The 72089-nt window shown below is 35.9% G+C and overlaps 3 protein-coding genes across 11 annotated transcripts; 2 read left to right on the forward strand and 1 right to left on the reverse strand.

Moving 5' to 3' along the window:
• Nucleotides 1-1487: 1487 nt before the first annotated feature.
• On the forward strand, nt 1488-37752 carry LOC110612796 (serine/threonine-protein kinase ATR). Of its 2 annotated transcripts, XM_021753598.2 has the most exons (16): nt 1490-1802; nt 1902-2046; nt 2508-2620; nt 2850-3184; nt 3335-3459; nt 22568-22712; nt 22874-23455; nt 23527-23602; nt 23988-24303; nt 28334-29593; nt 30273-33633; nt 33753-34322; nt 34887-35510; nt 35685-35879; nt 36061-36259; nt 37381-37752. In XM_021753598.2, the coding sequence occupies exons 1-15, from the start codon at nt 1631-1633 to the stop codon at nt 36226-36228; spliced, it is 8187 nt and encodes a 2728-aa protein (XP_021609290.1). In that variant the 5' UTR covers nt 1490-1630; the 3' UTR covers nt 36229-36259; nt 37381-37752. The 2 variants fall into 2 exon arrangements, with proteins under 2 accessions (XP_043811903.1, XP_021609290.1); XM_043955968.1 differs by lacking the exon at nt 35685-35879 and having other exon boundaries at nt 1488-1802.
• An 86-nt stretch (nt 37753-37838) lies between these two features.
• LOC110612797 (pentatricopeptide repeat-containing protein At2g17033) lies at nt 37839-39561 on the reverse strand. Of its 2 annotated transcripts, none has more exons than XM_021753599.2 (2): nt 38006-39561; nt 37839-37951 (listed from the first exon to the last, which is right to left on the reverse strand). In XM_021753599.2, exons 1-2 carry the CDS (start codon nt 39453-39455, stop codon nt 37905-37907), a joined length of 1497 nt encoding a protein of 498 aa, XP_021609291.1. In that variant the 5' UTR covers nt 39456-39561; the 3' UTR covers nt 37839-37904. The 2 variants fall into 2 exon arrangements, with proteins under 2 accessions (XP_021609291.1, XP_021609292.1); XM_021753600.2 differs by having other exon boundaries at nt 37839-39020; nt 39090-39555.
• Nucleotides 39562-54843: 15282 nt separating this feature from the next.
• LOC110613420 (pentatricopeptide repeat-containing protein At1g62260, mitochondrial) lies at nt 54844-58939 on the forward strand. Of its 7 annotated transcripts, none has more exons than XM_043955868.1 (3): nt 54844-57427; nt 57573-57659; nt 58509-58939. In XM_043955868.1, the coding sequence occupies exon 1, from the start codon at nt 54998-55000 to the stop codon at nt 56978-56980; it is 1983 nt and encodes a 660-aa protein (XP_043811803.1). In that variant the 5' UTR covers nt 54844-54997; the 3' UTR covers nt 56981-57427; nt 57573-57659; nt 58509-58939. The 7 variants fall into 7 exon arrangements, with proteins under 7 accessions (XP_043811803.1, XP_043811804.1, XP_043811805.1 ...); XM_043955869.1 differs by having other exon boundaries at nt 58566-58939; XM_043955870.1 differs by having other exon boundaries at nt 58602-58939.
• The last annotated feature ends 13150 nt before the right edge of the window (nt 58940-72089 follow it).

Genomic DNA, 72089 nt, shown 5'->3' on the forward strand with positions numbered 1-72089 from the left:
TTAAATATTTATATTATATCAATTTAATAATTAAATATATATAAGAGTATTAAATTAAATAATTAATAAAAAAATTAATTAATTAATTAATTAATATGAATATTTAAAATTATAAAAATTAAATTTATTTTTTATTGCACTTTTATTTAAAATTATAAAATAAAATTATACTGTAATTTAAATAATTAATAAAAAATAAATAAATAAACTAATTAATATGAATATTTAAAATTATAAAAATTAAATTTACTTTTTATTAAACTGATATTTAAAATTATAGAATAAAATTATGTTGTGATTAAATGTTATATGTGATCACCTAATTATTTATAATTTATCAAAAATAATAAATTTAATTAAATATTTTAATAGCAAGATAATATAATAATTTTAAATATTTTATATAAATTGTTTATAATTTATTAAAAAAATAAATAAATTAAGTAATTAATTCAATTAAATAATTTTGTATAAATTTAATAGCAGATTAATATTATAATTCTAAATATTTTTATGTGTATTTCTTTATTATTAACTTTTATAATATTCTTATATATTAAAAATATTTTTATAAAATATAATACCTATTTATAACTGATTTTAGTATTTTACAGAGTTATAAAATAATATTAAATGTGTACGAAATTACCGGTATTATTTAATTACAGAATTACTGTATTAATCTATTAAAATAATAAAAAATTTTATTATTGGATAAATATATACTATAAAAAATTTAATAAAGTGATATTGTATACAATAATATTATATTGTAAATATTTTTTATGTTCAGTCTTTTATTATTAAACTCTTATATATTAAAAATATTTTTATAAAATATAATAACTATTTTTAATTTATCTTAATACTTTGAAGAGTTATTAAATAATATTATCATATGATTAAACGTATATAAAATTATTCATACTATTTAATCACAGCATTAATATATTAATTTATTAAAATAATAAAAAAATTTATCACTATATAAATATATATTATACGATAAATTATTTTTATATATTCAATCACAATCGAATTATTTTTATACATCTAATTACAATAAAATTAAACTTTAAAATTATATAATATCAGTAATTTTTTATTTAAAAATTAATAATAAAATCTATTAAATATTACAACATTAAAATTATATAAAAAAATTATTATTATAAAAATATAATATTTTTAAATTAATATAATATAAATATTTAATTATAATATATTAATAATTAAAAATAAAAAACCAAATTGTGGCTTCGCTCGCTATTTAAGTGGGGCAGGCCACAATTTAAAAAACAAAATAAAAAGAAAACAAGCTTCACCTGACCCCAAATTTATATTCACCCGATTTTAATTTAAAAAAAAAAAACAAAAAGAAAACAAGCTTCACCCGACTCCAAATTTATATTCGCCCGACCCTAATTTTGCAAAACGCCTGGATAAATATTACCTTATTCCTTCTTTTAAAGATTATACATCTATATATATATATATATACAATAATTGACAGTCGGCATGCCCGAAAACGTCTCGTCTTGCTGCCATGGCATAGTTTGCAAATGAACATTTCGAATTTGGGAGGGGAGGGAAGAGAAGGGAAAGCGTGTCAGTGTAGCAGAGAGTGGAAATGGGAGGCGAAATCGCGAGTAACCTCTCGAGCTTAGTACACGAACTTCGAGAACGCATAGCGGCAACCTCTTCCACTCCACCTTGCAAAGTCGACGATGATGCATTAAAGACCAGATTTCGCGCCGTCCTTCCTAATCTCCTTCATGCCTACGTCGTCCCCTCTTCGGCAGGTTAGTAACCCTAGCATTCTGTTTGTTTCCCCCGAAGTTTCTCCTTTGTTCCTTTCGGTAATAGAAGTTTAACCTCAAAGAAATTTGAGTTTCGTGCAGCCAGTGAGAGAGAGGTTATCGCTGTATTGAAGCTAATTTCTCACACTGCGAGGAATTTTCCTGGCGTCTTCTACCATGGGAAGGCCAGTGCTATACTGCCGGTGATCGGTAGGATTTTGCCATTCTTTGCAGAACCTGCATTTCGGTGAGTGGCTTTAACATTTCTATCTAAATAATGATATGGTTTACAATTAAGACTATTCTTTACTTTGATGAGACACTAACGTTTTTATGAGGGGGAAAGTGGAAGGAAAAAGAGAATCTTAAAATGAGATGTGAAACTTAGCAAGATAGGGTGTGTAGAAATATTTTTTTTAATTGAAATACTATGTGTGGTAAATATATTTTCTGTTGGAATTCCATAAGCATTAGCAATTGCCATCTGTCCTAGAAGCTAGCCATTGTGGGGACTGCAAATGAAAAAGTGCTTATTTTTGCGACTTGGTGAAACCACCACTATTGCAACACAAATGGCTACTGAGATTGAGAAAAAAATAATGATTTAAGAATGTTTTGATCGGATAATGGCATGTTTGTATCTTTGATATTGTGTCTATATGTCTATCTGTCTTGCTAACCATCTGTTCGGGGATTGCTATGTTTCAGTTCACGACATGGAGTTATTTTTGAAACGGTTGGATCTCTGTTATCCTTGCTTCGAACTGGAGCCCGAGATGCATACTGTCAATTTTTCATTGATGCCATGTTGGCTGTTGAAGGTAAAGAACAACTTTCTCTAAGTGTCTCTTTATAAATAGAAGTTATGATAAACTTCTTTAAGATAGTTTAGGGACCTTAGTTTGGAGCTATAGCTTTCCTGTAATTAGAAATTGGAATAATGAATGCCATCTCTCTGGTCTTGTAAGTGGTGTTCTTTGTTGTGCTTTATAAATTTTATCTGCATGGTATAAATATTTTCAACGTTAACATTTCTTCAACTTTGTACAGATCTTTTGTGTGTGGCATCCCTTTCTGCTGAAAACATAAGCATTACAGGTTCTGCTGGATCAACTTTGAAGTGTTTCTGTAAGTCTTTTACTGGATTTTTAGGAGATCCTGCTTGTCTTTGTGATCTTCCTGCAAGCAGTAAACCAGTGGATGGTGCTGGCATCTTGATCGACGTTATGGGCAAAAGGAGGTGGCAACCTTTCGCAACTTGGATAATTAGACTTCTTAACAAATGCATAACTGAAGGAACTCTATATGTGGAGGGACTTATCAATATATCAAGTGTTTTGGCTTCCTGTTCTCTCTTATGCTATGGAGATGCTGACTTGCATATGGTGGGTAGAAACATTTCTATTTACTTGTTGATGCTAGCTTGTTGAGCTATTATGTGGTTTCTGGATCTGTTATACAAATATTATTGCTACTGCCTATTAGTTTATTTGATTGTGTGTGTAACAAGTGTCTGACAATAAAATTTTTTCAAGGCATGTTTTGACTTTGCACGCATCATTGGATCAGTGATAGATGGTGACATCGTTCCTCACCAGAATATAATTGAGTCAATAGCTGCAATATTAAGTGAGGACAAAGAAGGGCTTCCAGTATTCAGGTATATGCTTAGTCTTAAAGTAGGAGAAATCTCATTGTTAACCTTAAATGGGGCACTAAGAAGTTAGAAATTTCCTTGGCATGACTATGTTTGGAATGGCATTGCACTTCCTATAAATAATGCATTTTTTTTTCTTAGAACTTAGAAGCCTTGAGAACAAATCCTCTATGTGAGTGTTATTTCTATGCTGTAGCATCCAGATTGCATTGTCATGGTCAGTAAATTTGGCTTTGCATTGTCATGGGCAGTTAGAAATTTCCTTGGCACCATATTTGTGGGGCAAATTCTAGGTCCAATTGTACACCTTTGTCTTATTCAAATGAATTAGAAATATAGAAATCATTTCAAGTGAATTCTTGATGGAAGCAGAACAAATGGGCTGATCTCTATGGCCATGACCAACAACCATTAAGAGTTTATTATAGAAAGAGATTGAAAGGAAAGGGGGTAACGGAGCTGGAGAGAGAAGCAGGAAGAGTCCAGAATATCCCAGCTGTAGTGAATGACAAAAAAGGAGATTGGGCACTGCAGGAGATTCCCTAATACCAATCATGAGGCAATATTCCATTTAGTGAATCAGCAGTTTGTTATAAAAGGGGATATGAGTATTGTGTAGGGTAAGCTTGTTTTCTTATCTTGTATTCAGCTCTATTTGCTGGGCTAGCAGTTGCTAGACGGGAGCTTTTCCTCTTGGTTTTTAGTTTATAGTCTTTTTGAGTAGTTGAGACAATTTTTTTCCCCAGTTTATCCCTGTTTCTTCCATTTGTATTTCTAACTCTACCAAATTGGTCTGACCTGCCCCTTCTGCTTGCTCCATGCCCAAAACTAGAATGGAACGAGGAATCGACAATCACTTAGATCAGGTAGAGAGGAGCATTGTAATGGATATGCATTATCCTTCTATTTGATAGATTCTGATCAAAGTGGTTACAACAAATAAGATCAGTATCTTAGTTTGTTATCTCTAATTTCTTTTTTTAGTTGCTATCTTTAGTTAAATTTTTAAATTTTAAATTTAAATGGAAGATAGGAAGTATTTTGAATTCAAATGTTGATGCAATCTGAATGTAGCATTCACTATAAAAAAGGCACTTGAGATCTGTAGAAAGATAATATTTGTTATATTTCACAATAGAGATTATAACCTATTTATACATGAGAGACCGTATCTAAACGGGAAGGAAAATCAAGTCTATGATTCTACAATCCGTAAGATTAAGTAACTGATCCATCTATCAATATTTACTTCCTATATTAACATATTTACTTCCTATAACCTATAACCTATAACACTCCCCCTCAAGTTGGAGCATAGATGTTAATCATGCACAACTTGTTACATATATAATCAACTTGAGTCCCATTTAGAGCTTTAGTGAAGATATCTCCTAGTTGTTCTCCAGTTTAGATATATCCTGTTGATATTATCTTTTGTTGGACCTTTTCACGAACAAAATGATAATCAATCTTGATGTGTTTAGTCTTCTCATGAAATATTGGATTGGAGGCAATGTGGATAGCTGCTTGATTATCACACCACAACTTAGCAGGGACCGAATTTGTGAACCCAACTTCTTCCAATAGTTGACGTACTCACAAGACTTCACAAACGGCTTGTGCCATGGCTCGATATTCAGATTTGGCGCTAGAATGGGAGACTACATTTTGCTTCTTACTTTTCCATGAGGCCAGGTTACCTCCCACAAAAACACAATATAGAGTTTCCTTTTTACTCTGTTGGCGGCGTCTCTTCTCCTAAGACGATGAAACTAGTGGGGCAGTTTTTCAATCGCTCTATTACCATCATGATTGATAGTGGGGCAAGTCATAACTTTGTGTCCGAAACTTTGGTTGTCCAGTTGCAACTATCTGTCGAAGCTACACCTATTTTTTGGAGTAAAATTGGGTGAGGTCATCGGGTTTCTACTTCTGGAGTTTGTCGACAGCTTCCTCTCAGATTGGGTAGTGTTGATATTACAGCTATTTGCTTTGTGTTTCTCTTGGGAAGGGTGGATATTATTCTAGGTATGGCTTGGTTGACGACATTAGGTGATATGCAGATTAATTGGGCTAAAATGAGGATGGCATTCCACCTAAAAGGACAGCTAGTCGCTTAGATAGGATTGCCATCTTGCACCAGAGAGGTAATCTCAGCATCTAAGTTATCTAAAATAATTGTTGATTATTCTTTAGTTATGTGGGAAGTTTCTACATTACCACCTGTTCCCATTCTCGACGATAAGATACAACAATTGTCTTCTCTACTGCAACCATATGCAGAATTATTTAATGAAGTGACTTCCTTGCCTCCCAAGCGTACCATTGACCATGTCATCACTTTAGTAGCACGAACTTCAGCAGTGAATGTGAAATCATATCGCTATGGTGACTATCAAAAAGATGAGATTGAGAAGTTGGTCGGGGAAATGTTAGCTGCCGAAATCATTCGTCCTAGTTCAAGTCCTTTTTCCAACTCGGTTCTGTTCATGGAAGTTGGCGATTTTGTGTTGATTACAGGACACTCAATCGAGCCACAGTTCCTCATAAATACCCTATTCCAGTAATTGTTGAAATGCTAGATGAGTTACATGGAGCTCAATATTTTTCAAATTTTCAAAATTGGTTCTAAAATCAGGCTATCATCAAATCAGGGTGAAGGAATCAGGTATCCCTAAAACGGCTTTTATTTGAGTCATTACGAATTTCTTTGTGTATAAATACTCAATCCATGTAAAGATCAATTCAATTGGAATAGAATTAAAAATTGCTTTCAAAATTTGTCATGGTATCAGAGTTTTTGTCTAATTTAGGGGTTCAATTTAATTTTGGACTTCCAAAATCCTAGGCAACCAAATGTGGTACTCACCTACCTAGACCCATTTTTCTTTATCACCACCTAGCCCATTGGAAACATAGCCCCTTCGTCGGCCATCCGCCAACCTCTGGTGATCGAGATCTTGGTGCGTGACTCACGTGCCATCCTTCCTCGGCACGTGAGCTTGTTTCAAGCGTAGATCTTCACACCCGAACCCCGTCACTGCCTCTGGACCTCTCTTTCTGGCCTATTCTTGCTATTTCTTGTTGGATTTGGTGTTGATTGGGTGTTTTGTTAGTGTGGGCAGCGTCTAGTTGTTTGGGTATTCCTTTGCTTTGTTACTGCTCTCTCTTATGGCAAAAGCAAAAAGGATTCTTTGCTAAGAAGGGTGTTGATTGAGTATTTATTTTAGTTGGGCAATCTCTTTTCCATTGTTGTGGTTGCTTTGTTATTGTTTTCTAAATGTCGTCGGTGATAGTGCTCCGTGAATTATTGATTTTGGTGCAGATAGACACATGACGGGTTCCTCTAAATGCTTCCTTAATTACCTTCCTTGATTACAAAAGGACACGGTTAAAATAGTTAATGGTTCTTTCGTTCCTATTTTTGAAATCAAATTGATTGTTTGTACTTCAATATTAAGCTATTTTCTGTTTTTCATGTTCCTCATTTTTCTATTAATCTTATTTATCAGTGCTCTTACCAAAACTTTTAATTGTAAAATTTAGTTTTTCTTGATCATTGTGTTATTCAAGACCTTCAAATTGAGAAGATGATTGGTTATGGTAGACTATATGATAGCTTATATATGTTAGAAGGGAATCTGGATTTGAATTCACCTTGGGCTCTTTTTGAAAGTGTTGAGATTATTTCTGAATGTTGATATTATTTCTGTAAATAGCCTAGATTTGTAGTGATAATTAGGGATATGATTGTGTGATATGATTGGGATATGATTAGGCTATAATTAGAGAAATTAATTTATTTTCTTACCTAATATGTACTCTTGTAAGTAGTATATATACCCAAATTGACTTGATGGGAATGATCAAGCACTTTCTCTCAAAACTTTTGCTCTCTCTCTCTTTCTTTTTCATCAAAGATTTCATGGTATCAGAGCCAAGAAACTTGGTTCCCCTATGAGTGGCAGATCTGCCACCTTGCTTTGGTGACTTTTTGAAAATCAGTTAGTCTCACCACCCAGCCCATTTTCCACGCCGGGGACTGATCTACTTTTCGGTGAAGCACCGCCTCCAAATTTGGCCTGACGTGCCTCCACGCGCTGCCGCCAACCAACCCGTCTCCGGCCATGCGCCGGCGTGTGCACCCTTTTCCGGCTACCTTTTCACGCCGGCGATTCTTCCCTCTGCGTTGTCCGGCGACGGCGACAAAAGCCCAATAGGTCCGACCACCTGATTCAACTCGCCTTCACACGCCCTTTGTGAATAGTAACAACGAATTTACTGTTCACAGCGTGGGTCTCTTTTTTCTTGTCAGATTCGACCCTTTTTTGGCAGATTCGGCCCTTTTTTTGGCAGATTCAGATCTCTACTCGGTCCATTGTTGTTTCAGAATCTCTTCCGACATGTCTAAGCAGCAAAACACCCTCAATACAGGTTCTGAGTTTCTTAAACCTTCTTTTTCAATTGCTACGGTGAAGTTGCAAGGGAGTGATAATTATATGTCTTGGGTTGCATCCGTAGAATTATGGTTTGTAGGACAGGGGTATAAGCAACATCCTCCATCTTCCAACGTTGCTCACTCCTGTAATTCCTTTGCTTGTCTAACTAAGTCTTCACCTGTTGGTCCATGGATCCTAGACTCATGGTGCTTCTAATCACATCTCTGGTAATCACAATCTTTTCTCTACTCTTGTTTCACCTTCTTCACCATCTAAAGTCACCTTAGCTAATGGTTCGCAAACTCAAGTTAAAGGAATAGGAAACATCCAACTTCTTCCTTCTATTTCCTTAACTACTGTCTTGTTCACTCCTGAATGTCCATATAATTTAATCTCCATTAGCAAATTGACCAAAAATCTTAATTGTTCAGTAACCTTTACTGCTGATTCTGTTGTTGTGCAGGACCGGAGTACTGGGAGAATGATTGGAACATGATCTGAGTCACAAGGATTGTACCACCTCTCCTCTCTCTCCAGTTGCTTTTGTTTCTACCATGTCCACTGAGCTTATTCATAACCGTTTGGGACATTCTAGTCTTCTCAAATTGCAGAAAATTGTCCCCAGTCTTTCTTCTTTGTCTTCTTTATCATGTGAGTCATGTCAACTTGGGAAACAAACTCGGGCTTCATTTCCCAAGCGAGTTAATAACAGGGCCACTTTGATGTTTGACATTGTTCATTCAGATATTTGGGGTCCAAGTCGTGTCAGTATAACTTTGGGATTTCAGTATTTTGTTACTTTTATTAATGATTATTCTCGTTGCACTTGACTATTTTTAATGAAGAATCGCTTTGAGTTATTCTCCATTTTTCAAAAATTTTGTGCTGAAATACATAATCAATTTGGTGTGCGCATTAAAGTTTTGCGTAGTGATAATGCATGAGAATATCTTTCCTCCTCTTTTTCTCATTTCTTGTCTATTCAGGGTATTACTCACCAAACTTCTTGTGTCCATACTCCTCAACAAAATGGTGTTGCCGAGCACAAAAATCGGCATTTGATTGAAATCGCCCGCACCTTACTCATACATCATAATGTTCCGCTGCGTTTTTGGGACGAGGTGGTCCTTACTGCCTGCTACTTGATCAACCATCTGCCTTCTTCTGTCTTGCAGCATCAGAGTCCTCATTCAGTTCTCTTTCCTAACCAGACCTCCAATCAGTTGTCACTGCGAGTTTTTGGATGTATATATTTTGTTCATGATCATACCCCTAGTAAAGACAAAATCTAGCCCAAATCAGTTAAATGTGTCTTTCTCGGTTATTCTTGGCTTCAAAAAGGTTACAAATGCTATAATCCCACTACTAACAGATATTTTGTCTCTGCAGATGTCACCTTTTTTGAAACTTTCCCTTACTTATCTTCTAGTCCAATGCACAAAACCTTTGTTCCTAGCGCTTTGCCTCTACCTGCACCTCTTATCTCTCTTTGGCCTCATGTCAGTTCACCCCTTCAGGTCTACACCCGTTGGCCCCACCCATCTGCTACTAACAATGATACTTCTCTCCCTGATGCAGGTACTTCTAATGACTCACCTCCAATTCCATCATCCCCTACTTCGGTCATGCCTTCAGTAGCAACAGCTACTCCTTTTCTTGCTCTCCGAAAAGGTATTCACTCTTCTCGCAATCCTCATCCCATTTATAATTTTGTGAGTTACCATCGTTTGTCTCCTTTCTATTATACTTCTGTTTCCACCATGTCTGCTGTTTCTATATCCAAGACAGTTAGAGAAGCATTGGATCATCCTAGTTGGTGTAATGCAATGGCTGAGGAGATGACTGCTCTTCATGATAATGGAACTTGGAAACTGGTCTCTTTACCATCTGGCAAGTCTACTGTTGGTTGTCAATGGGTGTTGGTTGTCAATGGGTGTTGGTTGTCAATGGGTTTACACAGTTAAGGTGGGGCTTGATGGCAAAATTGATCAGCTTAAAGCTCGCCTTGTAGCTAAAGGTTACACACAGATTTTTGGGCTTGACTATGGTGATACTTTCTATTCAGTAGCCAAAATAGCTTCTGTTCGCCTCCTTATCTCACTGGCTGCAATTAATCACTGGGCCCTTCATCAACTGGACATTAAAAATGCCTTTCTTCATGGAGAACTCGCTGAAGCAGTCTATATGGAGCAACCTCCTGGATTTGTTGCTCTGGGGGAGTCAGGCTCTTCTGTGCTCATTGTATGGTTTAAAACAGTCTCTAAGAGTATGGTTCAGACGATTAAGCACCATAGTTCAACAGTTTGGAATATCTCGAAGTGATTCTGATCATTCCGTATTTTTTCGACATAATGGCGATAGATTATTTCTGTAAATAGCCTAGATTTATAGTGATAATTAGGGATATGATTGTGTGATATGATTGGGATATGATTAAGCTATAATTAGGAATTAATTTATTTTCTTACCTAATATTTACTCTTATAAGTAGTATATATATCCTAATTGGCTTGATGGGAATGATCAAGCACTTTCTCTCAATTTGCTCTCTCTCTCTTTCTTTTTTATCAAAGATTTCAGAAAGAAATTAGGGAAATCATATAGTGGCATCAATGGTTATGACACCTATCCTTCTTTGTTTTAAAGAAACTATATCCTGATTTGTTTTCCAAGGCTCAATGTGGTTCTTTAGTTTGTGATGCTTATAAGTATGCTAAGCATACAAAAACCTCTTATCCCTCAAGTAGCAATGAGAGTACGATTCTTTTGTGATCATCCATTCTGATGTTTGGGAACCCATTCAAATGGTCTCACTATCTAGCAATCATTGGTTTGTTACTTTTATTGATTGTTGCACTCGCATGACTTGGGTTTATTTGATAAAGGCAAAAAGTGATGTGATTTCTTACTTTCAACCTTTTCACAAGATGATTTGTACTCAATTTGATGCTAAAATAAAAGTTTTGAGAAATGATAATGGCACAAAGTACATGGATAGTCGTTTTTTCTGTTTATCTAGAGTTTAATGGGATACTATATCAAATTAGTTGTTCTTGCATTAGTGTCCAAAATAGTGTTGCTGAAAGGAAAAATAAGCACCTGTTGGAAGTAACCGTATCTTTCCTTTTCACCATTAATCTTCCAAAAACCTATTGGGGAGATGCAGTCTTAGCCACAGTTTATCTCATTAATAAAATGTCTCTCAAAGCTCTTACCTTTAAAAGCCCTTTAAAGATGCTACAAGGGAATAATACTTATACTGTTCCACTAAAGGTGTTTTAATAGATATGTTTTGTTCATACTAGGACAGGTGATAATCTCAATCTGAGGGCTCTTAAATGTGTGTTAGGTATTCTTTCACATAGAAAGGTTACAAGTGTTACCAGACCCATCTAGAAAATACTTTATACTTACATTTTATTAGTATAGATATTATGTTTAGAGAGACTTAACCTTACTTCAGTACTACTCCATCACTTCTTCGAGGGAGGACAATGAGAGAGAAGAGATGATTCCTAGTCCTATAACTCTAGAGCATTTTACTCAAGAGGATACTACTATATAGGGGAGACTATTGGTGATCAGAAAAGGATAATTGGGCGTTTGAATAAATTAGATTTAAGGAGATCCTCAAAAAGAGACACAACAAAAGCAGAAAAAGCCATTGTGCAGCCTACTCAGTGTCATGCATCTTCCTCTCCTCCATCTTTTCCTCTTCTCTATCTTTTCCTCTTCTCTATTTGGTGAGTCCAGTTGCTAAAAAAAGAGTTAGGTCTTGCACAAAATACTCTTTCTAACTTTCTCATGATTTTTTCTCTATTCTATAGAGCTTTTGTCTTGTCTATTTCCTCTGTCTATCAGGATTGAAAGAAAGCTATCAAAAATTCTTGGTTATTGAAGAACTGAAAGTCTTGGTTAAAAGTGAGACATGGGAGTTGGTGTTTCTTCCATATGAAAAAAAAACCATTTGTAGTGTGAAACACAAAACAGATGGATCAATTGAAAAATTCAAGGCCAGACTAGTTGCTAAGGGATATGCTCAAACCAACCTATGGAGTGGATTACTGGGAGTTTTGCCTCTGTTATCAAAATGAATTCAATCAAAATTTTGCTATCTTGCGCTGTCAATCTTGACCGGGACCTATAACAATTTGATGTGAAAAATGCATTCCTCTAGGAAGACTTAGAGTTAGAGGAGGAAGTATATATGGAAAACCCTTCTCGATTTGCTGATGAAAAAACACAAGGAAGGGTGTGAAGGCTAAAGAAGGCTTTGTATGAGTTGAAACAATTACCTAGAGTTTGGTTTGATCGATTCAGTAGAACTATGTTTTTCTTTAGCTATGAACAGAGTAATGTTGGACAAATTTTATTTATCGGACATCACAAGGATAAAATTACTCTTCTCATAGTATACATTGATGACATAGTAATGACAGGTGATAACAATAAGGAAATGACTCGACTGAAAAAGCTTTTGGCCCAGGAGTTCGAAATTGAAGATCAAGAAAAATTTTAGTATTTTTTGAGAATCGAGATTGCCAGTTTAAAGGAGGAAATTTTTATTTTTTAGAGGAAATACAGATTGATATGTTAGGCTGTAAACCTGTAGAAACTCTCATTGAGAGCAATCACAAACTACAAGTAGTGAATCAGTAGATATTGTCATATATTAGAGATTGATAGGCAGACTGATTTATCTTTCGCATATTCAACTAGACATAGCATATGTAGTCAGTTTAGTTAGTCAGTTTATGCATAATCCTTGTGAGCTTTACATGCAAATTGTTTTTTTGCATTTTGTGATACTTGAAGTCTGCTCATAGGAAAAATCTCTTATTCTCTACATGGTCATCTCCGCATACACGTATTCACAGATGCAGATTAAGCTGGATCCCTTGATGATAGAAGGTCAATTAGTGGATACTGCACATTTGTGAGAGGAAACCTTGTCACTTAGAGAAGCAAAAAGCAAAGTGTTGTCGTTCGATTAAGTGCTGAAGTGGAGTATAAAGCGATGGCACAAGGAGCTTGTGAACTCCTATGGTTGTAGAGATTGTTGGAGGTGTTAAATTTGGGCCAGGCCTAACTCACCTCAAAAGTTAGCTTAAGGGGGGAGGAGTGCCATGGTTCATGTAAGGGGCACATTACCCCTTTCCACAACCGATGTGGAATTTAACACACCCCTTCACGCCCAAAATTTTACCAGTGCGTGACATATTTATGGGAGTCCAATATCGGATGGGAGGCTCTGATACCATGTTAAATTTGGGTTAGGTCTAACTCATCTAAAAGTTAGCTCAAGGGGGGAGGAGTGTTTATAGTTCATATAAGGGGCACATTACCCTTTTCCACAACCGATGTGGGATTCAACAGGAGGAATAAAGGGACAAACTGCACTTGTACTGTGACAATAAAGCTGCCATCGGTATGGCTCACAGTTCGGTTCAACATGACCGAACCAAATATATAGAGATTGATCGATATTTTATTAAAGAGAAGTTAATAAATGGTGTTTTGAGATTAGGTCGTGACTTCCGATGGACAAATATAGTTAATGTGTTTACCAAAAGGCTCAACAATAAGATCTATCACACCTTAATTTGCAAGTTGGGCATGTGTGATATCTATGCACCAACTTAAGAGGGAGTATTGACCAACATAGAATATTCCTAATTAGTAGGATTTAGATCTTTGGGTTCCTAATTAGGTTTGATTATAGAAATTTTACTTTTATTATATATATTTCTAAATTAGGTTGATTTTTTGTATATAAATACTTAAATTTTGTAAAGATCAATTCAATTGGAGTAGAATTAAAAATTCCTCCCAAAATTCTCTATTTTTTCCACTCTCTTCTCTCTTCCTTCCATTTCTCCTCCTTACCACCTTTCTAAAAATTTCACATAGTATCAAAGTTTTAAAATTCTAGGCCTCCTTTCCCTTTCTCTCCACATAAAAATTTTCTTTTCCTTCCTTACAATTTCAGAGCTGGGTTTGAAGTCCTAGCTCACTTTTTCTCTTCTACTTTTCTTTTGGTAGTTCTATTTGTATTGTATTTCAATTATGGCTTCCTAGTATTTAAACATTTTGATGATCTTTCTTTGCTCTTCCTTCTTTGCAGCTGAGAGTTTGAGTCCTAAAGCTTACTTTCTCCTTCTGGGTTTGAGTCCCAAAGCTGTGGGTTGGAGTCCCAAGCTATTTTTTTCCAAATCTCTCTACCTTTCTCAATTTTCACATGGTATTAAAAAGAAAAAAAAAGGTGACAGATTAAAGGAAAAAGGAGTGCTTGATAATAATTCCATGACTTTCTCAAAAATCTCATTAAGAGGGAGTGTTTGAATTATGAGATTTTCCCCAAGTAATGGGATAAGTCTCATTGAAAAATCTCATGCTTATTTATGAGACAATCATGAGATTGTTTAGCAAAATCTTAGGAGTGATTTATGATTGATTGATAGCATTCCATAAATATCATGTATATGATTGATTGATAGCATTCCTTAAATATCATGTATCTTCCATTATAAATATAGAGTTCTATGTAATATGATAATAACACAAGTTAATAAAAATTAGTCTTTTGTGTTTTGGCTTTCTCTTCTCTCTTTCTTTCTTTACTCCTTACCATCTTTCTGATAATCTCTCTGATCCTTGTTTCCTAAAACATCTTCAATATAAAAATCTTACTTCCTAAACATTATAATCAGATAAAATTTATCCTTACTATCTACTTCAAAGCTTAGTTATTTTTCTTATTAAAATATCCCTAATTTAAATATATTTTCTTTACAAGGAATAAGTTTTTTTAATTATGCATAAATTATGTTTGATATTTAATCTCAAAATATTAATGTCAAATGTGTGGTGGTGAGAGAAAGAGGTAGGGGGGGGGGGAGTATGTAATAAAAACACATAATAAGCTATGTGTTTAGTCCAAAAATGTGATTGTCTTAATTTTGCGGAATTCATTTGAAATTCCATAAGATTTGGCTTTGTTGATTTTTTTTTTTTAAATAAAAGAAACCAAATATGCAAAACACGAAATTCAATTTAATTCCACAAAATTTTGTGAGATACATTTGAAGCAAATAGTTTGGTGATGTCGTGGGGGATTTGAATTAACTATTAAGGATCTTTTCTGGAGACTGATGTAAAGCGAAGTTAGGGTAATAATGACTTTTGTTTCACGGAAGTTACTTCGTGTGATTGTGATTTGTGATTGGAATTTAAGACTTTTGTTTTTCAATCATGTCCCAATTTAATATGAAACATTCAGAAGCTTTTAATATCAATATTTCTGCCACGAATACAGTTTTTAATATAAGCACATTATTTTGTCAGAGCACTCAAGTGTGGGATGCTTCGTGCACAGGGTCATCCTTTTTTATTTTCTTGACTAAGTAAAACCAAAAATAGATCCATGTGTTCGATTCCAACTTTATAAATCAAGACTTAAGGGAGATTCGATTCAACTGTGGATAAAGTTTATAGAGAACAGACTTGTTTGGTAAATCAATCAAAATTGCAGCTGATAATTAAAACTCTATTTATTAGCTGCAGTTTTTATCAACTGCAAGATAAAAGCTTTAATTGGTAGCTAATTTAATTTAATTTTTAATTTTGACTATCTTATCCTTTTGAAATTTATTAATTTCAAAATTTTATACCTCCAAATTATCATTTTATATCAAAAAATTATTTTTGGTTATAAGAAATAATATATTAATATAAAAAAATATAAAAATTAAGCTATTTATTATATTCATTCTTATATGATAAAAAATATGTGTATACATAAAAAAGTAATCTTTTAATAAATATATTTTTAATTCTCATATATGTTGTATAATAAACGGATCATTACATATATATTTCAATAATAAAATAATAGATATGATATGTACCTTATTACACCTGAATTGGAATAATTAGTTGTAGTTTTACCAACTTTTAGGATATATCAGTTATAATCAATTATTGTTTTGTATTTTATAGCTAAACAAAAAGGACCTTTAGCCAAGTTCAGTTTCTTGTCACAAATTTATTCACTTGTCTTGAAATTGATAGTAGGTGAGCCCTTAGAGTAATTGTAGCTTGAAGGCCATAGGTTTAAACCATGGAAGTATTCTTTTTGCAAAGCAAGAGGAATGTTGCATTCATTTGAAATATCTGACATCCCCTTTATACCAAAATGTGAGAAGCCTTTGGCCTTCTTCAGAGTCTGTGTCGTCTTTTTCTTTGATATGATATTATTATTATACACTTTTAGTGGTTTGATTGTAGTTTGTTGCCACTAGCTTGTGGAAGTTTTAACTAGGTATCTAGAGCCTGCCTTGTTAATAATACAGATTAAGAAAATTAACAAGTGGACCATCTTTTGTAAAAACATGGACTCAAAACTTGCACTATGCAGAGGATAGAAGATGGACAATACTAAAAGCAATGATTACCTTATGAACAACCCAAAAAGATCCAAGTATCAACTACCAAAGAAAACTTTTTTCTTTACTAAAGGGATTGTTGTCCTCTTTGAAACTTTAGATCATCAATTCTTGGCTGCTTCCTTTCATGTTCTAAATAATGTTTTCATTCTCTTTAAAATATTACTACTAATTGTTAGAGAACTTAAACCATTTCAGTATAATTTAATTTTCATTATCTAAATAATTATAATAGGTAGAGATATCAAAATTATTAAAACCAAACCATATGAAGAATAAGAAATTATGCCAAATATTTGCTTTTTTTCAAGTTCTTATAATGTTCTCATCTTCTTGTTAAAATAAAATCATCATACTGATACCTAGAAACGTAAACCATCTTGGTATAGCTTTCATTATTCAAATAATTATAATATCAAGATTGTTGATATAATGGATCGTACTTAACTCTACCCCAAACGACACCGTGCGACGGGAGGAAGCTCAAATTATACACAATTTATGTGGGATGACAAACCGCTCAAGCCCATGGTTGGAGGGTGAAATTTGCAGGACTGGATGTTTGTGGATGGCGCAACATCAAGACAAAGATTGACTCGACACTTTGTTAATAAAATAAATTGAGTCTAGAAGGCACCATATGGAGGGGAATGATTGCCCAAATCATACATGAAGGATTTTTGCCTACCTAGTCGATGTGGGAACAAAGACTAATGAAATTTGAAGAATTTTGGAAAAATTTAGAGAATTCTTGTATTTCACTCTTAATCTTTACAATTGGTTTATATGACTATTTATACACAAAGAATTATATCTAAACAGGAAGCAAATAATCAAATAATAATTACAGAGATAATTAAAGATCCTAATCAAATCAAATCAAATCAAATCATATCTCTAGAATCAGTTAGGATTAACAAATAAGTCAATACTCCCCCTCAAGTTGGTGCAAAGATGTCGCACATGCCCAACTTGCAAATCAGATTATGGTAGATTTGTTGTTGAGCTCTTTAGTAAACACATCCGCAAGTTGCCCAGTAGAAGTCACATGAACTAGGCTCAAGACAGCGTCTGTTAATTTTTCTTTAATGAAGTGCCGATCAATTTCAATGTGCTTCGTCCGGTCATGTTGGACTGGATTTTGTGCTATACTTATAGCATCTTTATTGTCACAATATAAAGTTATCTTGTCTCTCTCGAGCAACCTTAACTCCTCCAATAACTTCTGTAACCATAAGAGTTCACACACACCTTGGGCCATTGCTCTGTATTCTGCTTCAGCACTTGACCGAGCAACAACACTTTGTTTTTTGCTCCTCCAGGTGACAAGGTTCCCTCCCACAACTGTGCAGTAGCCAGAGGTGGATCTCTTGTCATCGAGAGATCCTGCCCAATCTGCATCTGTAAAAGCTTCAACTCGGAGGTAACCATGTTTGGAGTAAAGAAGCCCTTTCCCTGGCGCAGACTTTAGGTATCTTAAGATGCGAAGTACAGCTTGCATATGAGTCTTGCGAGGGTCATGCATGAATTGGCTGACTAGCATAGGCTATATTCAGTCGAGTGTGTGAGAGATAAATCAACCTTCCTACCAATCTCTGGTATCTTTCAATATCCACGGACTCACCAATTCCTGCTTCCAGCTTGTGATTACTTTTAATGGGAGATTCTGCTGGTTTACACCCCATCATACCAGTTTCTTCCAACAGATCTAGAATGTACTTTCTTTGGGAGATGAAAATTCCTTTTTCTGATCTAGCCACCTCGATACTTAGGAAATATTGCAGTTTTCCTAGATCTTTGATTTCAAATTCTTGAGCTAACGACCTCTTTAGTTGAGTCATTTCCTCTTTGTCATTGCCTGTCACCACTATATCATCAACATAAACAATAAGAAGGGTGATCTTACCCTTGTGGTGTTTGATAAACAGAGTGTGATCAACATTGCTTTTTTGGTAACCAAAGGATATCATGGCTCTGCTAAACCTGTCAAACCAAGCTCTAGGAGATTGTTTTAGCCCATACAAAGCCTTTTTTAACCTGCACACCTTTCCTTGTGTCTTCTCATCAGTGAACCCAGGAGGAATTTCCCTGAATACTTCTTTCTCTAAATCTCCATGGAGTAAAGCATTCTTCACATCAAACTGTTACAAGTCCAGTCCAAGTTGGCTGCGCAGGATAACAAAACTCTGATTGAGTTCATTTTTGCAACTGGGGCAAATGTCTCTTGGTAATCCACTTCATAGGTTTGGGTGAATCCTTTAGCAACCAATCTGGCCTTAAACCGTTCAATTGTGCCATCAGCTTTGTGTTTCACTGTGAACGCCCATTTATAGCCAACGAGTTTCTTCACAGGTGGGAGAGTGACAAGCTCCCAAGTCTCATTTTTAGCCAATGATTTCATCTCTTCAATCATTGCTTTCTTCCATTTAGGATCTGCAAGAGCTTTCTTCCAATCCTGTGGAATAGACACAGAGAAAATAGACAAGGCAAAAGCTCTATAGGAAGGAAATAAAGATTCATAAGAAACAAAGTTAGAAATAGGGTGTTTGGTACAAGATCTGACCCCTTTTCTTTGTGCAATAGGTTTATCTAGGTCATTGAAACATTCAAGAGTTGTGGGTAACTCACCAAAAAAAGATTCATGACTAGGTAACTCACCAGGAGAAGATTCTTGACCCTGAGTAGACTGCATAATGGCTTCTTCTGCCTTGTCTCTCCTCGAATACCTTCTCAAATCTGCCTTGTCCAAACGACCAGTTCTCTCTCCCTGATTGGACATCGCCCCCTGTCTACTAGAACTCGAACTTTCTAGTTGAACCATATCATTCAGAATCACAGAATTCGGAATTGCCTCTTCTTGCTCATTATTCTCCCCTTGAAGAGGTGAGTGGGTGGTACTGAAATAGGGTTCAGTTTCTCGGAAGGTAACATCCATACTAACTAAGTATTTCCTAGAGGGAGGATGATAACACTTGTATCCCTTCTGTGTTGGAGAATACCCAACAAACACACATTTAAGGGCCTTGGGATCCAATTTTCATGCCGTCCTAGTATGGACAAAGCAAACACACCCAAATACTTTTGGTGGAACAACGTATGAATTCTTCCCTTATAGAACCGCCAAAGGACTCATAAAGTCAAAGGTCTTGAGAGGCATTCTATTGATAAGATAAGCAGATGCAAGAATTGCATCTCCCCAATATGCTTTTGGTAGATTCATAGTGAACATAAGAGATCGAGCTATTTCCAATAGATGCCTATTTTGCCTCTCAGCAATACCATTTTGAGCACTAGTATAAGGACAACTAGTCTGGTGTACTATCCCATTACTCTCCAAATAAGCAGAAAAGCTACTATCCATGTATTCTCTTCCATTGTCAGTTTTCAAAATTTTCACCTTAGTATCAAATTGAGTACAAACCATCTTATGAAAGGATTGAAAACGAGAAAAGACATCACTTTTAGTTTTAATCAAATAGACCCAAGTCATTCGAGTGCAACAATCAATAAAGGTGATAAACCATCGATTACCAGACAAGGAGACAGTTTGAGTAGGCCCCCAAACATCAGAATGAATAGTCGCAAAAGGAATTTGACTTTTATTATGATTCAAAGGATATGATGTTCTAGTGTGTTTAGCATACTCACAAGCATCACAAAATAGAGAATCAAACTGAGTTCTAGCAAACAAATTAGAATAAAGTTTTTCTAAGGCAAAAAAATGATGGATGCCCTAACCGTCTGTGCCACTGTATTATTTCCTGATTGACATCCTTATTTTCTCCAAAACAGGCTTGAGATATCGAAGAAATATAAGCCATCATGCAGCCTACCATTGCCAATCCTCTTTCCTGTGTGAAGATCCTGAATAACACAATGATCAGGAAAGAATTCAATTTTACAATTAAGGGCATTGGTAATAGCACTGACAGATAAAAGGTTGACAGGAAAGTGGGAAACATGAAGGATAGATGATAATTTAATGTTAGATGTGCAAATAACAGAATCTGTTCCGGATATGGGAGTAAAAGAGCCATCAGCAATTCTGACACTATCTTTGGTTAGAGAAGAAAAATAATTGAGAAAGCCTTTAGAAGAGCCTGTCATGTGTCTATTCGCACCAGAATATAATCCATGGAACATTATTAAGAGAGGAAGCGTTACCTGATTTTACAAAGTTAGATGTGGCACCGGAGGACGAGGAATCAGAGTTAGGAATCGAGACCCTTTTACCTTCTGCCATGGTAAAGATTTGTGAACCGTGAAAGAATAGGAGGTACCTAAGGTTGTACACACAAGAAAGCCCAATCAATTCACCAAAAGACCGGGTAGCGGCATAGGAAGGCCGGAAAGATGGTCGGAATCGTCGCCGAAGTGGTTAGAGCGGCGATTGGTCAAGCGCCGGGAAAGGGAGGCACGTGAGCCTCACGTGCGGGCTTTTTCGGCGTTGGAGCTAGGCGATCGGCCGGCGACAGTCCTGGTGCCAGCGGTGAGAGGAGGAAAGGCTCCTAGATGGGTTAGTACCAAAAAAGGTGGATCTAGGGTTTTGAAACCCTAAAAAAGAAAAAGTTAAATTTGAACCCTAAAATCAGGAAAAGGCTTTGATACCATGAAGATTTTTTGGAAAATTTAGAGAATTCTTGTATTTCACTCTTAATCTTTACAATTGGTTTATATGACTATTTATACCCAAAGAATTATATCTAAACAGGAAGCAAATAATCAAATAATAATTACAGAGATAATTAAGGATCCTAATAAAATAAAATCAAAACAAATCATATCCCTAGAATCAGTTAGGATTAACAAATAAGTCAACAAAATTGTCTCAAGCGAATCATTGCAAAATGAGAAGTTACAGCAAACATGAAACATATAAAAGCCAATCTTATAGCTTAGGTGTAATGTTTTCCCTCTTAAGATTTTTTTCTATGATAAATTCTGCATTCTCTAATCTTTTTCATTATATACTTTTGAGAACATAGTAATTCTATTGGTCAACATAGACATAACACATCATAACCAACTTTAGAAGTGTCCTAGTTGATCACACAGTTTACTAAGTTTCCTCTTCTTCCAGTCACTTATATTTCTCTGATCTTTATTTAGTTATAATACAAAAGAATAATATTTTATTGGAAGAGGAAAACAAAAGGCAATGGGCAGTTAAGCTATGGTATCCTTCTCTAGATGAAGGTGATAAATGTAAACTGAAAAAAATTGAACAAAAACTATTGAAGAAATGCATCCAATCACATTGAGTACTGTTATATAGTTGTCAAAGTGTCCTTGAAGTAGAAAACTATACTGAATTGAACTAAAAAATAGATAATTAAAGCACTGTTTTCTTCCACACTAATAGCAAACAAGAACTTAAATGCTTAAGAAGTTGAGTTTACCGTCTAGCCAAATACTTTAGAATGCTTATATACACCAATATCGTAAGCCTTTTGTCCTTTCCCTTCCATTGTAAATTCTAAATTTTTCCTACATAAATCCCTCTAATTCCTTGGACATAGCTAACTTTCTTCAATAATATGGCAAAGCATCAATATATATCAAATAGCAGTATGATGAAGAAAAATCATGACACTTAGATTAACTCCTTTTTAGCACTAATTTATGTGTAAGGAAACAAATGCCACATTATTTTTTTGCATATTTATGTTAATTCATTTCTTTTAATTCTTTATGTAGAAAGGTAATATTTGTTGTGTAAATTACAATAGAGATTAAAATATATTTATACATGAAAAACCTTATCTAGGAAGGAAAGGGAATCAAGCCTATGATCATGCAATCCCTAAGATTAAGGGACTAACACATCTATCAATGTTTACTTCCTATATCAATATATTTACTTCTTATATCCTATAACACTTTACAAAATTGATCTCAATTCATCGATGTTTCTGCTCTGATGCTTAGAGAAAGCACTTAAGGGCATAAGGAACCAAGATCATTTGATAGGTCAACTTAAATTTGTAATTGTTACTTTCTTGCTGCATATTTTGTGGTTTATGCTGGCATCAAATTCTTTTCCCCCTTATTATCCTTGTTTTTCAGTAATATAAACTGGTAGTGACCTTTAGCATTTAATTGTTGTCTATATCACATACATTTTTTTCCCTTTTGCTGCTGGAGAATTTTACTTGGCATTACCTGCTTGAGAGCTTGTACTGAAATCATCCAAAAATTACTGCAACTAAAATTTGGTTCCCATTGCAGAAACATGATGTATGATTCCTCTCTTGGTGGCTGCCTTACTGCATTGCACTCTAGTTGTCCTGATGATGTCGTAAAATTAACAGCTGCCCCTCTGATGAATGTTCTTCCTTTGTCAATGTGGAGAACCAAAAGCCAAGAGCTTAAGGTTAGAAGCTCAGCTAGTTCTAATTTACACGTTATGCAAGCTTTTGGTAGTTCTTGTGAGACATTCTTTTTTGTTGATTTGTGTAGCTTATTGATCTGGAGATTGAATTGCATGGAGGAGTTACTACGTTGTATTTATGTTTGCATTTTCTTTTTACTCAGGAGGCTTTGTGCTGTGCTTACAAACGGATTGCTAGAACTTGCCCACCTCATATTTGGAGGCCTGAGTGTCTGATACATATGCTTTGTTTTCCAGAACCTTGCTCATCCTTGATTGATTGCCTTCATGTAACTCTCTCAATCCTTGGTCCTGAGCTGGTTGGAGGGAGAGTGATGACTAATAATAATGTAGGTTTACCAATGCTATCTGATGTATCAATTGAGAAGTTAAGGATTGGAGAAAAGAGACGTGTTTTGGATATAGATATTATCAAGATTAAACGCCAAAAGGTAGATGGAGATATTGTGACGTCTGATGCTAATGTTCTGGAGGAGAGTAAGCCTACTCGTATAGTTAGCTTTGAAAGAGAAGAGGAAGTATATGCAGATTCTATGCATACATCTCTCATTTCATTTCTTGAACTTTTGAAGCCTTCTTCTACAAGACCTGAATCTTTAGCGCTGAATGGTGCATTGACAGCTCTTAGCATGCTTTGCATTGCCTTTTGTAGATACCCAATGACCAATATCTCACTCTCCATCTTTCAGTTGATGCATTCATGGATCCCATGGATATATGAGCAGGTAACTTAATTTGCAAAGTTCTTACTAATCCTATCACTTGATCAATTGTGATTGAGATTTGTATTTTGTAGGCAAACCAAGGAAGTTCTATCACACTTAACCTTTCCATCTACCTGGAGGGAATTTACAGCATATTGCTTATGCAGAGTAAGAACGTAAGCTTACTATTTCTCATATATGGTACCGAGCTTTCATTAGAATGCAACTCTTATCTTCTCCCCTCTTATAGACATCAGAAAGAACCTTCATCTACAACTATCTTGTGTTTCTTTTCCTTTTCTATACCACAAGATCTTCTGAATTTCTAATTTTTGATGTCTAATTGTTTGTTGTTTTTCGGGAAAATCTAGTGTTAAGAGAGAAAAGAATAGTTTCTGATTTTCCTTTTCAGTTGGACATCATTGAGTTTTTACCCACTCATAATTTTAGATGGTGGTCATTATTCAATTTATATCTTAACCTCCATAATTTTAATTTTTATCTATATTTATGCAGCTATTCATTTGACTCATAAAGCTATCTTTTCAATTAGGAACTCTGCTTTTAGAGGACAAGCTTTTAAAACTTAAGGTTGATGATGCGAATCTCATGTACATGGTACTAAAGCTTCCATGGACTCATTCTCATGTGTTTAGTGGACTGCGTTCTCCGTGGAAAACAAAATGTACTTCTCTCCAGGTTGTGTCCATGTTAGGTGCTATTTTAAAAACAGAAAATATTCTAGAAGTCCTGGATTTGGGTCTTCATGATAATGCTGAAGATGTGAGGCTTGAAGCTGTCATTTATATGCCAATGATGGTCCTGTGGTCTGGTCTTGGCATACTTGCACAGATGTTCAAAAGGCTGGAGTAAGTGAACTGTTGAAGGTTATCTGTTTTTTGCTACATATAATTAGTTGTTACATTATTGTAACTTTGTGAGTCTAATTGTAGGTCTGATATCAGTGTCACTTGATGTGTTTTGAGATGTGTTTTCAGACCCAGATCAAAGTAGGGAAAGTGTCAATTTGGAAAACCAAGGAATCAAGAGTGGTTAGGAAAATGGTCTGTGTGTGATTAAAACCCAAATGAGCACAGCAGTAAGGAAATTGTCAAATGTGAGGAAAAACCTAATGACTAGAGCAGTTGGACTTGTAGTAGCCTTGCTAGTGCAGGTGGGCTATTTAAGTTGTCTAATTTATCCTCAGGCCTTTTCAAATTACTAAAGGCCAATTCAGTGTAGGATGGGCTAGTTTATTTTGTCTGCTTTTCTGGTTGGATTGTTTAGCTAATCAGATTTGGTAAATCTGGCAGCTTTAGACCTGCCATGTCTTCATTTTTTGAGGAAAAAATTCAAATCATTCACTCTGTGGAGATATCTTGCGTGTATGACCTAGCTCTTGTAACATAGATGGCAAGTGGGTAAAACATTGCACCACTGCAGATGGTGTATTAAGGTGGATAAAACATCTTTATTTAACCATCTCTTGCAATTTCAATAAGTTCTGCATTTTGTGCATCTTTTGTTATATATCTCTGCTTACACCTTAAATTTAAGCTTTCTGGACTAATCAAATGTATCAATATCATTGAACGAGTTCCTTTTTCTATTACTGTTGACAATAAATGTGTCATAGTCATCAAAACATTATTTTGTCTGTTTACTTTTTTTCTATAATATGTATTCATTTTTTTTGGGACTGTTATTGTTTTCAAAGATTAAAACTTTCAAAGTATTTTTAAAAGAAATTTTAATATGTTGTAGTTTGATTGTATTTATCTTTAAAATTCAGTTACTAAATTTAGTAAGATTGATATATTTTAATAAATGTTTGTATGTTATTCAATAAATAAATAAGTTTTTACCCTTTTGCTTTGACCATCTTCTTCTTCAATTCAACGATCAAGTTGGTGCCAAGAGCTTTGATTTTGAGTTGAATACTTTGTTCATGATATTACAGGAGCTTGTTTTAGGAGGATTGTATATTAAAAAAATATCATTTCAAGTGCTATATTGTTGATTGGGAAAACCAAGAAGAGATAGTTAAACTTCAGCAATTTAATTTTATTGAAGCTAGAATTGAGGAATAAATGCTTGAGTCTATACTATGCTTATGAGCATGACAGCCTGAAGTGAACTGATTTGGTTGTGAGGAAATAAACACAAAGATGGAGTTATCACATACATAATATAATGATACTTGTTTTATGTCCGCTCTCTTTTAATTAAATTGTTGATAGAAGGGCAAGTATAAGACATGCTGCTCAGATATCAACCATTATCTAGAATACCTCCCCTGTCAAGTAAATATATATTTAGAGCTAAAATTTGGAGGACAATGTGATTTCAGTGTCCGTTTAAATTATCGAAATATAGGAGTCAGCATGTGTCAGGCAATATATATGATTGTGTAGGTCAGTGATGCTTTTGCTGTATTTACTGTTATGCAGACCAAAATTTGTTTATTTGCATTGAATTGTTTATTTTAGGGGAGGGATTAATGCTTTATGTATAGCATGTATGTATGTATGTGTTTTTCTATATATACACATGCTGTGTACATGCTTTTTAGTTGAAAATTTGAAATAATAGAAATGTAGAATTTTGTATTATAATTACACATCCAAAAGATTTAATATTTATTCACTACTATTTTTTAGTGGATAAATTTCAGATGAAGAGGTTTGGACATGATTTTAGTTTGAAAGAAATTCAGCATGAATATTGATAAGAGCTTATTTGTGATAGATTTGAAATTCTCTTTTCTATAGATATTTCAAACCACCCCTGAATAAGATTTTAATTCACATTCATGATTGAACATAAATTCATCAATCTAATCAATCAAAGAAAACCAATATGTTGTATCAAATTCATATTTAACAATTTCAAGACCCTCCATCCAAGTATCAAGTATTTTTTATTGATACTTACTGCAAAGTCTATTATATTAAGAAGTTATCTCAAATTTGTTGAAGCTAAAACAAAATCTTGCCCCAAATTAATTTCCACAACCTTTTTTATTAATGCACAGCCTATTTTATTCCGCATCCTATTTGTAGTGTAATATCTGAAAAGACAAACATATTCTTCAACAGATCACTCAAACTCCGCCATGGCCTGCAGGTTTCTTCTTGGTTTCTATTGTCTTTGCTTCACTCTTCAATTGTTTTCTTCTGGCACATAAAGTCTTTCAATATCTTTATTCAATAAAAACTTATATCATAGAGGGAAAAAATCTCGTACATCAGGATTACCCATGATCTCTTGTAAACTAAGCACATAAATTTCATATGCCCAAAACCACATTTTCTTCGGTTGCTTGCACTCTTTCTTGTTTAGCAATTCATAACTTGTGTCAGTCCTATGGTGTTTAAGGCTTTAAGGTGTTTGTTGTGATTCAAAAGTTTTTCAAATTTTGAGGTACAATCCTTGAAATTCAATCTTAACCATACTTTTACTTGATTGCCGATCAAGAATGAAATTTTGGCGAGGCTTAGCTGATCAAAAGGGATTGAAAGAGGAGCCGACATGGGATAGGAATAGCTGAATGGGAGATATATACATCAACTCGGTGTTTTTGTCATTTTAGTTTCTATACAATTATTAAGTTGTGGCCTTAGCAAAGTAGGCTGCGGAAATAGTCCCACGTTTACATATGCTCATTTTTTCGCAGTTCACCATTATTCTTCATTTCACAATATATATATATATATATATATGGGGTATTTCTTTTTATTATGAAGTTTGTTTCTTTTCCACATTACTATCATTTTTGTAAGAAAACTACTTGAATCACTTAATTCTATGAGAAATTAATTGTCGTTACAATTTTTTTTTGGAGCTCATAGTTACATTAATGATTTGGTTGTAACCAATAATAGGAGGATCACTGTTTGCATTTGGTAGTATTGAGCCCAAATATTTGAGTTAATTTAAAATCGGATTAGGAAACCGATTTAAAGTTCCAATTCTCTTGCCACTAATAACAAGAAGGCAGCTCGATTGGTTAGTACTACTAGTATGTCCAAAAGTTAATAAAAGAACTAAATGTTTCAGTTCTTGGTGTGAGTTATATCATGTTAGTAGCTGCCCTTCTATTCTGGCTAACTTCTCCAAAGAACAGTAACTGTCAGGTCTGAGTTATACTTCAATTAGAAGTATAGTTATTGCATGACACCATGATTTAGTTCTTCATAAATGAGTCAATGTTATAGACCATAATGTTTATTTGGAAAGATCAAAGAAATATTAAGTGATGGTAGTTGTTGGGAATCTCACAATAAACCTATATATTTTACCATGCAACCTTTAATTATTTACTTTTAGCTCTTCTTGTCCCATCATTTTGAAATTTATCAAAATTATTAAAGACATTCTTGAAGTGGGTTGGAGATTTGGAGTTTACAGCCCTTTCAAAGAGTAGCAGACAGCCTAATGATGTGAAGGAAGGATTCACGTAGCTATCCCTTATTTGGTAGGACAGGCTTCAGTGAAAATGAAAGTATTGTCCACTGTATAAAATTTGCAAGAGGCATATTTGCTCACAAAAAAATGCATGCATGATATTATATGCTATTTTGCCTCAAGTTTTCAACTTTGATTGATTGGTGGCAAAATAAAGAAGTCCAATTTTCAATGTCAGGTTGCCTATGGAGAGTCAAGTTTCTTTATACATTGGTGACTGCGGATTATACTTTTCTGTTATGCCTTTTTTTTTTCCTTTTTACATTAGTATTGGATGCTTATATTTAAGAATCCGAAACACCTTTATTAGCACAGAAAATGCTCGTGAGATGTAATTCCTAAGCTAATTTTGAATGACTTGCGCTTACAGTTACATTAATATGATGATTTGCAACTTAATGGTCTGTTTAATTTTCGTATCTTGATTTACAGGTTCTTGGAGAGAGAGGAGCATGAGAAAGTTAAAAAAATCGTCCCCTTTTCTCTTGGTTTTTTGTCATGCTTTTATGGATGTTGCAGTAGTATTGATGGTCTAGATAGGGGTGAATGCAAGTTATTTTTGGATGTCAATAATGAGAAATACAGTCAGACGGTTGATTGCCTGCTGCGAGGATTCTGGTGCTCAAGGTGTGATACTGGCAAACGCGTTGTGCCAAATCATGAGATGTACTCTAAAATAATACAACTGCCCGTTGGACAAAGCAGAGAAGTTGGTTTGAATTGTGATTTCATTCATCTCCAATCCCTATTCTTTAAGCTTCTTTATGATGATTCCTTGGAAGAGGTTCAAGTTGGCTGTGTGAGAAGCATTCAACGTGTTCTTGTACATGGTACTACTGATATTCTAATCAAGACAAGATATGAATGGATTAGATGTGTTGAATTTTTACTAGTCAATACAAAGAAGGATATAAGGGAAGCATTTTGCACTCAGATCAGTTCATTCCTTGATGATTCTGTATTAAGTTGTTTATTTCCAGATGGGGATTCAAATAAAACTAAAGAACAGAGATTTTTGGATATAATGAAATGTGCTTTGCAGGCAGCTGAAGATCCACAAATCTTGGAGACTCTTCTCGAATCTACAGCTCAAATTATGATTGCAGTTGATATCTCCAGTCAACTTTTCTTGCATTCTCTTATCTTGTTGGTTGATCAACTCGATAATCCATATGTGACAGTAAGAATGAGTGCTTCAAGGCTAATACACAAATCTTGCTTTTTCCATCTCGAAGGAGGGTTTGATGTAATCCTTTCAAAAGCTGTTTATATCCGAAATGAACTGTTTGATTACCTAACCATGAATCTCACAAGTCGTCCAGAAATGGTCAGAGAGTTCGCAGAAGCTGTATTTGGTGTTGAGACTGAAGAACTTGTTGGAAAAATGATTCCAATAGTGCTCCCAAAGCTTGTCGTAACTTGGCAGGATAATGAGAAAGCAGTTACTATATTATTGGAGCTAGCCAAGTGTGTGAACACTGATATGGTGCCATTGGTAGTTAATTGGCTGCCTAAAGTGCTCGCTTTTGCCCTCCATCGGTCAGATAGACAGGAATTACTCTCCACTTTGCAGTTCTACCATGATCAGACTGGTTCAGACAACCAAGAAATATTTGCAGCTGCACTACCTGCACTTTTAGATGAACTTGTATGCTTTTTAGATGGTGGTGATTCAATGGAGATAAACCAAAGGTATAAGCCTCTGAGCTTGCTTTTAAGAGTTTGAAGTAAATATGGCATAAATTATGTAACTTATTTCTGCACATTTTACATGCTCACTTGTTTGGGGCAAAGGGTTATATTTTTGTGCTCCTTAATTCATCAGTCAAAAACTTCTAACCTAAGTGCAAAACCCTAAATATGTTTTTGCATATGCCCTAAATTTTTTTGCTTTTGTTTGAGCAAACTAGTTATATTATCCAGAGATTTTAATTGCAGAGTTTCACAAATCTGCAGCATTTTAAATCAATTATTGAGTTGACCTTGCAAATTTTTATGGTTAGCTTAGGCTACAAGTCTACTTATTATGTGGTGCTCGTTCCAGAAGGGCCGACAAAGAGTTTGCTTGTTTTAGGCCTGAGATCAGTCATTTGCAAAAGTATTGAAGGGTGAAACTCTTTATAGTGTTTTAGGGCTGCTTTAATTTATCATAATTTAATGATGGCTAAGCTTTTGCTTTCTTTCACTCTTTTTTCTAATTTTGAACTAGCAACTGAGTCATAAATATCACTAGCTGAGAATGAGATATAAGTAAGAACATTGTTTTGTTCTCTCTCTCTCCAATTCTTGGACATTCATTGATAATTGCAAATGTTGCCAAGTTTTTCATTGGTCATTCTGCCAATTATAATTATCTTCTTTCCCTATGCAGGTTATCACGAGTTCCTGAGATGATAAAAGAAATTGCCAGAGTTCTGACAGGTGCAGAAGACCTTCCAGGCTTTTTGAGGAATCATTTTGTTGGTTTGCTTAACAGCATTGATAGAAAGATGCTTCATTCAGAAGATATTTCATTGCAGAAACAAGCTTTAAAACGTATTAAGATGCTGATTGAAATGATGGGCACTCAACTTAATACTTATGTCCCAAAATTAATGGTTCTTCTCATGCATGCCATTGATAAAGAATCTCTGCAAAGTGAGGGTCTGTCTGTGTTGCAGTTTTTCATTATGCAGTTGGCGAACAAATCACCATCTAGCACTAAACATGTAATATCACAAGTTTTTGCTGCACTAATTCCTATCTTGGAAAGATATAAAGAAAATCCTTCTATGAATTTAAACAAAGTCGTGAAAATTTTGGAAGAACTTGTATTAAATAACAGAATTATCTTGAAGCAGCATATTCATGAGTTCCCTCCATTACCTAGTATTCCTGCACTAATAGAAGTAAACAAAGCTATCCAGGAAGCACGTGGTTCAATGACTCTGAGGGATCAATTGCGAGATGTTGTTGATGGTTTGAACCATGAAAACCTGAATGTGAGGTATATGGTAGCATGTGAGTTGAGCAAGTTACTAAACTTGAGAAGGGAAGATATTACAGCTTTGATCACTGGTGAAGTTGCTGCTGATATGGATGTTTTGAGCTCTTTGATCACATCCTTACTGAGAGGATGCGCAGAAGAATCAAGGACTGTGGTGGGCCAGCGGCTGAAGTTGGTTTGTGCTGATTGTCTTGGAGCCTTGGGTGCAGTTGATCCTGCCAAGGTAAAGGGTTTTTCATGCCAACGCTTTAAAATTGAATGTTCAGATGATGACCTAATCTTTGAGTTGATTCATAAACATTTGGCTAGGGCTTTTAGAGCGTCACCTGATACCGTTGTTCAAGACTCAGCTGCATTGGCAATACAGGAGCTGCTAAAGCTTGCAGGCTGTGAGGCATCATTAGATGAGAATGTAACTGCTTCTTTGTCACCATCGCTAAAGGAGAAGATTACTGAAAATAGTAGTGGGATGAATAATAGGGGTCAAAGGTTGTGGGACCGGTTCTCTAACTATGTCAAAGAGATAATAGCTCCTTGCTTAACTTCTAGATTTCAGCTTCCAAATGTGGCTGATTCAGCATCAGCTGGCCCAATTTACCGCCCTTCTATGTCATTCAGAAGATGGATATTTTTTTGGATAAAAAAACTGACTGCGCATGCGACTGGATCTCGTGCGAGCATATTTAATGCTTGTCGAGGTATAGTGCGTCATGATATGCAAGTAGCAATTTATTTGCTGCCTTATTTAGTTTTAAATGCGGTTTGTCATGGTACAAAGGAGGCACGACTTGGCATAGCTGAAGAAATGCTATCTGTTCTTGATGCTGCAGCCTCAGAGAACAGTGGTGCTGCAGTTCATGTTATCAATGGCGGCCAAAGTGAAGTTTGCATGCAAGCTGTGTTCACACTCCTTGATAATCTTGGCCAATGGGTGGATGATGTTGAACAAGAATTGGCGCTTTACCAATCTTTCCAGTCATCAGCTTCTAAAAAGCAAGCATCTAGGTCCAAAGATCAAAGTTCAACTTCTTTGACAGATCAGGATCAACTCCTTACACAATGTAGATATGTTGCAGAGCTTCTGACTACAATTCCAAAGCTAACCCTTGCTAGGGCCTCTTATAGGTGTCAGGCTTATGCAAGGTCTTTGATGTACTTCGAGTCTCATGTTCGTGAAAAGTCTGGCTCCTTTAACCCTGCAGCTGAAAGAAGTGGCATTTTTGAGGATGAAGACGTTTCCTATCTGATGGAAATATACAGCTGTCTAGATGAACCTGATGGCCTATCTGGCTTGGCATGTTTACGTAAATCATTAAGCTTACAGGACCAGCTCTTAATAAATAAAAAGGCAGGAAATTGGGCTGAAGTCTTAACTTTTTGTGAGCAAGCTTTGCAGATGGAGCCGACTTCAGTTCAGAGGCACTCGGACGTTCTTAACTGTCTACTGAATATGTGCCACCTTCAGGCTGTAGTCACTCATGTGGATGGTTTAACATCTAGGGTTCCCAGATACAAGAAAACATGGTCCATGCAAGGTGTACAGGCAGCATGGAGGCTTGGCAGGTGGGACTTGATGGAGGAGTACCTTAGTGGGGCTGATGAAGAAGGTTTAGTATGTAGTGGCTCTGAGAGTAATGCTTCCTTTGATATGGATGTTGCAAAGATACTCCAGGTTATGATGAAAAGAGATCAATTCTCAGTTGCTGAGAAGATTGCAATGTCAAAGCAAGCTCTAATTGCCCCTCTTGCTGCAGCGGGCATGGATTCATACATGCGGGCTTACCCATTTATTGTGAAACTTCACTTACTAAGGGAGTTGGAAGACTTCCATACTTTTCTTGGGGATGATTCTTTCTTGGAGAAAAAATTTCATCTGGGTAACATGGAATTTGCAAAATTGATGGATAACTGGGAAAATCGGCTCAGATTTACTCAACCGTCTATCTGGGCAAGAGAGCCACTTTTAGCCTTCCGGAGATTGGTATTTGGTGCTAGTGGCCTTGGTGCTCAAGTAGGGAACTGCTGGCTTCAGTATGCAAAGCTTTGTCGCTTGGCTGGTCATTATGAGACTGCAAATCGAGCTATTCTTGAAGCCCAGGCTTCAGGTGCACCTAACGTTCACATGGAAAAGGCCAAACTTTTGTGGAGTACTAGGAGATCTGATGGTGCTATTGCAGAGCTACAACAAGCTCTCCTGCACATGCCTGAGAAGGTATTAGGCTCTGCTGCTAGGTCTTCAATTACTAGTCTTTCATTGGTTCCATTGAATCCCCAGGCTTTGCTTTGTGATACTCAAGCTACAAATGAAAATCAAGATATTGCAAAAACTCTCCTCCTATATACCAGGTGGATTCATTACACCGGACAAAAGCAGAAAGAAGATGTCATAACACTTTATTCAAGGGTGAGGGAACTGCAGCCGAAGTGGGATAAGGGATTCTTCTATTTAGCCAAGTATTGTGATGAGGTACTGGTTGATGCCAGGAAACGTCAAGAAGAAAATTCTGAGCTAGGTCCCAGACTAGTGCAATTGGCTTCTGCTGGTGTTTCTCCTGCAAATAGTGAGAAGCGTTGGTGGTGTTATGTACCTGATGTGCTATTATTCTATGCTAAGGGGCTTCATAAGGGCCACAAGAATCTCTTTCAAGCCCTTCCAAGGTTGCTAACCTTGTGGTTTGAGTTTGGGAGCATTTATCAGAGATGCAGCTCATCATCCGGTGAAGATATGAAAAAGGTTCATGAGAAGGTACTGTAACATTGGGAAGTGCACCACTATTTCACATTGTACTTTTGATGGCATTGAAAACCATTCTTACTCTCTTATTTTCTAGACTAGTGTAAATTTGTTCTTTTATTCTTTTGCAGGTAATGAGCATTATGCGAGGCTGTTTGAAGGATTTGCCAGCATATCAGTGGTTAACAGTGTTACCTCAGTTGGTCTCTAGAGTGTGCCACCAGAATGAAGAAATTGTTAAATTGGTCAAACGCATTATCACTTCTGTCCTCCGGCAATACCCACAACAAGCATTGTGGATTATGGCAGCTGTTTCTAAATCCACAGTCCCTTCGAGACGAGAGGCAGCTGCAGCAATAATACAAGAAGCTAAAAAGGGATTTAGCCAAGGAAACAGTGGGAGCAATTTATTTGTTCAGTTTGCTAGCCTGATTGATCATCTGATAAAATTGTGCTTCCACCCAGGACAGCCAAAATCAAAGACGATTAATATATCAACAGAATTCAGCTCCTTGAAACGGATGATGCCACTGGGAATTATTATGCCAATTCAACAATCTCTTACTGCTAGTTTGCCGACCTATAGTATCAGTGTCACTGACGCTCTCACCTCTGACATCTTTTCTGACTCAGATCTTCCAACAATTTCAGGAATTTCTGATGAGGCTGAGATTCTTTCATCTCTTCAACGACCCAAGAAAGTATGTTCTCTGATGGCATTCATTCTGAAAATAAGCTTCAGTTTGCTTTTTTTTTTCTTCTTATTTCCTCTTAGATACATGATTTATGACCAATTGGTTCATACTTCATAGCTTGCCACCAGAAGGTTTCCACTTCCAGCTCAGGGTTTTGTTGAGATGGCCCTGAAATTTTAAAAGGTCTCCTCGCTTTTGAAAAGTAACTTATTTCTCAAAATTTATTTCACAATGATACCCCTGTGTTTTTCATTCTGATGAAACCGTGTTAATTCTATTTAGTGGCTTCACAAGTTTGTGACTCGCATCAAACAGAATGGGTTAAGTATCCCTTCTAATCATTGGATAAGCATCTTGATCAATGGAGTGGGTCATAAAATTTCAATTAAGCTTCTTAATTTAGGTAGTTGTGAATCCCATATCATATTGCTTTCTTGTATAGTGGTTTCTGTGTATATCATTAATTTAGTTTGTTAACCTATATCCATGACCTTGAGGAAATTTTTCTGACAGTCCTCGTAATATGTTGCACATCATTTTTGTAACTGCTGACCTGTTGCGCATATTCAGATTGTTCTGTTGGGTAGTGATGGTATTGCACGTCCATTTCTCTGCAAACCCAAGGATGACCTTAGGAAAGATGCTCGTATGATGGAGTTCAATGCAATGATTAACCGATTGTTATCAAAGTATCCTGAAAGCCGTCGAAGGAAACTCTATCTTCGTACTTTTGCAGTGATTCCGCTAACAGAAGATTGTGGTATGGTTGAATGGGTGCCTCACACTCGTGGACTGCGTCATATTCTTCAAGACCTTTATATAAGCTGTGGAAAATTTGATAGGCAGAAAACTAATCCTCAAATTAAACGGATATATGATCAATCCCAAGGTAAAATGCCAGAAGATGAGATGCTGAAGAACAAGATCCTTCCAATGTTCCCTCCTGTTTTCCACAAATGGTTCTTGACCACTTTTTCTGAGCCAGCTGCTTGGTTTAGGGCGCGAGTTGCTTATGCGCACACTACTGCAGTTTGGTCAATGGTTGGGCATATTGTGGGGCTAGGAGACCGACATGGTGAAAACATTCTCTTTGACTCTACGACTGGCGATTGCGTTCATGTAGATTTCAGTTGCTTATTTGATAAAGGCTTGCAGTTGGAGAAGCCTGAGCTGGTGCCTTTTAGGCTAACCCAGGTAGCATTTATTTTGCAATTTACATTTGCTTTTCATTCTACCCAACTGTCTTCAAAATTGTGTTCAAGGCTAAATTAAAAAAAACTAATAGCATATCTGGAGTATCTTTTAGTTATTTTCTGATTCCGGATCATTGTTTGTTGCATCTGGTTTTTCAAACCTCTATTCCTGCAGAACATGATTGATGGCATGGGCATCACTGGGTACGAGGGCATCTTCTTACGAGTGTGCGAAATCACACTTTCAGTACTGAGGGCTCACAGAGAGACTTTGATGAGTGTTCTTGAAACTTTTATTCATGATCCACTTGTGGAGTGGACAAAATCTCATAAATCCAGTGGGGTGGAAGTTCAAAACCCACATGCACAGGTTACCATCTTTAGTATTCACCTTAGTCATGGTTTTATCTAGGGGATCTAGACAATCTTCAGTTGCTTGGTTCACGTGGCTAGGCCAATCAAAGCAAATATTTCTAACTTAATGCTTTGGTTTCAGCCAAGTGATTTGATTTCTGTCTAATTGTCGAGGTGTGTTGTGTTGATTATTGCAGCGAGCTATTAATAATATTGAAGCAAGGCTGCAGGGAGTAGTTGTTGGTGTTGGAGCAGCACCCTCTTTACCTCTTGCTGTGGAAGGCCAAGCTCGCCGCTTAATTGCTGAAGCTGTGTCACACAAGAATCTTGGAAAGATGTATATATGGTGGATGCCGTGGTTTTAGAAGTGCTTGCAAGACAATTTAGTTCGATAAGGTGTGTCATTTTCCTTGGCTTGCTTAGTTTTCAAGGGATGTGTGTCTGCCTTGCCATTTTTGATACATTTATGCTCACAAAAACTTTGCCTTATCCCCAATTCAATTTAACTAAGAATCATAATATGTTGTTAGACTGTTAATAAAAATCCTGACGTGACTGTTATTATTTTTTCTTTTTAGTTCCATTTGACCCAAACCTCGACTCTTGAAACTTTGAAATGCATTACCTCTCCTATCTACATTATAATATGGCTGTTATCAGCTGTTACTTAAGGGCTGTAAAAGCCATTATCCTTGTAAGGCAACAAGAAGCTTCATTTGGGCAGAAGATACTTTTTAACTTTATTCATTCAGCTTCTCTACACATTGTCATTTTGCCATTTTCACTCAATCAAGTGCATCCTTTATTTCTTTACAATTTTTGAGTTCAAGAGCTTAGAAAAGAGCAAATCATGCATTTAAATTTTCTAAAGAGAGTTATTTTTACCTTTTCTTGTGGTGCTTTTGCTCATTTAATGAAAAAAATTATGATGTGTTAGGTTGTTAATGAAATTTAGAATATGAAGTTTTATTTTTCCCAAGCTATAGGTTATTGTTTATTATATTTTATTTTCTAATTTTTACCCATTTTAAGAATTATTTTTAGGCAAATATCATTTCTAAAAAAGGAAGGAAAAAAAGGGGAGAGAAGAATATCAAAGAAAGTTTTAGGCTTCCATAATATTGGTTGTTATACGTTTATATTTAATTTCTTATTCATATAAATGGATATGGTAACATGTGTATAAAATCTGGATCTGAATCCAAATCCAAACTCTTACAAACACTATTATTACGCTCAAATACTTCCACATCTAATTACATACTATCCAGATCCGTTCTGCTAGGGTCAAATAAAATCAAGTACTTGAAAATACCGAATCTATTTCAATCCCTATTCACTTTCATAAGTTTTTTCCTTTTTTATAAATTAATTTCAAGAGTTAATTTAGGATAATTTACTTTTCTTAACTCGATTTGCTGAATTCAATCGTATAAATTTGAACCAATGAAATGCTCACCACTAATCAAATATGTGCAAAGTATTCTTGTTTTTATGAAGCTTTGTTTCCTTAACAGGATTGAGAGATTCATGGGCTTTGTTGGGAAGAATGGAGCTAGGACATCCGAATGGAGCAAACCTTGCATGCTGCATTAATATTTCCAGCCGGATGCCATTGAAATCCCAACTCCTATGGACTGCACAGGGGACCTACTTTTACTTTAAAATATTTTAATGTGATATGGTAGTTCCCCCAGCTTAAAATTAAAACACTCACCGGCCTTTTCTTGTATATTTGTATATATTCCAAGCAGGTTGATCATACATGTAAACCAGTGAGTATTATCATTTTGATCTCCTATATTTTCTTTTGGCAACATTTGGCTAATGTATAATTTGCCCTCTCCTTTTCTCCAAAAAAAAAAATTACTCTTTCAATTTTTCCTTAATCATATTTACCTTCTACTTTCTAGTTGTGAATAATATAATCCATGCTCAAATGTGTTCAAAATCCATGAGGATCACATCTGCAATATTAGATACTTTTGAATTCAAGACCATAAATAACTATAATGTTACCGAACTAAAACTCAATGGTTAGTTAACACAACCATTCTTTAACAACAGCCCCTTTAGCAATAAAACAACCTATTAGTTAACACAACCATTCTTTAACAACAGCCCCTTTAGCAATAAAACAACCTATGTTCTTCCTATCAATTCTCATAGGGCTTCTCAGTTTTACCATCATCTCTTTCACCATTTGCTTAACTGGAGATTCCCCTCTAATAGAACTATGTTTCCCTGAACCACAAACTACTGTAATTTCTGCTGGAATCACATAATTTCCACTACTCAATCTCTTTCTCATCTCTTCAACCCACAGCAACATTATCAAATAAGCTGAACCCAAGTGCATTCCATGCAAATCCAATTTAGCCTCTAATGCATTCCACTTCATTGTCTCCTCCAAAACTGAAAATCCAGCCAATGCCTCAACCAACATGGCCTCGTCTCCACTTAAAATCTCTATCAGTTCTTGAATTGATATTGGATAAGCATTTGAGTTTTGTATCACCGACATAAATGTAGGACACGAATTCAAGACTGAATTGAAAGTCCTTAATGAGAACGGAATTGCCAAATCCTTCATCTTTTTGAGAAATAATACCATTTCTGGAAGTGCATTATGAACTCCATAGGAAGAAAGAATCATATTTGAACAAATTGTATCAATTTCAAACCCTGCACTTTCCATTTGGACAAGACTTCTCTGCATTTCTTCAAACAATCCTAATCTTCCATGAGCATGCACAATACACCTAAACTCAAATACAGATGGCTTCACTCCTTTGCCTCTCATCTCATCAATCAATTCTTCTGCTTCTCTGGGCCTACCCATTTCGCATAACCCACTAATCATAGATTTGTAGCCTTGCCTTTTTACATAAACAGAGTTAGAATTATGAACCAGCTCAGTCAAACGAGCCAAACAATCATCAAAACCTCCAATAGAATTCTGTTTTGAGTGAGACTCAACCAAATTGCAATAGAATAGAGCAAGATCTCGCTCTCTCAGCTGTAATTTAGAAGTTGAATCAGAGATTAGAGTTGCTAACTCTTTTTGTTGGCCTTGTTTATCAAGCAACGCAGCAAGATTGGCAACTAGCTTTGGATTCCAATCAAACCACTGTGTGTCAGTGATCTTCAAATAAAGCTGCCAAAGAAAATGTCCAGAGGGATAAGAGGTTGCTTTTAGCAGAGAGAGAGAGAGAGATGAACTTACAGGGAATGCAAGGGACGAGAGATGATGATAAGACGAATGAGGAGAAAGGAGATGAGAGAGTGCATCGAGAGCAACAGATTTAGGTGATGCTGCAACAAATTTCTTGATCAGACGATTGGTGGCCGAGGTATCTCCGGTGGCCCTGGCGTTGGCCAGAGAAGAAAAGAATCGCTCCCCCTGTTTGCTTAACGCTGAACATTCAAACATCCATTTGCTTGACAACTTCTTCAACGTTCCCGGCGGTTGTGAGAGAAATGGTACTGGTGATTGTTGGCAGTGACTGTGGCGGCGGCGCTGGTGGTTCCATGTACATGGAGCGTTTAAGGTGGTGACTAATGTCAGCTGATAGCGCAAGTAAGCAACCATATATCCGAGGAAGGAAGAGGGCTCAGCGAGCTTAAAATTGGTACAATTGGCTTTGGCTTTGGCTTTGGCCAAGGCTAGCTATACACGGAGCTTTCTTTGGGCAAATAGAAAAACAGAAAATAAAATTACTGAAAAATGGGTGAGGGAATATGTATTCTTTGTATTATTACTCTTCCATGATTACTTTGAGTACTAATTAAATTAAAATTTAAAGATAAAGTGTAATTTAATTTTAAAAACTTTTTGAATCGTATTTGTAGCTCTTTCGCTGTATGGAATTTGATGATCTGAGATCCAATAGGGTTTTACAAGGGTTTGTGTATTACAGAATAAGGCTTAAGTTTCCTGAGGAGGGGACTCCTCTTTTATACATTGTCTTGCTTGCTGATGACGTGTAAAGGCATCTCCAGGATTGGGCCACGCGTCTCTGCCATGCGGATTCGAAGGTACTAGGGTATTAGCCGCCTGCTCCATGCGTAACGGCCTCTGATTCTCCTCGTGCGTACGTTTAAGCGGATCTGTCAGGCTGTCTGGTGAATATTATTCTGGATCCTGGGTTGGGCCGAGAGTCGGGCCGGACGCTAGGCCTGAGAGGAGAGAGCCTGCTTCGTGTGGGCTGGGCCGTTATGAATGAAAAAGCTGGGCCGAGCCCGGTCTTGAAGGTTGAATGAGCCAGGCTTGTTGGGTATATCAGATACGTGGGCCTCTATGTTATGGGCCTTTAGCTGTGGTTAAGCCCCTAGTCCGGGGTGAAGAAATCCATCGGTCATCAATTGCCCCTTCACCTTCTCGGGAGTTATTGCTCCAACTGCCGAGGGGGTGAATATCAAGAACCATTATGGCCGCGTCTGTTCGTGTCTAGGTGTCTTTATAATACCCTTTCCTCTTTTTATCGTTGCGCAGTTTCTGAATCCTATATGCTCTTTCCTCTTTCGGGCTTTTCTTTACTTTCCGCGTTCTCTGCTATCTTTGCTTTCTTGTCATCATTATCTGGACATGTCCTTTCTTTCCTTTCCCATGAATACCTTTTAAGGACTCTGACGGCATTAGTTGAGAATTCGGCTCCCCTGTCCTGCAAAATACAAACTTTCGGATATATATTAACATCACCTCCTTACCAGTCCCAGGCATTTTGCTGGAGCAAAGGGATTTTTCTTTCGAATTTGTCTGTCTGTTTCCTTCTTCCAGCGGGATTTTTGTATTGCCCCAGGAATTTGCTTTAATCTCGCTTTTATCATCTCGACGGAAGATTATCCTAACTTATCTCTGTTTTGGGACCCTATTGCAGTACCTGAGATGAAGATGAGTCAATTCAAAATTTTTGAGGATTGAAGGTTACCTCTAGGGAGTTTGATCGTTGTTTCGGAGATCCTTCTGGTAGGGCGGTTGATGGGTGGGACCATTCGGCAAGTTGCTGAAACTATTGCGCCCAGGACTTCTGGTCGACCTCCCCCCCTGTTATCTTCTTTTGATATAAATGGAAGTGGCACAAATGCTCAGCTTATTGTTCCTTTTGATGTGAAGTACCAGTATTATTGCTCCCTTCGATGTGAAGTACCAGTATTATGTGAGACTGAGATCTGCTGCACTCAGCCAAGTCTCCAGCGATTTCTTCGAATGTGTACTTCGCGATCTCTTCGGGGCCATAGCCCGAAGACTTATGTTTTTCATGCGTGATATACGAACAGCATATAACATTTGAGCTTGTTCGTATGTATCGCGCATCACCCTTGGGCAACCGAATGTTTGCCTATAGGGGAACAGTGAGAAACGCTTATGAGAATTGATTTGTTCAGTTCCTCTATAATAACGAGACAGATCTTGGCCTTTTCTAAAAAACTCGCATTCCGAGCTGCGAGAAGTCCTCCGAACTGAAGACTAGAATAGTAGGGTAGGTGATAATCGTAGATGATGAAGTATCCAGATATGTAAATCCTTTAAGGATAGTCTTCCATTCTGTAATGTAGGCCTTTGTAACGTGCTGTAACGTACTTTTCTTTTAATGAAATTCTTGTTTTTTACACATACTTGTTCTTTCTCTGCCATGGATGAAGTACTGATACTACTCTTCTTCGTAGCGTTAGCCAACTAACTTTTGTTCCGTTTTTTTTTTTTTTTTTTCGAGCTGAATTGACCGTATTTCGCGAATTTCTTCTTTTAGTCGATGAGCCGAGCCTCAGGCCTACTAAACCAATTGGACGGGCGGTTTACTCTTCCGAGCTTGACTAACCGACCTGTGAGCTCGGTCTTTTCTTGATGGATTGAGCTTTGAGCCTCCTTTAGCCGACCGAGCTCTCAAGTTATGTTTTCCGAGCTGGACTAATCCGACCTGTGAGCTCGGCCTTTTAATCCTTGAGTTAACTTCTGAGCTCTCAGCTCTGTATGATCCCGAGGTGCTCTTGGCGCCTCTTTCCGATCTCACAGCCTTTGTTTAATAACGATAAATCAAATCTTATAACTTTTTAAGTGATGAGCAAGTCTGACCTTTATCATGCTCCCATTTGCTTGTACTTTTGATTCTTTTCATGACTTGCCCCTCTGTTTCCTCGGCATTTACCATAGGGATGGTAAAGTAGTAGGCTAAGTTGCTCTGAGTTGGGCTTGTATTATGTGGATGGCGAATGGGCTTTTAAATGATGGGCTGTCATCGTGTACTTGGCCCTTGATAGATGTAGATAAGCCCAGCGATCATCCTTTTGCCCCTTTACCGTCTCGCCGGTTATTACCTAACCGTTGAGAGGGTAAACTTCGAGAACAATTAATGATCGCGCGGCTCCAAGGCAAAACTGTTCAGATCAACGCTCTGCCTCATAATTGCCTTTCTTTTCGAATTCCTTCTGTCTTTTGAAGAACTAGCTCTTGTCTGCTCTCTGTCTTCCTGCAACTCCTTCTACGTTTTTTCATCCCATCGTGTTCTCAGGTACGCTTCCTTGTTCTTCCATGGCAAGTTCAAAGCTTCCTGATGTTTTTGACCTTGAGTCGCATATTACACCTTCCAACATAACTAAGCATATTTCCCGGAGGCTCTTAGATACTCCACTGTATCTTATTCGAGCGCCTCTTCCCAATGAGAGGATAGTTCTTCCTTACCCTCCCCCTCCTGGTTTGATCGATCCCCAAGAGAATCGCCGTATAGTGTTCTTTCTAAAGCAAAGGGAATTCGGTCTGCCATTTCCTTTTTCCCCTTTCTTTACTGAGGTCTTCGAATACTTCAGGGTAACTCCTCGGATGTTATCCCCAAATTCTATTTTATTCATGTCTTGTTTTGAGTGTATCTGTCTGGGTTGGGGTTTTACACCCACGGCCTGTCTGTTTGTCACCTTTTTCCGCCTGGTTAGGGCGAAGCAAAACTTCTATTACTTTTCCCCCCGTAATGGGTTATCTCTTCTCACAGGTTATAAGGATTCTATAAAGGGCTGGGTAGAGAATTTCCTTGTGGCGGAGCTGAAATTAGGGTCCTGTCGATCGTGGGAAGTAGATCTAACGTGGGGAGAGATCTTTCCGGGCTGTAACGATTTGCCCCAATTGAGTCTTATTGAGCAGGTGGGGCTGCTTCGACTGACTTCCGTTGAGAGGAAGTATGACGTCGAAAAGTGTATGTTTGCTTCCAACCTTAGGGATATCCGTGACACGGGTATAGTGCTTTGTCCAGTTATTCTGTTTCTTCTTTGCTCGTAATATCAGAAAATATGCTGACTCGTTATAACTTCTTGTTTTTTGCAGCTTCTGAGGTTAAAATGGATGGCATCAATTTCCCCAAGAACTTTGACCTGTCTCGGGAGAATATGCATGCAATTTTTGACGCCTTTGGGGATGGGCGTTCGGTAGCTGAGATTGCTGCGAAGCTGGCTCAGACTGCTTCCTTCAAGAAGGTTAGCCGACCTCCCATCAAAGCTGCTTCTCGAGCTTCCAAGCCGAGCTCTCGCAGCACCAAGTCAGCTCGGTCATCTAGCCGCGGTGGGTCGAGCTCAACTTTGACGCTTGCCGAAGGGTCTAGATCTGCTCCAGCCTCCTCAGAGGTCGTGAGGGAAACTTCCCTAGCTATTGTGGAGCAGACCCAAGTTTTTGAACAAGTGGGGCGGGGTGCTGCCCATTCTACTGAGGGGGTGTCAGGGGGAAAGTCTGAGTCCCCTGTTGAAGACAAGGAGACCTCGGGGATAGGGATGGAGATCATCTTCCTAGAGGATCAAAGCCCAGAGGTTTCTGCTAAAGGTGCCCCTGCCCCTGTGAGGACTGAGCCTGAGGGATCTGAGGGCGTCCCATCAAAGACCGGGGGCAAGCGTCCAACCCCTTCTGGAACGCCTGCCCCATCTCCTGCTCGGAAGAAATCCAGGACTGTTGCGGGTCCTTCCCCACCTCTTTCTCCCATTGGGAAGGGGAAAGGTGTTTCTGGTGTTCCTTCGTCGTCCCCTACTGACAACGTTCTGAACCTGTCAGGCATTACCTCTGACTCTCCGGCCACTGCTGTTGCCGCACTTCTCCGGGAGCGGATGTTCGGCGGAATAACAGAGGCTTCGGATCCTCGTCTTTTGGCCCTGACTGGTCACTTGGCCAGTTATACCAAGGAGCAGGTGTCCTTCCAATCTCGCTCCCGTGAGGAGCTCGGATCCACGATTAGAGAAATGCTTCTGATGGTAAGTTATTTTGTCACTTCTCTTTGAGTTTGCTTTGTTTTTTTTTTTTTTTTTTTTCTTGACAATTGTTCTTCCGTATTAGGTGTCGGGCCTATTTATGGAGGTGGATGCCCGTGACCTCTCGCTCCGGGAGTCCGTGGACCGCCGGATCGAAGAAGCGCGTCGCGATGAAAACCTGACTGCCACCAGTGACGCGAGGGGCCACCTGGTAGCCGCCCGGGAACAGATCCAGTCTCTCCAGGTGGAGTTGCATTCTGCGCTGGAGGCCTCTAAAAGAGCTGAGGACAGAGCGGCTGAGGCGGCAAAGCATAGCAAATCCCTGGGATCAGAGCTGTCTCGTACTCACAGGGTTCTCCAGGAGTCCGATGAGAGGGCAGCTGAGGTGGAAGCTCGTTGTGTAGAGGTTGTAAAGCAGCTGTCCTCTATGACAGCGGCCCTTCAGGAGAGGGATGAGGCTGTAAGCCAAAAAGCTGAGGTCCAGCGCCAATATGAGGCCTTAAAGGCCGATTTTGAAGGGCTTCAAGCTCACCTGAATGAGGTGAAGGCTCAGAGGGAAAGTGCCCTAGCCCGGGTGGAGGTCCTTGAGCAGGAATTGGGCACAAATTCTGAACGTATCAAAGAGCTGTCTTCGTCGGCTGAAGAGTTCAACCTTCGCCAACAACAGCTAAAAAATGAAGTCAGGGCTTTGGAACGTAAATGTTTAGCCCTTCTCGAGGTGGTAAAGTATGCCGAGGGGAAGGCTCAGCTAAAGCGTGAACAATGTATAGCGGGGTATCAGGAGTCTGATGAGCTGAAGGTTAAAATTGAACAGGCCTGTGAAGCTCATCTTCAGGACTACAAAGACTCTTCTGAGTTTAAGGAATTTGTAGCTGAGACTTGTGAAGAACATCTTGACGAGTATAAAGCTTCTGGTGAAATGAAACAGGCTATCATTGATAGGGCCTTCCGCATGTATGTAACTGGCTACAACCGCGGTTTAAGAGAAGCTAGACAGGCTCCTGATATTCCTTTGGCCAAGCTTCGTAAGCGCGAAGTGGACTCAGATGGCGAGACAGTGCTATATGGGGAGGATGATTTCCCTTTGCCCCGAGGAGATTGCCGAAGGAACATAGACCGGCCAACTGAGTCTTCTTTAGGGGAATCCGAGCTAGGGTCGAAGGAAGATGACCCTGATTCTGAGAAAGAAGGCCTCTACCCTGGGTCAGAAGTTGCCCCTACTATTAATGTTGAGAGCTCTGGTCCAAGAGACACCGAGCTTCCTTCAGAGGTGGCTGTAAATAGAGATAATGCAGGCGAGGGTGTTCTTACTGATGTAAGTCCTTTAAGGACTATTTATCCTCCCTCCTCGCCGGAGAGATAAATTGTAATATCAGTTTCCTCTTTTTATTCTTGTTTTTCGTATGTCTTGAAATTTATCTCTACTCTTCGTATTTGTGATGTAAACCACATATTTTCATTCATAATCTCTGAATTAATCTTTGCGAGCTCAGCTCTTAGCTGATAGTCTGAGAGATCAAATCTCGTACCTTTTTAGTGGCAACTATCATGTCTGTTTTTTGCTTTTAGTCCTTCCTTCTTGGTTGTGACTGTGTATATTTGTTCCAGATAAACTGATTTAGGCTTTGATTATAGCCTTTTTATCCTCCTAAGGATTTCTTCATTTATGAGTTCTTTTAGGGAGAGAGCTCGGCCTCTTTCATTGGCCTTTATTCCTTCAGCTTGTAAGTTTATCCGTGCTGGGAGCTCGGTCTTGGGCCTTTGTGAATATAGGTCTATCCGTGCTGAGAGCGAGGCCTCTTGCTTTGTAGCTAAACTTTTATTGTTAGCATCTATTTCGAGATCGGCGCTCTTTTTTTTTTTTTTTTTTTAACAGCTCTGGGCTCTTCTCTTTCTGAGGTCGGAATTGGATTTGTCATTTTGGGAGGCTCTTAAGTCCTTCACCGACCTATTTTTGATTCCAGGAGATCTTACGGGATTCTGGTTTTCTTTGAATTTCCGGGATGACCTCGGGGCCTCGCCGGTTGTTTCTGATTCCAGGAGATCTTACGGGATCCTGGTTTTCTTTGAATTTCCGGGACGACCTCGGGGCCTCGCCGGTTGTTTTTGATTCCAGGAGATCTTACGGGATCCTGGTTTTCTTTGAATTTCCGGGACGACCTCGGGGCCTCGCCGGTTGTTTTTGATTCCAGGAGATCTTACGGGATCCTGGTTTTCTTTGAATTTCCGGGACGACCTCGGGGCCTCGCCGGTTGTTTTTGATTCCAGGAGATCTTACGGGATCCTGTTTTTCTTTGAATTTCCGGGACGACCTTGGGGCCTCGCCGGTTGTTTTTGATTCCAGGAGATCTTACGGGATCCTGGTTTTCTTTGAATTTCCGGGACGACCTCGGGGCCTCGCCGGTTGTTTTTTGGTACTTACTTTGGGGTTTTGTACAAGATTCAGGCTCATTGGCCTTTTTATATAGAACGTTATTCATAAAGATAATCACATTGTATAAACAATTTTTATTTACTCATGTCTGTCAAAATACAACGTTTTTTCTTTACGAATATTTCAAGGAAAATACCTTTTTAGGTGCTGGATGTTCCAAGCGTGGGGCTCGGGGTTTCCTTGCATGTCTTCGATTCGGTATACCCCGGCTTGATCACTTTTGTTACCTTGAAAGGTCCTTCCCAAGTTGGTGCTAGTTTGCCTGCGGCTGCTCTTTTTCCTGTAGCTTCCAGGTTTCTTAAGGCCAAGTCCCCTACCTTCAAGCTTCTTTCCCTGACCTTTTGGTTGTAATATCGTGCTGCTCGTTGTTGATAAGCAACCGTCCGGACTTGAGCTTCTTCCCTGACTTCTTCAAGAGCATCCAGGTTGCTTCTTAACTTATCCCCATTAGTATCCTCACTAACAAATTGGACTCGATGAGTGGGGATCTGCAACTCAACTGGAACCACGGCCTCTGTGCCGTAAGCGAGTGCGAACGGTGTTTCTTTAGTGGGTGCTCTTGGAGTAGTTCGGAGTGCCCATAGGATGCTATTGAGTTCTTCTGCCCAATTCTCCTTTGCACCATCCAGTCGCTTCTTTAATCCTTGGAGGATTGCTCTGTTAGTAACTTCTGTTTGGCCATTAGTCTGAGGATGAGCCACGGAGGAGAACTTATGCCATATGCCCATGTTTGTCGTGAAGGTTTTGAAAGTGCTGCAGTCAAATTGTCTGCCGTTGTCTGAGATAAGCACTCTGGGTATGCCAAATCTACAGATGATATGCCCCCATACAAAATCTATCATCTTTCTGGCTGTGATTGTGGCTATTGCTTCTGCCTCTGGCCATTTCGAGAAATATTCCACAGCCACCACTACAAACTTCCTTTGCCCCGTAGTCTTGGGGAAAGGTCCCAGGATGTCAATTCCCCATTGAGAGAAAGGCCATGGACTGGATATGCTTGCTTGAGGAGTGGCAGGGGTTCTGATGGCGTTAGCAAATCTCTGACATACGTCGCACCTCCGGACAAACTCTTCTGCTTCTTTTTTAACAGTGGGCCAATAGTATCCTTGCCTGAATATTTTGTTGGCTAATGTCCCTGCTCCCTCGTGAGCTCCACATAGGCCTCTATGTATCTCTTCCATTATCCGCGTAGCCTCTTCCGGGCTCACACATCGGAGCCATGGGCTGGACTTCCCTTTTTTGTATAAGGTTCCCCTTATTACTTGGTAATTGGCAGCACGAGCTGCTATCTTTCTGGCTTCGTCTTTATCTTCAGGGAGCTCACCCTTCTCTAAGTATTTTAGATAAGGACTCATCCATGTGAGGCTCTGTTCCACCTGCAGTGTCGTGTTTGCCTTTTTGAAAGCAGGTGTACGGACATGCTGTATATATACTTCATCGGGAAGCTGTTCTAGTTCTTCTTTGGACAACCGACTAAGCAGGTCTGCCTCCTCGTTTTCATCTCGGGGTATCCTTTGAAATCTGACGATAACTCCCCGACCCGTGAGCTCGGCCTCTATAGTTTTGACTTTATAAAGATAGTTCTGCATGATAGGGTCCCTAGCCTGATATACTCCCGTCACCTGGTTGATCACCAATTGAGAGTCGCTATTTACTTCGAGGTCGGTTACCCCTACTTCCAAGGCTACCAACATCCCATTCACCAAGGCCTCATATTCGGCCATATTGTTGGAAGCCTTAAACTCCATCCGTAAAGCATAACATACTTTAAAGCCCTCCGGCCCTTTAAGCATTACCCCAGCGCCACTGCCCTCAGCGCCTGATGCTCCGTCTACGTATAGTTTCCAGCTAAATTCTTGGGAAAGCTCTCCCTCTCCCTCCTTTCTTGGTGTCTCCGAGGATGGTCCTTCCTTCTTCTCATTGAATGAGCATTCTGCTATGAAGTCAGCCAGCGCTTGAGATTTTATAGCTGTCCGAGGTCGGTATTCCAAACAATAGGGGCTGATCTCTACGGACCAAGCCAACATTCGCCCTGAAGTTTTCGGCCTGCGTAAAATCTTCTTTAGGGGTTGATCTGTTATCACAACTCCTTGGTGGCCTTTTAGATAAACTTTGAATTTCCGGACTGCCAACAGCAGGGCATAAGCCGATTTTTCTATGTTTGAATATCTGACTTCCGTATCTCTGAGCACCTTGCTGACGTAGAAGACAGGCTTCTGCTCTCCTTCTTCCACCCTTACTAGTACTGCGCTGACTGCTTGCTCTGAGGCTGCCAAGTATATCAGGAGTTCTTCCCCTTCTATGGGGCTGCTGAGCACGTGAGGCGAGCTGAGGTATTCCTTAAGCTCTGTGAAGGCTTTTTGGCAGTCTTCTGTCCATTCAAAATTCGGAACCTTCCTCAATTTTTTGAAAAATGGCAAACACTTTTCTGCCGACCTTGACATAAATCGGTTAAGCGCCACTACTCTCCCAGTTAATCTCTGGACGTCCCTTACACAGGTCGGCTCCGGCATATTCAATATGGCTTCTACCTTCTTCGGATTGGGCTCGATGCCTTTTTCGCTCACCATGTATCCCAAGAACTTTCCTCCTCTGATGAAGAAGGCACACTTTGCTGGGTTCAACTTCATTCTGTACTGATCTAATACCCCAAATACTTCCCTTAAATCTGCTGTGTGTTGTTGGAAAGTTGAACTTTTGACCACCATGTCATCCACATACACTTCCACGTTCCTGCCGATCTGGTTTCTAAAAATTTTATTCATCAACCTCTGATAAGTTGCCCCAGCATTTCTTAACCCGAAGGGCATAGCCCTATAACAGTATGTTCCATCTTCGGTTATAAATGAGGTCTTGTCCTCATCAGTCTTTTCCATTGGGATTTGGTGGTAACCAGACATAGCATCCAAAGATGACATATAATCAAATCCGGCCGTTGAGTCGACCATTTTATTAATGTCAGGGAGGGGGTAACAATCTTTAGGGCAGGCCTTATTCAGGTCAGTAAAATCTATGCACATCCTGTATTTGCCATTTGCTTTTTTAACTAACACAGGATTTGCCAACCACTGCGGGTATATAACTTCCCTAATAAAACCTGCCTCTTCTAGCTTCTGCACTTCCTCCCGGGTGGCTTGCTGCTTCTCTCTTCCCACTACTCTCTTCTTCTGCTTTACAGGCTTGGCCTCGGGGAGGACATTTAGTTGGTGTGTCATCACTTTTGGGTCAATTCCCGGCATGTCCGAGGGCTTCCATGCGAAGGTCAGCGAGTGACTTCGGATCAGGGCCATGGCTTTACCTTTTTGTTCCTTGGTGAGGCCGGCATTGAGACTGAAGACCTTACTCGCTTCTTCTTCTGATAGGGAGAAGGTTTCCAGCTCTCCAACGGGCTCTGTCCGGGCTTCCTTTGTCTCATCCCTGACCTCCAGAACTTCCGAGTCAAGCGCTTCTCCGGTTGAGTTCGGTTCCGTCACTGTGGCCAAGTACACTGCCCTTGCTTCTTCCTGGCTGCCCCGTACTATCCCCACTCCTTCCTCTGTTGGGAACTTGAGTGCCAAATATCTAATGCTAGTAACAGCTTCAAAGTTGAACAACGCCGGTCTCCCCAAAATCGCATTGTAACTCAGCGGGAGCTTGACCACCAAAAACACCTCATGATGGGTGCGAGCTCTGGGCGCTTCTCCTAAGGTCAGAGCCAGCTTCACCTTTCCTTCTACGAGTACCGGTGCTCCTCCGATCCCCTTGATTGGTGCCTGGTCTCGGACTAGCTGCTCTTCCGGAATCCCCATCTGCTGGAACACTCGGTATGGCAGCAGGTTGACCTTGCTCCCGTCATCTACCAAAACCTTCTTTACCCGATAATTATGAATGACGGCTTCAATGACAAGCGCGTCATCATGGGGCATTTGAATGCCCTGAGCATCTTCTGAGGAAAAGGTGATGGTCAGGGGAGAATGGTCAACGATCTGCATGACTTCCGCACTGTTGGTCTCTCCTTCCCGGTTTCTTTTCTTGCCTCGACGGCTCATCCGTCCTCCCGTCCCTCCAACAATCATGTTGATGGTCCCACTGGACCCATCATTCACTGGACCACCTCCAGTTCTTCTCGGCGTCTGAGCTGCCGAACCGGGCTGAGGCCTCTGCCCCTCCGATTTCTTCACAAAATTCTTTAGGTGCCCCCTCTTTATCAACCTCTCGATTTCTGCTATCAACTGGAAGCAGCTGTTGGTATCGTGGCCATGCGTCCGATGATATTGACAATACTTGTCAGGATTCCGTTGGTCTGCTTCCGACTTCAAAGGTTTGGGCCATTGGAGAAACTCCTTATCCTGGACAGCCATGAGCACCTCTGCTCTGGACGCATTTAATGGAGTCGGTTTCTCCGGGACCCAAGGAGGGAGCACTCTTGGTTCAAGAACCCGAGGAGGAGGAGGCCTTTGATCCCTTCTTTCCCAGGCCTGCTTGTACGGCTCAGGCCTCTTTCCACGCTTCTTCTCGTGTTTCTCCGGCCTCCCCTCCTCCGGGGCTTTCTCTTTTCTTGCCACCCCTTTGGCAAATCTACTCGTTACTAAGGCGTCATCCTGCCTTATATACTTTTCCGCCCTCTTCATCAACTCGGCCAGTGAGGTCGGGGGTTTCCTGCTCAGAGAACCAAAGAACTCGGCAGAGGTTGTTCCCTTTTGCATGGCCTCTACCGCCCTTCCTTCGTCAAGCTCGGAAATCTGCAGGGCCTCCGTATTGAAACGGGCGACATACTCTCTGAGGGATTCACCAGCTTTTTGTCTCACTGTTTCCAAATAGCTCGTCTTCCTATCTGCTGGCACCCCGGCTACGAACCGGCTGATGAAGCGGGTGGCAAGATCTCCGAAACTTTTAATACTTCCGGCCTCCAGGCTGTTGAACCATGCCCTCGCTGGTCCCGAGAGCGTTGTTGGGAACACCTTGCACATCAGAGCATCTGACAGGGTTTGCAACTCCATGAAGGTCTTATAGTTCATGACATGCTCTCTCGGGTTACCAGCCCCATTATAGGCCGCCATCGGCGGCATCATAAACTTCTTGGGAACGGTCTCCTGCTGCACTAACTTTGAGAAGGGGGAAGAAGTAGGCAAGGAGGTTTGACTCTGATCTTTCTTACCTAGCTCGGCTAGGAGCTGCTCTTTCAACCTTTTCAGCTTTTGGTTCATCTTCTCATCTTCAGGGCTAGAGCTTTTGCCCAAGCTGCATTCCTCCTCCTCCGTTTCAGTTCCCGTTTCCCTGGTTGTTTCGGCGGAATAGTTGTCCGCCTCCTCATTTTCTATCAACTCCCTTGCCATTCTCCCATGGATCCGGGCCTCCGGTTCTTCTTCTTCCCTGGCGTCATGGCTGTTAGTTTGGAGGCGGTCAGAGGTGGGTCGAGGCTCATTGGTTCTGGGTTCTTCCACCACTGGGAGTGTATTCATTGGGGTGCTAAGTCCCCTCTGTTGCATTATCTGCCCCAACCAGTGAGCAGTAGTCTGTAGCTGGAGAGCCATAGTTTGAATGTCCTGGTTGGACAGGATCATGGTGGGAGTATTCCCTGCCAAGCTTGGCGAGGGATTAAGAGGAATAGGCGTTTGGTTATTCAGCGTTGTAGGGCTAGAAAAAGAGAACTGCTGCCCTTCTTGGGCAGAGCTCAAGTCATTTGGGGTGTTAAGGTTACTTTCTTGGTGGTTTGCCATCGTGGATCTCAGTGGGTTTTGAAAGTGAAAACTCCGGTGATGAAAAGATCTCCTTCGTTCCCCACAGACGGCGCTAATTGATGATCTGAGATCCAATAGGGTTTTACAAGGGTTTGTGTATTACAGAATAAGGCTTAAGTTTCCTGAGGAGGGGACTCCTCTTTTATACATTGTCTTGCTTGCTGATGACGTGTAAAGGCCTCTCCAGGATTGGGCCACGCGTCTCTGCCATGCGGATTCGGAGGTACTAGGGTATCAGCCGCCTGCTCCATGCGTAACGGCCTCTGATTCTCCTCGTGCGTACGTTTAAGCGGATCTGCCAGGCTGTCTGGTGAATATTATTCTGGATCCTGGGTTGGGCCGAGAGTCGGGCCGGACGCTAGGCCTGAGAGGAGAGAGCCTGCTTCGTGTGGGCTGGGCCGTTATGAATGAAAAAGCTGGGCCGAGCCTGGTCTTGAAGGTTGAATGAGTCAGGCTTGTTGGGTATATCAGATACGTAAGCCTCTATGTTATGGGCCTTTGGCTGTGATTAAGCCCCTGGTCCGGGGTGAAGAAATTCATCGGTCATCAGAATTTATCTATGATATTATTTATATTAAAATTTTTAATAATTTTTCTTTTGAGATAAACAATAAAGTATTGGAATATAATTTTTTTTTTAAGTAAATGATTAATTGATAAGTAAACATGAGCAATTAATCATAGTAGGTAATTGGATACTATATTTTATATTTTTAATTGATTATTTTTTATTAACGAATCTTTCAATTAAAATTTTAATTAATTGATTTTTTTATTGATTTTTGAAATATAAATTAATAAACATATATTGAGAATTTAAATATTATTAAACAATTTTGAGGGGCTAGTATAAGAAATTGAAATAAATCTAATTATATATATATAATATATATATATTACTTTGAAGCTTGGGAGGTCAGGGCTTCCCCTGCCCTCCTTGCTTCCGCCGTTGATATGAAATGTTATTAACAATTTTGTAGATTACAACAGAATCGAATGGGAAATAACATATTATTTTTTATAATATAAAAAGATTAGTTCATTCTTAAGGTTAAAATATTTTAATTTAATTTTAAAATAATAAAAATAAAATATAAAAAGTAAAAAAATTATTAAAAAATTTAATCCATCAAATTAAAAAGGTTTATTGCCGCAACAAATTTGATAAAAACTGATCTATCAATAGAATCATTTTATTTTAAGATATAATTAATTTAATATAAAAAATTAAAAAAAATATTTATATAAATTTGAGTATCATCCCTTTACACATTTAATTATATTATAGAATTATAGAAAATAAATTAGTATTTAATCAATTTATGTATTGTGAAAGTTTAATTCTCAATAAATAGTTCTAAATTTAATAATATTATTAATATTTATTTTTAAATAACTTTATACATAAGAGTCAATTAATTTAAAATAAAAAAAATTGTTAATTTATTTTACAAAATTCGATTAACCATGTTAAACTTATATAAACTCTTTTATGATTAATAATATAATTTTAATATATATAGCATTAAATTTGAATAAAAAATAAAATATTTTAAATTTAAATACAAAACGATATATTCAATTTAAAGTTTTTAAATATTAAAATAACATATTTCAAATAGTTTTCTATGAAATCTTATGGATTAGAATTTTTTTAAAAGATTTTAAATTATAATAAAAAAAATAATAAAAAGGCTCATTTTAATCCATTAATTGTTAGCCAATAATCAATAAAATATGTAAAGTTTTTTAGTCTAATAAGTCCTCAATTTTTAATTTTAATTTAATAATTCTAAATTTATCGGCGTTAATTAACGGAGTGAATAAAATTAGTAGAAGTAAATTTTTTATAAATAAATTATATTTTAATTTTTTATTTTTAATTTAATTAATAGATTAAATTTTATATTTTTAAAATTAAACACTTAAATTTTTAAGTAATTATTCAGTCTAAATTAGAGGTCTTTTTATTTATAACTAAATAGATCAATTCCTATATTTTTAAAATTATATATTTAAATTTCTCTATGATCAGTTAATCCTCATCTATTATAATTTAAATATTTTAATCTTTCATTTTTTATTTAAAAAAATACTTAAATCTCCATTAACTTCTATTTATAATATCACATTTAACTAATTTTTAACATTTTTTATCCTTCAATTTTCGTTCATTAGAATATTTTAATATTTATAATTTTAAAATTTTCAAAAAATATTTACAACTTTACCTATTTTTAAATGGCATGAAATAATTTTTAAGTAAATTGTAAATTTTTATAAAGAGTATATACTTTATCTATTTAAAAAAAATAATAAATATATTTTTATATTTTTAACGATAAAAATAAATGGAGCGATATCTAATTTGAATCAACTGATTAAAAAAATTTAAGTGTTAAAATTTAAAAATATAAAAATTTATCCATTAATTATGTTGAAACTTAAATATTAAAATATAATTTACCCTAAAATTATAGTTTTATAAAGATTATGTATCATATGTCAATAACAAAGAGATCATTTAACATTCGTATAAATTTTCAGGATCAAATATCAAAAAAAGGAATGAAAATTTTTATAATAATCCCTGGTTCAAAATCAGCCTAATATTGCACAATTGCATTCTGCGCAGTAGATACGTGCGGTTTATCACAGATACATTACTCAGGGGCTGCAAGGGCATTTAGCTTCCACCAAATGCCTCGTCAAACAAAAATCCTCACTTTCAATGCTGTGTACTAACCGCCTTCGACGATGAGGCGCAGGTTAGCAATTGGCTTTGTAATAACATGCAAAAGGGAGCTCCAAACTACAAGCCAACTTTTCGCCGGTTTAAAAACTCGCCATTTTGCGTCTACTCCAAGATCAAAGAGTTCTTTTCAGCACCTAGACTTGTATTCCCTGAATAAAAAGATCTCGCATTTCACCAGAATGGGTCGGATTAACGACGCTAGAGCATTGTTTGATAAAATGGAGCAAAGAAACACTGTTTCATGGAATTCGATGATTAGTGGGTACGTGAAACGGGGAGAGATTACCAAAGCAAGAAAACTGTTCGACGAAATGCCTAAAAGGGATGTCGTGTCGTGGAATTTAATGATTTCAGGATATGTGTCATGTCGTGGGAAGAGGTTTCTAGAGGAGGGAAGATACTTGTTTGATAAAATGCAGGAAAGGGACTACGTTTCTTGGAACACGATGATTAGTGGGTATGCAAAGAATGGGAGGATGGATGAGGCCTTGCAGCTTTTTCATACAATGCCTAAGCGGAATGCAGTCTCGTGGAATGCCATGGTTGCTGGGTTTTTGCAGAATGGTGATGTAGGGCGTGCAATTGAATTTTTTGAGATGATTCCTGAGAGGGATGGAGCATCCTTGAGTGTACTTGTCTCGGGTCTTATTCAGAATGGAGAATTGGATGAAGCTGCCAGAATTTTGCTTGAATGCAGCAGCAATGATGGCAGGAAAGAGGAATTGGTGCATGCTTATAATACTTTGATAGCAGGGTATGGTCAGTGTGGAAAGGTGAATGAAGCTCGAAATCTTTTTGATCAGATCCCAATTCAGGATGGCCAAGGAAACGGAAGCAAAAAGAGGTTTGTGAGAAATGTTGTGTCATGGAATACCATGATGATGTGCTATGTGAAGGCACAGGATATTGTCTCTGCTAGAGAACTCTTTGACCAAATGAAGGAAAGAGACACTATTTCATGGAATACCATGATTAGTGGATATGTTCATGCGTCAGATATGGAAGAGGCCTCAAACCTCTTTTGTGAAATGCCAAACTCAGATACCCTTTCGTGGAATTCAATGATCTCAGGATATGCCCAGACAGGTAGTTTGGAACTTGCTCATGATCTCTTTCAGAGGATGCCCCAAAAGAACTTGATCTCATGGAATACCATGATTGCTGGGTATGAGAAGAATGATGATTATAAAGGAGCAATTGAAATTTTTATCCAGATGCAAATTGAAGGTGAGAAACCTGATAGACACACTTTATCTTCACTTCTCATTGTGTCTTCTGGGATTGTGGATCTACATTTGGGCATGCAGATTCATCAGCTTGTAGAAAAGACAGTTACCGCAGATGTTCCAATAAATAATGCCCTTATCACCATGTATTCAAAATGTGGTGCAATAATTGAGGCTCAGACCATTTTTGATGAGATTAAAATGCAGAAAGAAGTAATCTCATGGAATGCAATGATTGGAGGATATGCATCTCATGGTTATGCTACAGAGGCTTTGGAACTTTTCAAATGGATGAAAAGTTTCAAAGTGCAACCTACTTATATAACGTTTATTTCAGTTTTGAATGCCTGTGCTTATGCCGGACTAGTTGAAGAAGGTCGAGGGATATTTAAATCCATGGTTAGTGAATATGGTATAGAGCCAAGGCTTGAACACTTTGCCTCCCTGGTGGACATTGTGGGTCGGCATGGACAGCTTAAGGAGGCCTTGGATGTGATCAATAGCATGCCATTTGAGCCTGATAAGGTTGTCTGGGGTGCTTTATTGGGTGCTTCTAGGGTCCACAACAATGTGGAGATGGCCCGTGTTGCTGCTGAAGCTTTGATGAGACTTGAACCAGATAGCTCAGTTCCCTATGTCTTGTTATACAACATGTATGCTGATGCGGGACAGTGGGATAATGCAACAGAAGTAAGAATGATGATGGAAAGGAATAATATCAAGAAAGAAGCAGCATTTAGTTGGGTAGATTCCTCCTAGTGATGATGTTTGGAATATATGAACTGTCTGTATGAAAGATACAGTTGGTTGGTTGCACTTGTTAATTTCCAGCATTGATTGCCATCTAGTAAGCATGAGATCTCTCAACTTTGCTGCATTTTTTTTCCCTCACTCTGAATGCAGGAGAGTGAAGCAAAAACTAGAAAGAGATGGTAAAGTTCTATGCTATTTGTTCCTGATGCTGTTGCTTCAGGTAACTGCAGCTCTTCAGTTCATGTTATAAGTGGGGCCAAAGTGAGTTTGGATTCAAGTTGTGTTCTTTTCTAATAAGCTTACCCAGTTTTTGCATGGCCCTGACCAAGGACTAGGTCTATCAAAGTTGGCTTCATCTATCTGAGAGAAATGGTAAAAATTGAGTAACTGGATTGCTTGCCCACACAGGTCATACTAACCTAGTGTTTCGGCTTTCACAGATTGGCTTTGAAGGTAAAATTTATAACTATACATAACAACGTTGAGCATTCTTGTCATCCATCACTACTGTTGAAGTGAGATTGCAAGGAGCAGCTTTTTTGCCTCTTGCTGTGGAAGGTCAAATTCTCAACTTAGTAGCTGAAGTGGTTACATGTAGGTCTCAGGAACATGTATATATGGTGGATGCTATTGTTTACAGGGTTCGTGGTGATTGAAAAGCTTTTACTGTGTTCATTTGGGTTAGGTAAGATTTACTGTTTCTTCTTTGAATTATTTACTTTTGAATATTATGTTTGATGAGATCAGAGACATACATTGTTGAGAATAATGATAAATTTAACTTAGCTGAGCTCATCATAGAAACTAGTTATTATTTTACTGATATGTTTAATTTTTACTGTAAGAAGATCATGTGCTTACCTTCTTTTATGTGGGTTTCTGTGTTATGTCTTTGGTTATTATGCACCTGGGTGAAGTTTAAAAAAGAAAAAAAAAAACAGTTGTGTTGGCGACATTCGGTCTTGAACAGGTCAAGAATATAGTTCTGTGGTTGATTTACTTTTTAGTTTCATTTCATCTTCTCACTGTAATCGTCTGAACAACAAGATAAATGAATGCTTAACTGGAGTGAGTAAAAATTTATAAAGACCGGAAAATTACATTATGGAATATCAATTTTTTGAACTTGCAAAATAATGCTCTAACATTTTGGAATACGTCTTATGATAGAAATTGATAAAATGAAAGTCCTGGAGCTTTTGAGACGACATGCATTCCTGCCCTGGTAGGTATTGAGTTGTTTATGAGCGTCTTGGATTCACATGGTTATCCTGATTTGATCTAAGGCATAGGAAACGATCATGGATCTTCTAGCAACCTTGTGAAGTACTAATTATTTGAACTGTTTATCGATTTCGTGAATTGCTGAACATGGCCATATACATTTTTATCTTTGTGCTTGTTCATTTTCTTCCTTGGCGTGCATTTCTTTTATTTAGCAATTTATGCATGGTAATTGCTTTTCTCTGCCAACTTACACATGGCAGCTGATTAATTATATATGTTAATTCCATGTTTTATGTCCATGGTCTAGAGCAATTTTTTTTGTGGGTTCTGAATTCGTCACTTGAGGCTTCATCCGTTTCTTCAGGACTAATGGGACAGACTCTTTCACTTCTTAGCACAGATGATCTTATTGGGCGCCTGCATCTCGCAAAGAAACAATTAATAGAAGTTGGGAGGCTCAGGAGTTTTGCTCTCTGCAATGAAGCTGTGGAAGTTTGTTGCTCTTTGACCTTATTGTTGCGAGAGGTTTGGTCCTCAAGAAAAAAAGCAAGAAAAAGAAAAGAGTTAGTCTGTCTGACAGTTATTTTTTCACTAGTCCAAGTCACGCATTCAAACCATGGATAATGTATGCGACTAATTATTGGAATTGAACATTGTACTTTCCTTTGGCATTTTACTCTTTAGGTAGTGGACAATGATAAGCTAGTAGAAGTACCTTCACGGTTTTATTTTTTGTGCTCAGATATTAAATCCTCAACTCAGCAAGCATTTAGACCGTTGTTGTTATGGTGAGAGGCGAAATTAAGGTGAGTTTTTTATAGCCTTAGAGAGAGGCGAGACAACATTTTTTTGAAAAAGGCCACGAAGTCAATTATATATATATATTAAATAATTTATATATACATATAATATATCACTAACTATATTTTAATTTAACTAAATATTAATTTCTTTAATTAAATTAAAATATAAAATATAATTGGTGATAAATTGTATTATTATATGATATATAGAATTAATATTAATTTTTTAATATATATAAATAAAAATTATAATTATTATAATTTAATTATTCTAATTTTAAATAACATATAATTAAATAAATATATAATTAATATATCAATAATTAAATAATAATAAAAGTAATAATTAATTAAATAAAATGTTAATTAATAATAAAAAATATATAAAATTTTAAATTATATAAATTACATATGCTATATAATAGAATAACACAACAAAATAATATATGTAATAAATGATAATATTATTTGATTGAGAATATATTATAAATATTGAATATAGAATAATAATATAATGTATAATAAAAAATAAAATAGCAATAAAATTTATAAATTTAACTATAAAAATATTTTCTATAAATAAATATATATTATTTATTATATTTTATCAATACTAATATTAATATTTTATTTCATTTTTACTAATACTAAAATAATTTATTATATATTATTAATACCAAATAAAAAAGTGAAAAAAAAGTTAAAAGAATTCTGATGGCTTCTCTTCTTCCAAAGAAAAATTTGACTTTTTAATGTGACTTTTAAATATTATTAAAATTACTTTGAGATCACCTTCTTCCTCCTCTTTTCCTTCTCCTTCTCCTCCTTCTTTTGTTCCTGCTCTTTCCTTTTTTTTTTTTTGGCTATTGAATAAATAAAAAAAAAGAGGCTTTGGTGCCAAGCGGCGCCTTGCCTGCCTGGCGCCAAATGCTCGCTTTAGAAAGAGGCACTTCGCATGGGCCAAGCGAGGCATCTGCCTCGCCTGTACTTTATTGTGCATTTAACAACATTAATCTGGACCTTGCCGAGAATTTGTGTCAGCGAACAATAGGAAAGCAGAAAGGCATATTTTCTATGCTTTAGTTGAAGAGAACTATACAGTCTACAATATTTCTGCTTTGCTTGTGAAAGGCTCTTAGTGGCCACATTTTTTATTTACTTTTTTTTAAAACAAACTGAACTATTGTATTAATAATGAAAAAACCACTCAAGCCAATAAATGAGCAATGTGATTTGCTGATCTGCTTAACAAGTACTGGGATAGGAGAATTACGAATATTTTGCTATGCTAAAAGTTCCATGCAGGATGTTTGCACCACCTGCATTATCTCAAGATATCTCCATGCCAAAGAATTTGATTCCTATTGTGCCAATAGCCCAAAGAACTATAAAACATTATTGTACAATATTTTCTTCAACTGTCAAGAAAATAGCAGTCAACCAATTATCCATAAAGCTCACTGTATTCCAGTTGGCTACACCTAAACTATCCCAACACGCTCTCGTAAAAGTGCACTTAGACAAGACATGCCATACAATTTTGTCTACTCCATTACAAATCGGACAAATATTGAGTACCTCAACATGTCTACATAGCAACTTATCCCTTGCTAGCAAGAGTACTTTTGATGGAACTTTCACTTTCCAGAAAGATGACCACACTGAGGAAGATAAAACAGTTGGAAGGAAAGGCATTGTTATAAAGTTAAGCAGAGCCTTATAACCAGGTTTGGCCAAATATGATCCATATATCCATGTATCAGCTTGGCCATATGAGCTCAAAGGAAGTTGTAAGATTAAAGCTGCATCTTTCTCATGACAACACATCCATGTATCAGCTTGGCCATATGAGCTCAAAGGAAGTTGTAAGATTAAAGATGCATCTTGAGGACTAAAAATAAACTGTATTTTTGCTATGTCCCCACTTGATTTAATACTAATAATTTCTTTTCAACACTAGTTTGTGAGTGATTTTTGTTTGTACAACCTCTCTAATTTCTTCCATAATATAATATGTGAAGTTTTTTTCAAAATATTAGACTTTATATCAAGAGCTAACATCAAATTAATTGTATGCACTATCCTTTGTTGAACCTCTGCCTAATCAACATCGTTGATATATTATTTTTCATTCAAAATTTAAATCAATCTTTATTGTATAAAGTTATTTTTCATGGTACTTTGCCACAAATTAAAACTATTTTTTCCATAGAATGGCTTTACGTCAAACTTTATGCTTGCTGTTTTTGACATTCTCAATTTTAATTCTAATATTAATTTATTGGAATAATCACTCATAAAACGTAAATAAAAAGATATAAAATTTAATATCGTTCAATTTAAACTGCTCTACAATAAATCCATTAATAAAAAAAAATACTTTACGACCACTAATTATTTTTCTTCTTTCTCAAATATCACTCATGTGGTATAACTATTTGCAATTTAGTTTTACTGCATGCCACACTCATTTAAGTTTTTTTTTTCATTTTATAAGTAGCCATTAGTTAGATAAGAATCCTAAACTCTCTAACTATAATTTCTTCCTAATAAAAATTCTACGTAAAACTTGCTAATAGTCTTCCTATTTTATGTCATAGACATACCAACAACTTCACAAATATTTTGTTTCAAGAGCTCCGCATTACTTGAAAAACAAATCTTAGATTTAGCAAAATTCATTTGTTGATGAGAAGGCTCCAAAAAAGTGGCAAGACATTGCTTCACTACGTTAATTCGATCCATCGAGACATTAGCAAACAATAGCAAGTCTTTAGCAAAAACAAAAATAAAAAAAGGTGAAAGTGAAAAACTTCTACGAGCTAAAGAGATCGCTTGCCATTTATGAGTAAAAATAATACGAGATGTATAATGACCCAACCTTTCCACAGAAGAACAAAGCGGCAGGGTGGATAGGTCTCCTTAGCAAACTTCTCTTGGATGACTTAAAGCATTATGAGACTTGATTATTCCTATAGAAGATTTATGGTATTGAGAATTCTATGTGTTCTTTGTATTTCTGTATAAAATACATTTATATAGTATATACCAGTGGTTGAGTTGGATACAGATTGTATGAATAACAAATATTATCTCAACCAACTCTAAACCTTATCATAACTCTAAATCTTATCATAACTTTAACCTTATCATGACTCTAAACCTTATCACAACTCTAAGCCTTATCACGCCCCCTCAATTCGTGCGTTGTAGGGACAGGACGAATTGTTAAATATTGCATTAGAGTTTGATGCCGCATTTTGGATAATGGTTTAGTCAGAATGTCAGCTAATTGATCTTTAGAGCAAATAAACTGTACTTTGACTTCATTCTTTTGCACCTTATCACGAATGAAATGAAAATCGACTTCCAAGTGCTTCGTCCGAGCATGGAAAATAGGATTGATAGAAAGATATGTTGCGCCAATATTATCACACCACAAGTTGAGAGTTTTGGTGGAATGGAAAGTAATGTCACATAACATTGACTGAATCCAAGTTAATTCAGTGACAGCAAGACAAATAGCTCGATATTCAGCCTCTGTTGATGAACGAGCAACTGTTTGTTGTTTCTTGGAATTCCAAGATATGAGATTTGTGCCCATGAAAATAGCATAACCTGTGGTAGACTTGCGATCATCAATGTCACTCGCCCAATCAGCATCAGTATATATATTCAAATTTGTATTTGCCGATTTGGAGATGTAAAGAGCATGACCAACAGTGTGCTTGAGATACCTCAATATACGCTTAACCGAACACCAATTATCCTTAATAGATGCATGAAGAAACTGAGAAACCTTGTGAACTGAATAATAGACCTCGGGTCGAGTTAAACTCAAGTATTGCAATCCACTTACTATACTCCGATATAATGTGGGATCACTCATTGGGCGGCTTTTTATAGCAGACATCTTATCTTTTGGAGTTGCTAATGTGGAGATTCCCTTGCAATCTCCCATCTGTGCTTTGTGAAGCAAGTCAAGGATATACTTTTGTTGAGTTAACAAAAGTCCATCAACGGTCCAAGTTGCCTCCATACCAAGGAAATACTCCAATGTGCCCAAATCTTTCAACATGAACTCAGATTTGAGAGAGGAAATAATATGATTTAAAGTATGACTGCATGTACCGGTTATGATAATATCGTCCACATACACAAGGATAAACAACTTGATATTGTTCTTGTCATAGCAAAATAGAGAGGAATCGGCAGGAGACTCGAAACCCTTGATTGATTAAGGCTGAGAATAGACGTTTATACCACTGACGTGGAGCTTGACGAAGACCGTATAGTGAACGGCGTAGACGACAAACATGATCTGGTTTAGATGTATCAGTGAAACCTGGAGGCTATTCCATGTAAACTTCATCATCCAAATCTCCATGCAGAAAAGCATTATAAACATCTAATTGTTTCACTAACCAACCATTTGAGACGGCTAAGGACAAAATTATTCGAATAGTAGTTGGTTTGAAAAGGTTTCAAAGTAATCAATGCCGGGACGTTGATGATATCCTTTAGCAACAAGGCGAGTCTTATATCTATCAATACTGCCATCAGATTTCTGTTTAACTCTGAACACCCATTTACAATCAACTATATTCTGTGCCTTGTCCCGAGGGATGAATTCCCAAGTTCCGGCTTGAATTAAAGCATTAAGCTCTTGAATCATGGCATCACGCCAATTTGGATCTTTGACAGCTTGAGTATAGCAACTAGGTACTGAGAAAGAAGCAGTCACATTATCTAACTTTGGAGGCCATGGAGTTTGCGGTTTGAGCTTGCCCGTTTGCTGTCTAGTCACCATGGAATGTGTCTTAATGTGCAAAGAAACAGGACGAAAATTGATCAGCTCGATTTGGTTAGTATTTAGTGATACGGTGCGTTCAGGTGATGGGCTTGGTATGTGGACCTGACTTGTGTCAGTTGTGGCGTCATTTTGGGTAAGGGCTGGAGTAATGGAAGCAGCGTCATTTTGATGTCTAGGAGAGGTTTGTAAGTTGTGTTTTGGAGCTGCTCCTAGGATACCAGTTTGTGTATTTGACAAAGGTAGAATGGGTGGTAATGGAATGGACGTAGGACTCACTTCAGCCACTAAGGTAGTGCCATTATCATCCAACTTCTTAAAAGGAAACTTCTGCTCAAAAAACAAGACATGGCGTGAGATAAAAAGACGACTAGAAGAAATTTCAAGACAAGTATACCCTTTATGAAGTTTACTATAGCCAAGAAAAATATAACGAGAAGACTTAAGAGCAAGTTTGTGAGATGAATAAGCTTTCAACCAAGGATAACACAATGAACCAAACACACGCAATTCATCATAAGTAGGTTTCTCATGAAATAAAATTTCATAGGGAGTGCATTTGTTATTGGATGAAGAGGGCAATCTATTTATTGTGTAGGTAGCAGTATTGAAGGCATAGGTCCAGTAATTGTAAGGAACTGAAGCATGATGTAATAGAGATTGGCCTAACTCAACAATATGCCTATACTTTCGTTCTGCACATCCATTTTGTTCAGGAGTGTGAGGACAAGAAACCCTTTGTGAAATCCCATGTTGTTTCAAGTAATTGGACAAAGACCGAAATTCTCCCCCCCAATCCGAATGAAAGTTTTTGATAGGTAGTCCAAAATATTTTTCTACTAAATATCGAAATTGAACAAAGACAGATAAGACATCAGATTTTTGTTTAAGAAAATATAACCAGCAATACTTACTAAAATGATCATAGAAAATCACACAATAAAGAGAATCAACAAACGGTAATTTATGTTGTTTCAAGTAATTGGACAAAGACCGAAATTCTCCCCCCCAGTCCGATTGAAAGTTTTTGATATGTAGTCCAAAATATTTTTCCACTAAACATCGAAATTGAACAAAGACAGATAAGACATCAGATTTTTGTTTAAGAAAATATAACCAGCAATACTTACTAAAATGATCATAGAAAATCACACAATAAAGATAATCAACAAACGGTAATTTATGTGATTTACTCACATTACAAGCATGACAATGATGAAATTTATTACTAGAAACAAAAGAAATATTATTAGATCTAAGAACATCATGAACAACTCGAAAATTTGCATGTCCTAGCCGCTCATGCCATAATGAAACTGTTGCTGGGAAAGCTTTTGGAGAGAATGACCGAACTTTCTGCAAAGGAAAGAGATAAAGGCCATTGTCACTCGGGCCTTGGTATAATACATGCTTCGTGGGGATATCCTTCACAAAATATTTGTCAGGGAAAAATTCAATTGAAGTGTTATTTTGTGAGGTAAAAGCAGAAACTAACATTAAATTGTTAGTGATAGCAGGTGAATAAAGGACATCATTCAAATGAAAATTATGACAATTAATAGAAGTAATTGAAGAACCACGAGATAAGACAGAAAGTGTTTTACCATTGGCAATTGTGAGAGCGGTGGCATCATTGACAGGAATAGGATGAGCTATAGTTTCCTGATTAGCTGCTAGATGATAATTTGCACCGGAGTCCACAGTCCAAGCCTGAAGAGATTCAGTTTGAGTTTTGGCTATATTGGCTTGAGGATTGGTGCGAGGTGAGGGACATTATCTTGAAACATGTCCTGTTCCATTGCAATTAAAACATGTTAAAGTAGAAGTGCCACGACCAGAAGCATAACTAGACTGCCCAAAATTGCGTCCTTGGTATGATGACTGTCCATCACGCGCACGGTAACCACGGCCACGCCCTCTACTGCCTTGCCCAGAATTTGCATAGTGAGCAGTAGCAGGAATGACAGAATTAAGAGTGAGAGAATCAAACTTCAATTGGGATTCTTCACTGAGTAGTAATGCATACAACTCATCAAAAGTAATCTGAGTATTTCGTGCTTCTATAGCACGCGTAAAAGGACGATAATCCGAACCCAATCCTTCCAAAACATCGCACACAAGATTTTTCCCGGTAACAGATCCTTCTAATGCACAAAGCTGATCATAATACGATTTGGCTTTGCGCATGTAATTGTCAATCGAATCATTACCTCGTTGCAGATGCTTGAGTTGTTTACGCAGCTGCTGAATCCGCGTTTTAGCACCGGCAGAATAGATTACAGTGAGCTTGTCCCATGCATCCTTGGCAGTGGTGCAACGAGTAATCTGATGAAGAATAGATTCAGAAACGGAACAATTGATCCAGCTACGAACGATCTGATCGTCACAGAACCAATCCATAAATGCGGGATTTGGTTCGCCAGTGGATAAAAACCGATCTGGTGCAATAACAATACCATCGACATAAGAAGCCAATCTGTATCTATGAAGAAGAGGCATGATTTGTGCATGCCATAGCAAATAATTAGCCGAAGTGAGTTTAATGGTGAGAAATTGAGTGACGTTTGGAATCTGAATATTGGGAATAGATGATGTGGAGCCGATAGTGGTTGAAATAAGAGATTGCTTAGTGTTGGGAATAGATGATGTGGATCCAATAGTGGTTGAAACAAGATATTGCTCAGTGTTAGCCATTGCTGGTACGAACAGAAGGAAGAACAAGATGAGAAAAACGTAAAAGAAAAGAGAATAATTTACTGTAAAACCTTTATGGCTCTAATACCATATAGAAGATTTATGGTATTTGAGAATTCTATGTGTTCTTTGTAATTCTATATAGAATACATTTATATAGTATATACGAGTGATTGAGTTGGATATAAATTGTATGAATAACAAATATTATTTCAACCAACTCTAAAACTTATCATAACTCTAAATCTTATCACAACTCTAATCTTATCATGACTCTAAACTTATTATAATTCTAAGCCTTATCAATTCCATAGAACTCTCATAGCACAAAATTTAAGACAGGTGGAAATATGAGAACTCTAATGAGCAAGAAAAATTCTTTGGATAGATAATCCACTAAGAAAAAACTTCTCTTGGATTAATAAATTTTTTAAAATTTTAAAAATATTTTAATATATTTTTTAAAATTGAAGGACTAATAATAATTTTTTTTATAAAATAGAAATTAAATAGTAATTTTTTATTTAAGAAGTAGTGTCTCTTATTTCTTTTAATTTATGTGGTTGTTTTGAATTTACATTAGAAGTCCCTATGTTCTATATTAATGTGAATTGCAGGGTGAGCATTCGATTAATTCGGTTCAAAATCGAATCGAATTGAATAAATCAAAAATCAAAATTTTGGTATTTATGAAAATCGAATCGAACAGATTTTGATCAGAAATTAAATCGAACCGAATCGATTTAATTTAGTTTGATTCAGTTCAGTTTAATCGATTTAAATTTTTAATAAATTTTTTTATTTTTTACATTTTATTTTTAATATTTTAAAATTTAATTGAAGTATTTTAACTTTAATATAATTTAATTTTTCTATATTATTAAAAATAATATATTATTATCACTAATCGATTCAGTTTGATTTTTTTAATTTTTTTATTAAAATCGAATCGAACTGAAATAACTGAAAATTTTGAAATTAAAAATCAAACTGAATCGAAATGAATAAAAAATTAAATTAAAATTTTAAATTAATTCAATTTAATCAATTTTTTCAGTTTGAATCAAATACCACAGATATCAGTGAATTAGTTGGAGCAAGCAACTAACATATAATTTTGGCTTATGGGATAAATTACAGGCGAAACCCTTCGCTAATAAGTGCTAAGTACCGACTACTCCTTCACTTTGTTTCTTTAGTGAGCTGCAGTAAAAATATAGTAATAAGTTTATATTCTCCCTATACTTTTTATTAAAAATCAAATAAGTCCAGTTTAATTTTTTTTATTAAATAAGTTCACAACTTTATATTAAAAGCTAATTAGGTCTTATCAATATTAAAATATTAATTTTTGATAATAAAATATAATTTCTATATATTTTTAAATGTTGCTTTTAATTAAAAAATAATATTTAAAAATTATAGAAATTATATTTTATTATTAAAAACTAATATATATATATATATATATATATATATATATATATATATATATATATATATATATATATAAGAGGCTAAATCTTCTCCATGATTGCCATGTGGCATCTCTTAAATTATTTACCTCTTTCAAACTTGCCACATGGAGCTCAAACATTGTCGGATTAGGGTTTTCTTGTCTTTTTTTTATATATATATATAAACTTACTTAATTAATTAAATTAAGAAATAATTCAGAAAATTAATTAATTAAGAAATAATTCAGAAAATTAATTAATTAAGAAAATTCAAATGAAAATCAATTATTATTTAAATTTAAATAATTAAGAAACAAGTTTTGAAATATAATGAAAATGTCAAATTAAAAAGAATAAATTATTTATCATGCATAGCAAAATATAGCCCAAAAACATTATATCATTATTATTAGTTACTAAAATAATAGTTCAGGTGAATTATTATATCCCATATCTTCTTTTGTCAATCTATATCGTTGCTAATTTTAAAAAAAAATATTTTAAAAATTCAATTTATTTTTTATTTAATTTTTAATTTTAAAAATTTTAATATCTTTAATTTAGTTAGATTTTAACTAATAAAAAATTGATAAAAATAAATCAAACCAATTAATAAATAATAATATATATTTTTTATAATATATAAAAAAATAGACTATAACTAATATTAAAATTTTTTAGTTAAATTTTAAAATACTAAAAATATCTTCATTATTATTGCATTCGTTATTATTGCGTTTTCTTATTTTTTATTTTTTATTTCATAAAAAAATATAAAATTTGTTCATTTGATAGTTTTGCATTTTTACTTTTACTCCTTTGTTATAAAACATTTTTTAAATCAAAAAATTAAAAACTGAAATTACAAATATTAATTTTCTTTTTACATATTCTATTAAAATATTATTTTTTTATAATTTTTATTAAATTATTATTTAAAATTTTATCTCATCAATTAAATACATATTTATTTAATTAATTTATAAAATATATTTTTATTTTATTATTATAAAAAAATTTATTATTTAATTCTTATATGATAAAGAAAAATTCATTAACTAATTTTTAAAATTTTAAAAATAAATTAAAATATTCTTTAAATTTTAAAAAATATACTAATCGGTCTTTTTATTGATTTTAATTGTTAAATAGTTTACTATTTAGTCTTTATAATATAAAAAATTTATTAATTAATCTTTTAATGTTATAAAAGTACCTATTAATTAATCTTTCCGTATTGAAGATATTTAGATTTTTTTAAAAAAAATTATTATTTAATCTTTTTATTTTAAAAAAATATATTAAAGCATCCTTAATTAAAAATATATGAATTAATTTTTAATTAATTTTAACTATTAAATATTTTACTATTTCATCCTTATAATAAAAAAAATTATTAATTGATAATTCAATCTTATAAAAAAAGTCTATTAATTAATTTTTTCATATTAAGGATATTTAAATTTTTTTATAACACTTAACAACTAAAATTATTAGAAAATTAATTAGTAGATTTTTTAAAATTTTAAGGATATTTTAATATATTTTTAAAAATTAATGGATTAATTAATAAATTTTTCTTATATCACAAAAATTAAATAGTAATTTTTATAATATTTAATAATTAAAATTAATGGAGATTAATGGTAAATTTTAAAAATTTAAAAATATTTTAATATATTTTTCAAAATTAAAAGACTAACTAATAAATTTTTGATCAAATCATAATTTTTTATTATAATATCATATATTATGTAATCATAATTTTTTATTATTTTATTATTTAATATTATATTTAAAAAATATTTTATTTCTCATTTTTATATAAAATTTATATTTATTTTTATATAAACTGGTTTTAAAAAATTATTTTTAAGAAGTAAATAATAAAAATAAAAAAAAATTATTTTTAGTTTTGAGAAAATAAAAAATAGAAATCCTTCCGTGATAACGAATGTAACCTAAAAATAAAATCTAAAAACAAATTTTATTATCTCAATTTATTTAAATTAATTAAATAAATATTTAAATTATGAGATATATCATATATATATAAATAATAGAAAATGAAATTTTTGATGTAAAATTATCAAAATAATATATTTAAATATTGATAAATTTTGAAAAATAATAAAAATAATTAACTCAAAATCTATATTATATATAAAAGTGGAAAAAGAAGAAATATTGAGATTGTTTGAAATATTTTTTTTTATTTGAAATGGAGATTCGAGTACCAAAACCTCTCAAATTTATTTAGATATATTTATCACCATATTAAATTTGTGAATACATGTTTTTAAATTTTTTTTAAAATTTTAACTTATTTACAATTACATTTAAATTTAAAAATATAATATTTTTATTATTTAAATTAATTTTAAGAGTTATTAAATAGATTTTTAAATATATAAAATTAGTAATATTTAAAAATTGTAAACTTGATTGTTTTTTTTTAAATCAAAACTTGATTGTTTTTTTTTAATTTAAAATTTATTATATTATTTTATTAAAATTTAACAAATAAACATCTATACTGGAATCTACGATGTAAAAATATTAAATTGTGTTACATTTTTTTTTTAATTTTCCTATTTAAATCTACATTTCGATACATAGTTTAGTGAAATGATTTAATATTAATTATACTCTAAAATAATCATAAAATTATATCATAATAAAATTAATATAAAAAATAAAATTTGGATATTTACAACAAACATAAAATTAAATATGAAAACGATTTATTTATAAATAAATAAATAAATAATGATATATGTAGTTTGAACTTCTTATAATAGTTTATCGTTATCACATTATATAAAAATAATAATAAAATTAGTATTCATTTTTTATTTTCAATCCACTAGAAAAACTTAGTGATTTTAATCTATTTTTATATTTATAAGATATACTTTTATTTATGTATATTTAACGTCTTGTTATTTTTCTATTTGAACAATATATAAATATATATATATTAATCATGTAAATGTCATGTAAATTTCTTGATAAATGACGGGTTAATAAAAGATAGGTAATTCGAAAAAAAAAATACCAAAAAGAGATAAGCGGTAGAAATTGAAAAAATTGATCGAATTAAATTAATTTAAAATTTTAATTGAATTTTTTATTCATTTCGGTTTGATTTGATTTTTAATTTTAAAATTTTCAGTTATTTCAATTCAATTTGATTTTGATCAGAAAAAAATTTAAAAAATTGAATCGAACTGATTAATGATTATAGTATATTATTTTTAATAATATAGAGAGATTAAATCATATTAAGATTAAAATATTTTAATTAAATTTTAAAATACTAAAAATAAAAGATAAAAAATAAAAAATTTATTAAAAATTTAAACCGATCAAATCGAATTGAATCGAATTGAATTAAATTGATTCAATTCAATTTAATTTTTAATAAAAATCAATTTGATTTGATTTTTATAAATATTAAAATTTTAATTTTTAATTTATTCAGTTCAATTCAATTTTAAATTGAATCGGTGAACGATAACAGCTAGCGGAGGATGTAAGAATTGGAAATATAGGAGTCCAAGGATATATTCATGGATGGTGTCTATTTTGTTCAATTTGAATAAGGAAATTGTGTACCTGCCGCTTATTCTGGCCTAATGTCTTGTTTTGATAGATTTAGCAGATTTTCTGATTAGGGTTTTGCTTGAATTTAAAATTGAATTAAATTAAATAAATTAAAAATTTATATTTATATTTATAAAAATTAAATTAAATTGATTTTAAGTATAAATTAATTTAAATGGAATAGATTTTATTAAATTTAATTTGCTTTGATGAGTTTAATTTTTTAATTATTTTTTATTTTTTATACTTTATTTTTAATATTTTAAAATTTAATTAAAATATTTTAATTTTAATTATATTTAATTTCTATATATTATTAAAAATAATATATTATTATCATTAATTTTTTAATTTAATGTAAGTTAGATTATAAATTCTCATAAGCGAAACGCACAAGCATTTTTAATTTAATCAGATTTCTTTTGAAACATTATATTATGAGCATTCATCATTGCGAAGATGAATGCATCTGACCTTTTATTATAATATTTATTTATCGTAAAAATACACATAATAAT

The sequence above is a fragment of the Manihot esculenta genome, chromosome 4 (genome assembly GCF_001659605.2).
Source record: "Manihot esculenta cultivar AM560-2 chromosome 4, M.esculenta_v8, whole genome shotgun sequence".
NCBI lineage: Eukaryota > Viridiplantae > Streptophyta > Magnoliopsida > Malpighiales > Euphorbiaceae > Manihot > Manihot esculenta.

Coding starts and splice junctions, on each gene's coding strand:
- LOC110612797 (XM_021753599.2), bottom strand. CDS start 39,455: ATGGTTGCTTACTTGCGCTATCAGCTGACATTAGTCACCACCTTAAAC. Junction 37,952..38,005: donor AATTGATAGGAAGAACATAG/GTTGTTTTATTG, acceptor GTTAACTAATAG/GTTGTTTTATTGCTAAAGGG.
- LOC110612796 (XM_021753598.2), top strand. CDS start 1,631: ATGGGAGGCGAAATCGCGAGTAACCTCTCGAGCTTAGTACACGAACTT. Junction 24,304..28,333: donor CAGATGTTCAAAAGGCTGGA/GTAAGTGAACTG, acceptor CTTGATTTACAG/GTTCTTGGAGAGAGAGGAGC. Junction 33,634..33,752: donor TGAAAAAGGTTCATGAGAAG/GTACTGTAACAT, acceptor ATTCTTTTGCAG/GTAATGAGCATTATGCGAGG.
- LOC110613420 (XM_021754528.2), top strand. CDS start 54,998: ATGAGGCGCAGGTTAGCAATTGGCTTTGTAATAACATGCAAAAGGGAG.